Source organism: Nicotiana tabacum, chromosome 12 (genome assembly GCF_000715075.1).
Source record: "Nicotiana tabacum cultivar K326 chromosome 12, ASM71507v2, whole genome shotgun sequence".
In the NCBI taxonomy this organism is placed as follows: domain Eukaryota; kingdom Viridiplantae; phylum Streptophyta; class Magnoliopsida; order Solanales; family Solanaceae; genus Nicotiana; species Nicotiana tabacum.
In genome coordinates this window covers 83897052-83969140 of record NC_134091.1, presented here as the reverse complement: position 1 = coordinate 83969140, position 72089 = coordinate 83897052, and the positions used below count along the sequence as shown (strand labels likewise).

At 40.6% G+C, this 72089-nt stretch overlaps 1 long non-coding RNA gene across 2 annotated transcripts; it reads left to right on the top strand.

The window, feature by feature from the left end:
• Positions 1 to 26394: 26394 nt before the first annotated feature.
• LOC107819201 (uncharacterized) lies at positions 26395 to 41753 on the top strand. 2 transcript variants are annotated; one of them, XR_001655653.2, is made up of 3 exons: positions 26395 to 26569; positions 28304 to 28476; positions 41510 to 41753. It is a non-coding gene; the product is annotated as an uncharacterized LOC107819201 (long non-coding RNA). The 2 variants fall into 2 exon arrangements; XR_001655652.2 differs by having other exon boundaries at positions 26396 to 26569; positions 41514 to 41753.
• The last annotated feature ends 30336 nt before the right edge of the window (positions 41754 to 72089 follow it).

Genomic DNA, 72089 nt, shown 5'->3' with positions numbered 1-72089 from the left:
GGAAAATATTTTGGCAGAAAAAGACATTTATGCGGCCCACTACGCGGTCGCAGAATCACTCTGTAGGCCGTAGAATGGCCGCGTAGTGAATCAGTAATTAGGCAAGTTTAGAGGAAAGTCTGCGGTGCATTATGTGACTGCAGACTAGGTCTGTGGTGCATAATGTGAGCAGTGCATATTGCGACCACATACCAGGTCTACGGTGCATTATGCGACCGTAGAACATGTCTGCGGGCCACAAAACTGCCACAGACCTAACCCATATATTCCAGATCAGGGGCACCAATTGTGCGGCCGATTTGCGGACCGCATATCCATTCTGCGGTCACTATGCGACCGCAGATTTGTGTTTCAGAGCTTTATTTTTCTGATTTTTATACCCGACCCCATTTTGATAAATAACCTTCGGTGCTTATTTTGGGGCATCCATCTGGTAATTTTAAAGGGAGGTAAGAGCATTTTAGAGAGAGAAGATGAAACCTAATATTCTAATCATCCATTCTTGTCACAATCTTCAAGAATCAAGGAAGCTAATAGCAAGAATCAAGGCCAGGAGTTTGCCTACAATAACAGCTATCAATCGAGCATTCAGATGGCTTCGTATGAGGCTTTGTATAGGAGATGATATCGGTCTCCGGTGGGTTAGTTTGAGCCGGGTGAGGCTAGGCTATTGGGTACTGACTTAGTTCATGATGCTTTGGACAAGGTTAAATTGATTCAGGATCGGCTTCGCCGGGCGCAATCAAGATAGAAGAGTTTTACCCATGAAGTGTGTTATGAGGTTAGGGAAGAAGGGAAAGCTGAGCCCTCGGTACATTGGACCATTTGAGGTGCTTGGGAGGATTGGAGAGGTGGCTTACAAGCTTGCATTGCCACATAGTCGATCGAGTGTTCACCTAGTGTTTCATGTTTCTATGCTCCGGAAGTATGTCGATGATCCGTATCATGTTTTGGACTTCAGCACAGTTCAGTTGGATAGTGATTTGACTTATGATGTGGAGCCGGTGGTCATTTTGGATCGGCAGGTTCGGAAGTTGAGGTCAAATGATGTAGCTTCAGTGAAGGTGCAGTGGAGAGGATAGCCACCTGAGGAGGCTTCTTGGGAGACCGAGCGGGTGATGTAGAGCAGATATCCACGCCTATTTGAGACTCTAGATATACGTTGTGTAATTTATGACTTGTGTGGAAAATTTGAGGTTAATCGGAGTTGATTTGATAGGTTTCGAGATCGATTGTAGAAGTTGGAATTTCTTAGTTTTCGTAAGGCTTGAATGGAGGTGCGATTCGTGCTTTTGATATTGTTTGAGGTGATTTGAGGCCTCGACTAAATTTGTATCTTATTGTAAGACTTGTTGGTATATTTGGTTGAGGTCCTGGGGCTCTCGGGTGGACTTCGGATGGTTAACAGATCGAATTTGGAACTTAAGGCATGGTTGTGCAGACCTGGACTGGTTAACGGATCGAATTTTGAACCATGACCTTAGCATGTGAGAGGCTGCAGGTGCTGGGATGGCATCGCAGAAGCGGCCTGAAAGGAAGTGGGCAGTGATCACAGGTACGATGGTTTTGTCCGCACCTACGTGGTTGCATTTACAGGGAAAGGGTCAAGGTGCAAGGTCTGGGAGGGAGCCTGGGGAGCGCAGGTGCGGAGCATGTTCCGTAGATGCGGACTCGCATCTGTGCAAGTTTGATCGCCCCGTAAAATTTCGTAAGGGAATTTAAGGTTTCAAGGTGCTGAGGTGGGTTTACATGTTTGAGGATTGTATAAATTCTTCGCGGCTCGGATATTTTGGGTTGAATAATCGCTGGGAGTAAAGGAAAATGTTTTGGCAGAAAAAGATATTTTTGCGGCCCACTACGCGGTCGTAGAATCACTGTGTGGGCTGTAGAATGGCCGCGGAGTGAAGCAGTAATTGAGCAAGTTTGGAGGAAAGTATGCGGTGCATTATGCGACCGCAGACCAGGTCTGTGGTGCATTATGCGAACGGTGCATATTGCGACCACATACCAAGTCTGCGGTGCATTATGCTACCATCTCCTTGGCACACGTGACGGTTATCACCTCTACCACGTCCTCCTTAACGTCCCTTGTTATCTCGTGCGGAATTCTCTCTTCCTTCGGTTTGCCTCCACGAACGCGCCACTTAGGAGCCCTACTCATATTCCAAAGGCGCTACTTCAATTCAAGCGCAAGCCCCCCCTTCTATTGCATAACTTAAAAAAGCTATAAACAAAGTACCAAAGTGGTTGCGGGAACGATACGCTTTGGTTACCGGCGAAGGCTTCCAAAGCATCATGCTCAAACATGAGCCGATCGCTCGTTAGGGAAGGTTTATAGATCATCAAATTCCCACAAATGGAATGAAAAGTGGGTCCATGTAAATGATCAAGACCTCGCAAACAACAACGCTCCTTCCCCATATGGAGTTCGGAACCCAAAGGCAATCGTTGAGTGAACTGTATCTTTTTGTGTTAGTTGACCTAAGTCGCACCCTTACTGCTGGGGTGGGGCTCGGCCTCCGAACCGTAAGTGGGACGAGTTTTTGCCTCATACAGCTCGGGCCGAAGACCGGGGGAAGTTTAGAAGAGATGGGGAAACCTAGCAGCTGCCGGTCGGGGCGGGGATAAGCTTGCTTCTTCACAAGCCTATCCCCCCAAAAAAACCGACCCTAGGGAAGAAGTCCGTGGGACCCCTCCTTCGAGGGCGCCTAGATAGTGAAAGGCCATAGAACAGGTCTGCGGGCCGCAAAACTACCACAGACCTAACCCGTATGTTCAAGTTCAGGGGCACCAATTGTGCGGCCCATTTGCGGACCGTATATCCATTATGCGGTCACAATGCGACTGCAGATTTATGTTTCGGAGCTTTATTTTTCTAATTTTTATACCTGACCCCATTTTGATAAATAGCCTTTGGGGCTTATTTTGGGGCATCCATCTGGTGATTTATAGAGAGGAAAGAGCATTTTAGAGAGAGAAAGATGAAACCTAATATTCTAATCATCCATTATTGTCGCAATCTTCAAGAATCAAGGAAGCCAACAGCAAGATCTTCATCTAAGAGGTAAGATTCAAACCCTAGTCTTCAATTTCGAGTTTGGGTATGAGATGGGTAATTTGGGAGTATGATTTTTGGGTATGGGAATTGTTATTTATCACAGGCATGATCTAGTAGGGATTACAGGGAAGTTGTTGAACAAACTTGGGTGGTTTTGGTGTTGAATTAGTTGTGGTGTGAAGGAAATCTTGTAGATGAACCTTGTAGTGTAATTTGCACACCTAGTGTTTGATAAAATGCTCAAGTGAGCTGGAACTATGAACTCCTTCCTAATTTGTGTTCAATTCTGCTATATCTCTAAATAGATCAAAGTGGCTAAGATTTCCGGAACGTTGTAGTAAATTAAAAGGCTCGAAGCAAGGTTTGTTGGCTAAAATCCTTATGTAGAATCGAATCCATGATGTCCTCGTAAGTTGTAATTATTATTGGCTGAAGCTCTTATATCTCATGTTTCGAGTTGTTCTTTATAAGCTTGACTATTCCGAACAAACTCTGTGTCGAAAGATATATGTTCAAAATGTGTTCCAAATGCTCTTATCCTATTGTCTTATCCTTCGAGATTGTATTTGAATTTCACCATGTGTCGAAATATTATGAATTCAATTATGTCTCAATTGCTAGCTATCATGCCAAATTGTTGAAGAAAGCTCAATGTGCCTAAGATTTCTTATTTGCTCATATATGAACTAAAAGTCATGATTTAGAGATGCTTTGTTATTGATAATCCATGATGAAGTGTGAAAGTGAAAGGGGTGAACATGAAATATGAAATACAGCCGACGTGCCAAGAATGATATTATATTTGTGGCCACTAGTGCCAATGAAATGAAAAGGTGCGTAAAAAACTATGAAATGAGCTGAAAGTCCTTTATATAATAATGTCATTAGTGTCATGTGATCAACTGTGATAGTACAAGTAAGAGGTAGTATGAACGTGAACTGTGGCCGTTGCCAAAACGAGAATCATGAACTTAGCTAGTGACCCAAGATGACAAAGAGGTATATAATGAGGTGTAAAAGAGAATCTGATGCTTAATGATGATGAACCATAAGAAAAGAAATTGGGTCCATGTACCATTGAAATCTACTTAGTGATTTGCCATGCATGTGTTAATGTAAAGAATTATGTTTCTCCATGATGAGCATGAACATGAAGTGTTCCAATGATCCGGGACTTACGACCTTAAAAGTAGCGTTAGTCATGTCCCTTGAGTTTATATATGATTATGTGCATAGTGATGTGTTATGGAAACCCTATGGACGGTCTATGAAATGCATAGGTATATTGTGTTATGAATCCTATGAACGGTCTATGAAACGCATAGGTATATTGTGATATGAAATCATATGGACGGCCTATGAAATGCATAGGTGCATTGTATATGCAACCCTATAGACGGTCTATGAAACACATAGGTATATTGTGTTATGAACCCTATGGACGGTCTATGAAACGCATAGGTATATTGTGTTATGAATCTTATGTACGGTCTATGAAACACATAGGTATATTGTGATATGAAATCCTGTGGACGGTCTATGAAACGCATAGGTGCATTGTATATGGAATCCTATGGACGGTCTATGAATGCATAGGTGTATTGTGTATGAAATGTATAGGTGTACGGTATGAATAAACACCATGGACGATCTATGAAATGCATAGGTGTATAAATTGATATGTGAACACTAAGGACGGTCTATGAAATGTATGGGCGTAAAATAAGAGAGGGATATGGACGGTCTAGTGAGACGCATTATTAATACAGACAATAGGTGCCACTTTCGTTGGCCGTGTTTGTACATGTTGTTTCAATTACATTATACTATGTATTCCACGTATGGTTCATATGGCTCAGTTGATCCTAAAAGAAGTTTAGAATTCTGCAAGTATAATAAGGCTTGATATTTGATTTTATGGGACGTTTCGTAGTCTATTGGTGCACTTTAAATGCCTCTTATTTTTGTTACCATATTTTCATATATTGTTCTGTCTGCCTTTCATACGATTACTATTCCACATGTACTCACGTCCCTTTTGCCGGGGGCGCTACATCTTTTAATGGATGCAGGTTATTCCATAGCAGGCGACATCGATCAGTGACAGCAGTATACCCTCCTCACAGCTTCTTGGTGAGCACCATTTCATACCGGGGTCATGTACCTTTTGTTTTTTCATGTATTGTGTTTGAGGTATAGCCGAGGCTTTATTGTCGGCATTATCCTTGTACTCTTTTAAACCCGTTAGAGGCTCCATAAACATGGCGTGGGTTGTACGTGGGTATTGGGAAGATCAAACTAATGATATTGTAAATGTATCACATATTCCACTTCTAAACTATGGATGTGCAATGTAATATTTTGAGAACTTTAAAATGAAGTAACTAATGGTTATGAATTGGTATTGTACACATGATCGCTTTATTGTCTAATTGACGAAAATATGTATTATCTTTATTCATAAGTGAGTTTGGGTAGAAAGTATCTAACAGGCTTGCTTGACTGGGTTCATTCGATTGAGCGTCGGTCGCGCTCCCCATTTTCGGGGCGTGACAGGGTGGATCGCAGAAGCGATGGAAATATCTGCAAAAATGGAACCGCAGGTATGGTTAAATGATCCACAGAAGCAAGAACCTTTGGGCAGTGTATATAAACATATGGTTCCGAGGTTTTATCATTTTTGGACTTTGCAAATTCGGATTAAGGCGATTTTCTAGAGGGATTTCGAGGGATTTCGAGGGGTTTCTTAAGGTAAGCCATCTTGATCATTTTTATGTGATAATGTTGTTTACCCATTGAATTTCCCCCCTAGTTTGTGTGTTTTTTAGGTGGAATTTTGGGAGTTTTGTGCTAGGGATTGGAAAGTGAAATTTGGGGATTTGAGTGATGATTTGGTTTCAGAATTTGGTAAATTTGGTATGGTTAGACTCATGGTTGAATGAGTATTCCGATTTTGTAACTTTTATTGGATTCCAAGACGTGGGCCTTGGGGTAGACTTTTGAGTTGAATTTTTGACTTTTGCCTACGAACATAGCATTTTCATATGGAATTGATTCCTATAGCTCGTGTTGATTGTATTGAATTGTTTGTGGCTAGATTCAAGGCGTTCAGAGGCCGATTCGCGAGGCAAGGGCTTATTGGAGTAGAGATTTTCACGGTTTGAAGTTAGTAACACTTCTAAAATTGGTTCTGAAAGTATGAATCCCTGAACATCATGTTATGTGATCAGTGTTGAGGTGACGCACATGCTGGGTGACAGGCGTTCGGGCATGCACCGTAATAATTATGACTTAGTCAATTTTGTGGGACAGTGTAGTCACCTTATCTGAATATTATTATTGTACTCTATGTGTTAAAGAACATGAGCTGTGAATTATGTTAGAAATCATGTTTAGGCTATGAGATGGTACTATTGGGACTCAAAGTGGCCGTTATTTTGCTATTGAGATTATTTGCTTAATTTGCAATTACGTTCGCATTCACAGTTGCATATCATATCTCAGTCTCTATATCATTTATTGTCATATCATGTATCATTGATTTGGGCTGCTTAGCATGAGTGTGGTGAGCCCGAGAGACTGGAGAGGTTGATGACTGAGTTGGGGCCAGAGAGCTGTGCTGTGAGTGATATACATGTGGATCGGGTTGCACGCCGCAACAAGCCTTATGGCTATATATATGGATCGGGTTCCATGTCGCAACAAGCCTTATGGCCATATATGTGGATCGGGTTGCACGCCGCAACAAGCCTTATGGCTATACATGTGGATCAGTTTGCATGCCACAACAAGCCATAGCCATATATGGATGGGGTTACATGCCATAACATGCCTTATGCATATATGTGGAATGGTCTACATGCTGCAGCAGGTAATCACGCTACACCCTGTACTTCGTGTGCAGATCCAGGTATTTCCGGGCACGGTAGTTGTTGATCTTGGAGTTTCAGCCGTTCGGAGATTTTTGAGGTAGCTGCCTTGGCGTCCGCAGACCTTGACTCTCCTCCCCTATCTCTCAGTTTTACTTATTCTGTTCTACTTTCTTAGACAGTGTAGAAGACTATGTTTTTGTATAGATGCGCATGTACTTAGTGACACACGAGTTTTAGGAAATTCTATATTGAGTTGTGGCGTTTTAATCCAGTTTTATGAGATTTTTTACTTACTTAAACCTATTTCAGTATATTTTGAATTTAAAAATGTTGGTATGTGTGAGTTATCGGCTTGCCTAGTATCATGATAGGCTCAATCACGACGTGTTGAGTTTTGGGTCGTGATAATATTTTTATGTGTGGTTGTATGCATAGAATATTATATCTAATAGTCTTCTCTCTCTTTTTGAAAGTGCACAACTATAGGGCATGTTGAGTTGTCAAAAGAACTCAGGCCCAAATCTCGTACCAGTGCATCTGGAAGTTTGAAGTTCACTGTTGTCCGTTCTTGCTGATTGTTGGGCCTATCTCTTTTAGGCCCAAACCAGAGTCACTCCTTACCCCTTTACTCTTTATTACATCGTGTTATTTGTATTATCTCACATGTATATGACATTGCACTCATCATATTCAATTTAACGTTTTACTTTATCCTTTGAATCACATAAACAACTTAAGCAAGCCTTGAAGGAAATAAGATTAATAGAAACATTAGGCTTAATAGTAAATAGTTCTCATTCGCTAATCTTATGCTACGCACTCTATTAATATCTTGTGTTTTACTAACTTTCATGAAGATTTTGAAGCCAAAATAGCTTAGGAAAGGACTACAGTTCCTCTTTCAAAAAACAAACAGAAATGAATTTCAAGACTGGCCTTCTAAAATAAAATCGAACCTTTCAAAATAAAGTCTTGCCGCTCATCGAAAGCCAAGGTACATCTTAGACTTACAACATCTTGATCTAATTAGAGTTACATGAATAGCCACATTCTTTAAATACAAAGTGTTTTCTAACTTAGCCCCTTTTACATGTTTCGTAAACATAAATTATCATGTACATATTTTAAAAAACTCTTTCAATTATACATACATATAAACATTATTTTCCAAGACTCCTTTACAAACTCGTACCCTTTTTAAACCGCACACCCTATTTATAAATATCATATTCTCATTTAGATATATATGGTAGGCCATACCCCCTTTATGCACTAATTAAGCGGAATGGAAATAACTAATCCTTTAAACCTAGTCTAAGTCCTATGGAGCTATCTCATGTAGATTTTAAGGGGTTCCTAACACCTTCCCCTTAGAAGAACAAGAACCCTTACCCAAAATCTCATCAGTTAGCATAGTAATAAAGAAAATGACCTTAGTAATTAAATAGGTACCCTAGTATACCTTTAAATATTAGATAGCTACTCTCTTTTATCAATAACAGAGAAACCACAAGTTGAATCTTATTTTGACTCGTGCAAAATAGGGTGCAACAAGCACATTAGTCCGTTGTACTCATACTACACTCTCCACTTTATTTGAAAATCTGGGTACTGCCAAGAGAGGTGATTCCTAAAGAGTGACACCAGTACCAGTCTTTTGAGATTTCGTAGTTGATTATTTCATTCGTAGGCCTTGATGTCCTTATTTCTCTTAGTTCATGTTGTTGCTATTCCATCATTCCTACAGTATTGTATTTTGAGATCGGACTCTATATTTGAATTTTGTAGCGCTCATGTACTCGTTGACACCAGATCATTGGATGGTTTTAGTTGTGTTGTTTCTTTTGACTTTGGCTATTTGTGATTATTCTGATTCTTTGATTATTTATTTCTGCTATTTAAGTTTGTTCCTGCTTATTAAATGTTGGCTTACCTAGCACATGGTGTTAGGCGTCGTCCCGGCTTTGGTGGAATTTGGGGTCATGACAAGTTGGTATCATAGCACAAGGTTTCTTAGACCCCACGAGTCATGAGGAAGTCTAGTAGAGTCTTGCAGATCAGTACAGAGACGTCTGTACTTATCTTCGAGAGGCTACAGGGCTATTAGAAAACTTTACTTTCTTTCATTCTCTGTCATGTAGATTTGTTTACCTCTAAGTTTGAATCCTTGATTTTCTATTCTCTCACGTATGATGAGGACTCAATCATCAAGTGTAGCAGAGCAGGCACCGGTACCCCAGGCTAGGGCCGTAAAAGATCGGGGTCGAGGTAGAGGGAGAGGTGGAGCACGGCCTGCAGCTAGAACCCCTTCTCATGAAGCTGATATAGAGGCACTAGTAGCTCATTTTAAGGAGTAGGTGCATGATTATGTGCAGTAGGAGGCGCCATCTTAGGTTCCCCACGGCATATTTGTTTCGCCAGCTGTTTAGGATGATTTTATCCGCATGGTGGGTTTGTTCGAGAGTTTTGCTCATGCCGGGGCATTTCCTACTTTACCTGCTACTTCCTAGGTATGGGCGGAGTGCATACTCCATCTACCTATACCATATAGCAGGTGGCACATGGTTATCAAACTCCTACAATATTACTAGTTGGGGGAGTTCAGCCTACTATTGCCACACAGGCTGAGGATAGGCTAGCGATGTCAGCTGATGAGCTGAAGAAGTTAGATAAGTTCAGCAAGTTGCATCCTCCTCACTTCAGTGGTACACCTTCAGAGGATGCTCAAGGATTCATGAGTAGTTGTCATGAGATTCTATACTATTTGGGACTAATTGAGTCCAATGGAGTTGACTTCATTGACTTCTGGATACAGGGTCCGGCCAAGAGGTGGTGGCACGTTTATGAGATAGTTCGGCTACCTGGATCACCTCCTCATACATGGGCTCAGTTCTCCAGAGTCTTAGTAGAGCAGTTTATACCACGCACCATGAGGGAGGAGCTGAGGAAGCAGTTTGAGTACCTACAGCGGGGTCAGATGTTAGTTACTAACTACTAGATGAGGTTAACAGAGCTATCTCGTCATGCTACTGCTTGGATTCCCACTGAGTAGGAGAGAGTAAGAAGATTTGTTGAGGGACTTCACTACAATATTCGCCTTGCTATGGCTAGAGAGATCGAGACCGAGACTGAATTTCACTAGGTGGTAGAGATAACGCATCGTGTTGAGTGCATCCATAGTGACGGTAGGAAGATTACGTCGGTGTCACACCTCTTTTTCCCATACAAACATATTACAAGGTTATGTTAGAAGAGTTTTTCCAATTAAAGTAACGTTTTGAAAGGGATTATTTATTATTTGGAGTAGCCACTTGGAATTAAGTTTTGGTGTTCCAAGGCACCTTTTATTTGAATCCCCCATCAAACGGAATATTTGACTCGTTATTTATAGTCTACAAAAATAGAAGATCGAGTAAGGAGTTCTGTTGACCTAGGGGAAGGTGTGAGGCACCCATCGAGTCTCGTGGCTCTAGTAGAATTGCTTTAATTGACTTATGTCCGGCTGATAAAAATTCTTATATATTATTTTAGTTTATTGGTTATGGTATGCCTATTACCACTTAATTTATTATTGTGTTTTATTAATTGTTTTGACATAGATGGGCTACACAGATAAGGTACTTCTTTGAAATTGGATGTTAAACCAAGGTACGGAATGTACACATATTAAAACATAAAACAAATAGCAGCCTAGTGCACTAAGATCCCGCTATGCGCGGGGTCCGGGGAAGGGCTGGACCATAAAGGTCTATCGTACGCAGCCTTACCCTGTATTTCTGTAAGAGGATGTTTTCACGGCTTGAACGCGTGACCTCCTGGTCACATGGAAATAACTTTACCAGCTATGCCAAGGCTCCCTTTCATGGTTAAAACATAATTATTTTAAATTTATAGGTATTAAGATGCGGGAATACGTACATGATCCTTTTATTATTTAAGCATATAATTTTTAAAGTTCATATAAAACTTTTCCAGCATTTTTAGAGTATTCCATTTATTTGTCTATTTCATATCCTGTCGTGACCCAAAATCCCAAGTGTCGTGATGGCGCCTATCATGATACAAGGTAAGCCGACAACTCACAAATACTAACATCTTAAAATTTAAAATATACAAAAATAAGCATAAGTAAGTAAAATTCTCGTAAAACTGAATGAAAATGTCACATCTCAATACGGAAGTTTCCAAAACCCCGGTATCACTGAGTACATGAACATCTATACAATAACATAGTCTGATACACTGTCTAAGAAAGTAGAACAGAATAAGTAAAATTGAGAGGTAGGGGAGGAGAGTCAAGGTCTACGGACGCCAAAGCAGCTACCTCGATAATCTCTTAACGGCTAAAACTCCAAGATCAGCAACCACCGTGTCCGCAAACAGTTGGATCTTCATGCGAAGTGCAGGGTGTAGCTTGAGTACAACCAACTCAATAAGTAAAAAGTCTAACCTTTGGATTGAATGTAGTGACGAGTCTGAAAAATACGGTCCAAATACAGATTTTAACAGTACGGAAATTTACAGAACATACGACAATAATCTCAGAGAGACTCATAATCTACAGGTACCAATACAGGAATGTAGACATACTTCTAGGTTTAATAGTTAAACTAAGAACAGATAAAATATGTCAAGTCTGAAAGATATGATGAATATGACATCTCTATATCTACATGACTATATGCATATCGTGTGTGATGCAACACAATGTAAGCCTCGCGTACTCACACTCTCGGAGTACTCAACCTGACAGCCTCAATTCTCACTCATCACACTCAATCACTCAGCACCGTACAGAGCAGATCCAGCCCAAACACTAATAAATCCTGCTATGCGTGTAGCCCGATCCCATAGTGAATCAATAGCAACTGCGCTCACTGTGGGTGTGCAGATTTTGAAGGGGCAGATCCAGCCCAAACGCAATAATATTCCAATCATGCCATGAATCAATAAAGCTTGTTGCGACGTACAGCTCGATCCAATAAATATCACTCACAAACAGGCCCTCGGCCTCACTCGGTCATCACTCTCTCCAGTCTCTCGGGCTCACAAAACTCATTCTAAATAGCTGAAATCAATGATACATGATGTGTCAATATATGATAATAGAGACTGAGATATGATATGCAGTGATGAATGCAACTGTGTACATAACTGCAATTAAGCTAATAACTCAACAGCAAAGAACGACCATTGTGGCTCCCAAAAGCACCAACACATAGCCTAAACATAATTTCTAACACAAATCACAACTCAAGTGCTCCAACACATAGGGTACAATAATAATATTTAGATAAGATAGCTACATAGTTCCACGGAATTGACTGAATCACAATTACTACAGTGCACGCACACACGCTCATTACCTAGCATGCGCGTCACCTTAACCCCAATCACATAGCACATAATTTCAGGGATTCATACCCTCATAACCAAGTTTAGAAGTGTTACTTACCTAATACCGGTCAAATCTCCACTCCAACAAGCCCTTGCCTCGCGAATCGGCCTCCATATGCCTCGAATCTAGCCACAAACAATTCGATACAATCAACGCACACTATAGGATTCAATTCCATATGAAAATGCTAAGTTCTAAATCAAAAGTCAAAAAAATCAACTCAAAAGTCAACCCCCGAGCCCACATCTCAGAATCTAACAAAGGTTACAAAATCCAAAAACCCATTCAACTATGAGTCCAACCATACCAAATTTACCAAATTCCGACACCAAATCGTCACTCAAATCCCCAAATTTAACTCTCAAACCCCTAGCCCAAAACTCCCAAAATTCCACCTTAAAAACACACAAACTAGGTGTGAAATTCAATGGGTAGACAATATTGTTGCATAGAAACAATCAAGAGTGAGTTACCTCAAGAAACCCCTCGAACTCCCTCTCAAATATCGCCTTAGTCCGAGTTTGCAAAGTCCAAAATCATAAAAATCATGAAACCATCAAATTTTAAACACTGCCCAGGCATTTCCGCACCTGCGAAGCCAGGGCTCATACTTGCACTCTCGCTTTTGCGGAGAAAACTTTGCATCTACGAAACCCACTTAAAAGCCGACCATGCGCACATGCAGCCCTAGCTTTGCACCTGCGGGACTCGACTCCCATGCTGCCTGCCCAAATCCGCTTCTGCGGTCAACCTCGCGCAGATGCGCATCCGCATCTGCGGAAACTTTTCCGCACCTGCGACCCCTAGTGGCCTTCCTCCTTTTCGCAGCTGCACAAGCTTAGCCGCTTCTATAGCTTTGCACTTGTGGCCAATCCCACCACAGGTACGATGACACCAGATCTGTAGCACCTCAGCATAACACTTAAGCCAAATTCTATCCGTTAACCATCTGAAACCAACCCAAGCCCCTCGAGACCTCAACCAAATATACCAATAAGTCAAAACACATGATAAGAACTTAGTCGAAGCCTCAAATCACATCAAACAACATCAAAAACACGAATCGCACCCCAATTCAAGCCTAATGAACTAATGAACTTCTAACTTTTAAATTCGGTGCAGAAACCTATCAAATCAAGTTTGATTGATCTCAAATTTTGCACACAAGTCGTAAATGACACAACGGACCTATTCCAACTTCCCGAACCAAAATCTGAGCCCAGTAACCACAAATTCAACTCTCGGTCAAACTTCTCAATTTTCAAAACTTCTAATTTTCCATCTTTCGCCATTTCAAGCTAAAATCAAGTGCGGACCTCTAAATCACTATCAGGACACACTCCAAAGTCCAAAATAACCAACGGAGCTCTCAAAACCATCAAAACTCTATTCCGGAGCCATTTACTCATAACTCAATATTCGGTCAACCTTTTCGACTTAAGCTTCCCACCTTGAGACTAATTGTCTCAACTCATCCCCGGAAACAAACCCACTACCCCGGCAAGTCACATAACAACAATTGAGCATAAAATAAGCAGTAAATGGGGGAACGGGGCTACAACACTCAAAACGACCAGCCGGGTCATTACATCATCCCACTCTGAAATAAATGTTTGTCCTCGAACGGATCTAGAATCATACCTGGAGTCTCAAATAGGTGTGAATATCTGCTCCGCATCTCCCGCTTGGTCTCCCGAGTAGCTTCCTCGACTGGCTGACCTCTCCACTGCACCTTCACTGAAGCTATATTCTTTGACCTCAACTTTCAAACCTGCCGATCCAAAATGGTCACCGGCTCCACATCATAAGTCAAATCACTATCCAACTGGACCATGGTGGAATCCAAAACATGAGACTGATAGCCGACATACTTCCGGAGCATACAAACATGAAACATTGGATGAACACTCAACAGATTAGGCGGCAAGGCAAGCTTGTAAGCCACTTCTCCAATCCTCTGAAGCACCTCAAACGGACCAATGTACCGAGGGCTCAACTTTCCCTTCTTCCCGAACCTCATAGCACCCTTCACGGGTGAAACTCTGAGTAGTACCCTCTCCTCAACCATGTAAGCAACATCACGAACCATCTTATTGGCGTAGCTCTTCTGTATAGACTGCGTCGTGCGAAGCCGATCCTGAATCACCTTAACCTTATCCAAAGCATCCTGAACCAGGTCAGTACCCAATAGCCTAAACTCACCTACCTCAAACTATCCCACCGGAGACCGACACCGTATCCCATATAAAGCCTCATACATAGCCATCTGAATGCTCGATTGGTAGCTATTATTGTAGGCAAACTCTGCGAGCGGCAGAAACTGATCCCAAGAACCCCCAAAATCTATGACACAAGCGCGTAGCATATTCTCTAATATTTGAATAGTGCACTCAAACTGTCCGTCCGTCTGAAGGTGGAATGTTGTACTCATGTCAACATGTGTGCTTAACTCTCGTTGCACTGCTCTCCAAAACTGCGATGTAAACTACGTGACCCGATCTGAAATGATGGACACCGGCACCCCGTAAAGACGAACAATCTCGCGGATGTAGATCTCAGCCAACCTCTCCAAAGAATAAATAGTCCCAACTGGAATGAAATGCGCGGACTTGGTCAACCGATCCACAATCACCCAAATAGCATCAAATTTCCTCGAAGTCCATGGGAGCCCAACTATAAAATAAATGGTGACGCTCCCATTTCCACTCTGGAATCTCAAGCCTCTGAAGCAATCCGCCCAATATCTGATGCTCGTACTTCACATGCTAACAGTTTAGGCACCGAGCTACAAACCCCATAATATCCTTCTTCATCCTCCTCCACCAATAGTGCTGCCTCAAGTCCTGATACATCTTTGCGACATCCAGATGAATGAAAAACTGTGAACTGTGGGCATCCTCAAGAATCAACTAACGTAGCCCATCCACATTGGGCACATAAATCCGACCATGTATCCTTAACACCCCATCATACCCAATAGTAACCTCCTTAACATCACCGTGGTGAACCGTGTCCTTAAGGACAACCAAATGGGGATCATCATATTGGCTCTCTCTAATGCGATCATATAAGGAAGACCAAGAAATCACACAAGCTAGAACCCGACTAGGATCCGAAACATATAATCTCATAAATTGATTGGCCAAGGCTTGAACATCTAATGCAAGCGGTCTCTCACCGACAGGAATAAAAGCAAGGCTACCCATACTCACCGCCTTTCTACACATGGCATCGGCCACCACATTGGCCTTCTCGGGATGATACAGAATGGTGATATCATAGTCCTTTAGCAGCTCCAACCATATCTGGTGCCTCAAATTTAAATCCTTCTATTTAAACAAGTGCTGGAGACTCCGATGATCTATAGATACCTCGCAAGATACACAATAGAGATAATGCCTCCAAATCTTCAATGCATGAATGATGGCTGCCAATGCCAAATCATGAACAGGGTAGTTCTTCTCATAGGGCTTTAACTGGCGTGAAGCATAAGCCATCACTCTACCCTCGTGCATCAAGACACACCCAATACCAATCCGAGAAGCATCACAATACATTGTATAAGAGCCTGATGCTGAAGGCAAAACTAGAACTGGAGTTGTGGTCAAAGCATTCTTGAGCTTCTGAAAGCTTTCCTCACACTCATCCGACCACCTGAATGGAGCTCCCTTCCGGGTCAATTTGGACAAAAGCGCTGCAATGGATGAGAAACTCTCCACAAAGTGACGATAATATCCGGCCAAGCCAAGAAAACTCTAAAACTTAGTAGCTGAAGACGGTTTGGGCCATCTTTGAACCGCCTATATATTCTTTGGATCCACCTTTATCCCCTCATTAGACACCACGTGCCCCAAGAACGCCACCGAACTAAGACAAAACTCACACTTGGAAAACATCGCATAAATATTCTCCTCCCTAAGCCAATATAGTACAATCCTCAAATGTTGGGCATGCTCCTCCTGGATATGTGAATACACCGGGATATCATCAATGAATACTATAACAAATGAATAAAGATATGGTTGAAATACACTGTTCATCGGATGCATGAATGCTGCTGGGGCGTTGGTCAGCCCGAAAGACATCACAAGGAACTTATAGTGACCAAAGCGGGTCCTGAATGTCGCCTTCAGAATATTCGAGTCCCGAATCTTCAACTGGTGATACCTAGACCTCAAACCAATCTTAGAGAATACCCTCGCTCCCTGAAGCTGGTCAAATAAATTATCAATGCATGGCAATGGATACTTGTTTTTGATTGTAACTTTGTTCAACTACTTATAGTCAATGCACATCCGCATAGTACCATCCTTCTTCTTATCAAATAGAACCGGTGCAACCCAAGGTGACACAATGGGCCTAATAAACCCCTTATCAGGGATTCCTGAAGATGTTCTTTCAATACCTTCAACTCAGCTGATGCCATACGATACAGAGGAATACAAATAGGGTGAGTACCCGAAACCACGTTAATACCAAAATCAATATCCCTGTCGAGTGGCATGCCCGACAGATCTGCAGGAAACACATCTGGAAAGTCTCGCACCACCGAAACAGAATCAATAGTAGGGTATCAGACCAACATCCCTCACGAATGCAAAATATGACAGACACCCCTTCCCAACCATCCGTTGGACCTTCAAATATGAAATCACCCTGCTGGGAACATAATCTAGATAACCTCTCCACTCGATCCTTGGAAAACCCGACATCGCCAACGTCACCGTCTTAGCGTGGCAATCCAAAATAGCATGACATGGAGATAACTAATCCATACCCAAAATCACGTTAAATTCAACCATACTAAGCAATAAGAGATCAATTGTAGTCTCAAATCCCCTAATAGTCACTACACGCGGCCGGTATACACGATCCACAATAATAGTATCGCCCAACGACGTAGATACATAAACAGATGAAACTAAGGACTCGCGGAGCATATCCAGATAACGAGCAAAATATGATGATACACACGAATAAGTTGAACCAGGGTCAAATAATATAGAAGCATCCCTATGGCATACTGAGACAATACCCATGACCACTGTGTCTGAAGCAAAAGCCTCTTGCCTCGCAGGAGTAGCATAGAATCGAGCTTGACCACCACCTGATCGGCCTCCCCTCTAGGGCGACCTCTATCTACCTGAGCCCCACCCCGATCTGACCGAATGGTGAAGTAACTAGTGCGAAAGTCGTAGCCTGACTCCTCTGCTGAACTAGACCTCTCGAAAGGTGGGGACAATGCCTCTTCATATGACCTAACTCTCCACATTCAAAACAACCCCTCTCGAAAAATGGTGGCAAGTATTGAAGTGGACCTCGAGAACCAGAATAACTATTTGTGGAACTTGGTGCAGATGAACCCTGAACTAAAGATGCACGAGATAAACTCTGAGCTGGGAGTGCACCGATAAATGACTGACCCGGTCGAGCACTGTATGAACCGTGGCTAGCTGGTGCGCCACGATGAACTGGACGAGTCATCTGAGTGGGCCTATAAGGACGACCCCTACTATGGTGGAACTGAACCCCAGAGGGAACACCGCTGAGCCACCCGAACCACGAGGCCTCTTGGCCTCCCTCTCCTCATGCACCTGGCTACGGACCAACTCTAGCCGCCGAGCAATATCAACAACCTTGTCGAACCTAGCACCTGATACACTCTCCCAAGTCATAACAAAACATAACTGATAGTTGAGGCCATCAATGAGCCTTATAATCCTCTCCCTCTCAGTGGAAACCAACCAAACTGCGTCATGAGCCAACTCTGATAACTTCATCTCATACTAGGTCACAAACATGCACTCCTGGCATAGCTACTCGAGCTACTTATGCAACTCCTCCCTACGGGTCTGTGGCACAAACTTCTCAAAGAATACAACGGCGAACTCATGCCATTAAAGTGGTACAACACCGACTGGCCTGCTCCTCTCATAGGCCTCCCACCATCTGAAGGCAGCCCCTGATAGCTGAAAAGTAGTAAAGGAGACTCCACTAGTCTCCAGAATACCCGCTGTGCGAAGAGTCCGCTGACACCTATCCAAGAAGTCTTGAGCATCCTCTTAATCAACCCCACCGAATGATAGAGGTTGGAGCCTCCCAAATCTCTCTAGTCTCTTCTGCTCCTCATCACTCATAACGGGACCCACTGGGGCCTGAGAAACTGCAACATGCTGGACTGGTAGTACCCCCAGTGTCTAAAGTCCCTACACTACCTGCTCTGGAGTACGGGCGGCGGGAGTGTGAGTACCTCCCCCAGCTTGAGAGGTGGCTAGCGCGGCTTGAACAGAAACCAACTGAGCAAGGCTAGTGCAAACAATCAATATCTGGGCCAGAGCCTCTAGAAGGCCTGGAATCACAATAGGCACAGTTGGTGCCTGAACTGGTCCCACTGGCTCAACCACATCTAGAACCTACTCTGGAACTGGAGCAACTAGTGGGTCTATAGGTGCTGCTCTAGCTGTTGTACGAGATGCACCTCGGCCACTACCGCGACTCCGGCCTCTTGTGGCCCTAGCCAGGGGGATTGGTGGACGTCTACCTGATCTGGTAGCACGTGTCCTCACCATCTATGAGAGAATTAGAATAACAAAAGTTTAGTTCTCGGAATCAACAAATTCGCACGACAAGAATACAAGAATTTTGGAGTTTTTTCTAAGGGTTCGGCAACCTCTCGAAGATAAGTACAGACGTCTCCGTACCGATCCGCAAGACTCTACTAAATCTGCTCATCACTCGTGAGACCTATGTAATCTAGGCTCTAATACAAACTTGTCACGATCCAAAATCTCAAGTACCATTATGGCGCTTATCATGATACTAGGCAAGACGACAACTCGCACATACCAATATCTTGAAATTTAAAATATACGGAAATAAGCTTAAATAAGTAAAAGTCTCATAAAACCGAATGAAGACATCACGGCTCATTATAGAATTTCCCAAAACCCTGGTGTCACTAAGTACATGAGTATCTACACAATAACATAGTTTGATACACTGTCTAAGAAAGTAGAACAGAATAAGTAAAACTGAGAGATAGGGGAGGAAAGTCAAGGTCCGCGGGCGCCAAGGCATCTACCTCGATAATCTCCGAACAACTGAAACTTCGAGATCAGCAACCACTGTGTCCGAAAACACCTGGATCTGCACACGAAGTGCAGGGTGTAGCGTGATAACAACCAACTCAATAAGTAACAAGTCTAACCTTTGGACTGAAAGCAGTGACGAGTCCGAACAATATGGTCCAAATACAAAATTTAATAGTACAGAAATTTATAGAACATATGACAATAATACTCAAAGAGACGAATAATCTGCAGGTACCGGTATAGGAATGTAGACATGCTTCCAGGTTTAACAATTAAAATCAGAACAAATAAAATATGGCATGTCTGAATGATATAAGGAATATGACATCTCTATATCTACATGCCATATGAAAGCCTCGCGTACTTACACTCTCAGAGTACTCAACCTGACTGCCTCTATTCTCATTCAACACACTCAATCACTCATCACTATACAGGGCAGATCCAACCCAAACACTAATAAATCTAGCCCGAATCAAATATTGTGAATCAATAGCAACTGCGCTCACTGTTGGTGTGCAGACTCCTAAGGGACAGATCCAGCCCAAGCGCTATAATAAGCCAATCATGGCATGAATCAATAAAGCCTGTTGCGGCGTGCAGCCCGACCCCATAAATATCACTCACAAACAGGCCCTCGAACTCACTCAGCTCATCAATCTCTCTAGTCTCTCGGGCTCACAACACTCATGCTAAGTAGACCAAATCAATGATACATGATGTGATAATATATGAAAATAGAGACTGAGATATGATATGTAATGATGAATGCGACTGAGTACATAACTGCAATTAAGCGAATAACTCAATAGCGAAGAACGAGCACTGTGGGTCCCAATAGCACCATCACATAGCCTAAACATGATTGCTAACATAAATCATAGCTCGAGTGCTCTAACACATAGGGTACAATAATAAAATTCAGATAAGATAGCTACACATTTCCACAGAATTGACTGAATCACAATTACTATGGTGCATGCCCACATGCCCGTCACCTAGCATGCGCGTCACCTCAACACCAATCACATAGCACGTAATTTCAAGGATTCATACCCTCAAAACCAAGTTTAGAAGTGTTAATTACCACAAATCGGGCAAATCTCAACTCCAACAAGCCCTTGCTTCGCGAATCGGCCTCCAAATACCTCGAATCTAGCCACAAACAATTCGATACAATCAACCCAAGATATAGGAATCACTTCCATATGAAAATGCTAAGTTCTAAATCAAAAGTCAAAAAAGTCAACTCAAAAGTCAAACCCCGAGACCATTTCTCGGATTCCAATAAAAGTTACAAAATCCAAAAGCCTATTCAACCACAAGTCCAACCATACCAAATTTATCAAATTCTGACACCAAATAGTCACTGAAATCCCCAAATTTAACTTTCAAATCCCTAGCCCAAATTTCCAAAAATTCCACCTCAAAAACATACAAACTAGGTAAGAAATTCAATGGATAAACAATATTATTGTATAGAAACGATCAGGAGTGACTTACCTCAAGAAACCCCACGAAACCCCTCTCAAAAATCGCCTAAGTTCGAGTTTGCAAAGTCCAAAATGATAAAAATCACGCAATTCTCAAATTTTAAACACTGCCCAGCCATTTCCGCACCTGCGGAGCCTGGGCTTGCACCTGCACTCCCGCTTTTGCGGAGAAAACTTTGCACCAGCGAAACCCACTTAACAGCCGACCATGAGCACCAGCGGTCCCAACTTCACACCTGCGGGACCGCATCTGCGAACCATTCCTCGCCTCTGCGACTCCCATGCTGCCTGCGCAAATCCGCTTCTGCGGTCGACCTCGTGCAGATGTGCATCCGCATCTGCGAAAACTTTTCCATGCCTGCGACCCCCAGTGACCTTCCTCCTTTTTGCAGCTGCGCAAGCTTAGCCGCTTCTGCGGCTCCGCACCCGTGGCCAATCCTACCGCAGGTGCGATGACATCAGATATGTAGCACCTCAGCAGAACACTTAAGTCAAATTTGATCCGTTAACCATCCGAAACCAACCCGAGGCCCCCAAATCTCAACCAAATATACCAACAAGTCCTAAAATATGATACGAACTTAGTCGAGGTCTCAAATGACATAAAATAACATCAAAAATACGAATTGCACCCCAATTCAAGCCTAATGAACTCATGAACTTCTTGCTTCTACATTCGATGCTGAAACCTATCAAATCAAGTCCGATTGACCTCAAATTTTGCACAGAATTCATAAATGACACAACGGACCTATTTCAACTTCCGAAACCAAATTCCGAGCCTGGTAACCACAAAGTAAACTCTCAATCAAACTTCTAATTTTCCAGCTTTCGCCATTTCAATCCAGAATCAACAACGGACCTCCAAATCACTATCCGGACACTCTCCTAAGTCCAAAATCACCCAACGGAGCTATCAGAACCATCAAAACTATATTCTGTTTCCATTTACATATAAACCAACATCCAGTCAACTTTTTTAACTTAATCTTCCAATCTTGAGACTAAGTGTCTCAACTCATTTCGAAATATCCCCGAAACCAAACCAACTACCCCGATAAGTCACATAATGACAATTGAGCATTAAATAAGCAGTAAATGGGAAAACGGGGCTACAACACTCAAAACGACCGGCCGGATCGTTACATATCTGTGATATAGTAGCTTCATGGAATCGAGAGTGACATAGAATGGAAAGCATAATGTGTACTTGTCATAGATTAATTAAATAATTTTTTATATCATGACCATTAATTAATACTAATTCTTTATTTATTACATTCTAAATGCTACTATTCAGAAATGTTTTTAAACCATAGCTACTGAATACTTGAAACGGATATTAAATATGCTCTAGATAATATAAGAAGATATATATTGTGACTACGAAATCTCTATTTTTTAATAATTAATTTTAATTAAAGACATGCATCCCAACGAACGTATTCATAATAGAACTAAACTTCTCCACAAATTATTTAACACCAGAAGTAACTAAAACAAGAGACGAATAAGAACCTTTGCCGTGAAGATTTTTATATATAATGAGAAAACTTCAAAAGATAGATATCCAATGTCGAACTTGAAACAGCAACAAGCAACAGTGAACCATAAACCAAAACTCGACGAGAACTTTAAAACTCGGATCGTCAATGGAAAATCTTCATCTTTGTGTGCTTTTTGAGAACAAAATTGAACTTGAGATTGGGTTCGTACTCCACTTTGATTCTAATTAAATTTATGCGATATGTTCTGTGGGAATGCGTATTCTTCTATATAAAGTACTAATGTGTTTGGTGCCCTCTTTTCTCCTCCTTGTTGATTTATTTATTAGATTCTCTCATTGCTGATTTATTTATCAGATTCTTTCTCCTTTTTTTTTCAAGTATGTGCATCTTAGTATTCAAATCCTATATGCCTAACTGTGTGTATGTGTTGATGGAGAAGAAGAGTGGGAATGTGGAGAGGATCATGAGTGTGTGATGTGAAATGAGATGCGAGGGATAGGGGATGTGGGAGAGTTGGCCATAAAATGGGGATTATGGGTGTTCTTATTTTTTAAGGTAAAGATCAGATTTTTGGTTAAAGTTCGATAATAAACTTTACCAATTTAATGTTGTTGACGGCCATATTTGACCATCCCTTTTAAAATTAATTTATTTATAATTAATAATTTATAATGAATATTTTGAATATATTTTTAATCAATAACACCTATTTTTTACAAAATTAATTTGGTATTAATAATTTTCAAATTGATAATTAAATTTGATAATTGTAATTATAAATATATAATACTTACTATTTTACGGTTATTAAAATAACCCTTTATATATATTACATAGACCTTACAATTAGTGTAATTAGTCATTCGTTGATTTTTAGTTAATTGATATATCATTTCTATAATTCAAAACTAATATCACAATTTGGAAAATAGAGTATTCTATAATTAATTATTTTACAATAATTAGTAGCATATATGATAATTATAATTTTACTATATTTTATTGAAAATAATTAAGTTTATTTAATATAATTTCAAAAGGGATTAAAAAGGGCTAAAGGATATAATTGCAATTTTTTTATTAAACACAAAAGGCTACATTTTAAATTAAAACTAGACCAATACATAGGCCCAATCCAGAATTGACCCGGTCCATACAACCCCTCCAATCCACCTTGGCAATCCCCGTCACCTCATATGAACCAATAGAAATTTGCCATGTCGCCTATCTCCACTACTCACATAAGAAACACACACAAATCTGAGCCGTTGATTCATACGATCAACGATCCATATTTTATCTTGATTTCCCTTATAATTTTAACACCTCCCAGATCTAATCTCAGCTATTGAAACACATGGATCCAACGAGTCATATATTTCTCCATTAAAATCCTTTAATACCTGAATTATCAGAGCAATTGATCAAATGATCCAACGGCCCAAATCGATTCCTTCCACTTTAACCTAGAGACTGGATGGTTTCACCCCAAAACCCTAAAATAATTTCACTCTCGTCCTAGCCACCCACTTTCCCTTTCCTCTCTCATTTCTCTCAAACCCCAGACCCATCAATCCCAGAAAACTTGCACTAATTCGTGCAAGGTTGTGAATCGTGACCCTAAATCATCCCTTATGCCTTTTGACTCTGTGAATCTCGTTGATATCTCCCCATTTCATCCTAAGAATTTGAAATGTCGAGTTCTTTGACCAAGACACAAACAGGAAACTTCAGTCTTCAAATCTTCTGATGTTGTGACGAAATTAGAGCATACATGTGTCACGACCCAAAATCAAACTAATTATAATGACACCTTACCCAACCCGCTAGGTAAGGCAATTAACAACAATCCAATTCAATTGAGATTTACTGAGAAAAATAAATGATGAAATAACTAAACTTTTATATAACTTCCCATGGACTAGTAGTACAAATCATGAGCTTATAAGATTTAGAGTTTACAAAGATGGTATGAAATAAATACATCATATGTTCGAAATATACATAAACAAATTTATAATTCTAAAGCTACCAAGAACAAGAGGCAGCTATAGCAGGAACGCAGGTACATCTCCAATGTCAGCTCCCGCCATATGCAGCAATATTAGCTCCAAATCTGTACGCAAGGTGCAAAAGTCTAGTATGAGTACAACCGACCCCATGTACTCAATAAGTAACAAACCTAACATTAGGTTGAAAGTAGTGATGAGCTTAGACATCGGTTAGAGTCCAACAACAATAGCCAAGAACAACTCGTAAAAATATAATAAAAGAAGTACAAGTAATAACTCAGATATAGGATGCTCAACTCGTTCACAGATACGGAAAAATAGGCATGCTTTTTAGGTATATCAGTAAAACCCAAATCTTTCACCGAAATTACCCAAATTTTAGGTAGATCCCAAGGACTGGTAGTACAAATCATGAGCTTCTAAGATTTAGAGTTTACAAAGCTGGTATGAAATAAATACATCATCTATTTGAAATATACATAAACAGATTTATAATCCTAAAGCTACCAAGAACAAGAGGCAGCTATAACCGGAACGCATGTATATCACCAATACCAGCTCCCGCCATACGCAACAAGATCAGCTTCAAAATACGCACGCAAGGTGCAGAAGTGTAGTATGAGTACAACTGACCCCATGTACTCAATAACTAATAAACCTAACCTTAGGTTGAAAGTAATGACGAGCTTGGACAACGGTCATAGTCCAACACCAATAGCCAAGAAAAACTCTTAACAATATAATAAAAGCAGCACAAGTAATAACTCAAAGATATGATGCTCAACTCGTTCACAGTTACGAAAAAATAGGCATACTTTTCAGGTATAACAGTAAAGCCCAAATCTTTCACTGAAATTACCAAAATATGAGTATGTTAGAAAACTATGATTTTTCCCATAAACTTTTAATAATAGATATGATGTTTCATTATCAGATAGCATGAGGAAAGTAGACCTTTATTCCTACAAGTCAATGTGCATGTGAAGCCATGAATGTCACAATACTGTTTAGCATGAGGAAAAATATCTCTATGCCTACATGCCAAGTATGTATGTCAAATGTAATGCATCACTGTGATGAACTCATGTACTCACACTCTTAGAGTACTCAATCTCACTGTCTCACACTCAATCACTCGGTACACTAAATCTATCGGCACTCGGTACCTGCTCTCACTGCTGGTATGTCAGACATCGAAGGGGCGGTTCCTACCCAAGCGCTAATATAAGCCAACATGGCCTGCTGCGGCGTGCATCCCGATCCCATCATGAATCAATAAAATCGGTTGCGGCGTGCAGCCTGATCCCATAAATATCACTCACAATCCGGCCCTCAGACCCTAACTCAGTCATCAATCTCTCAAGTCTCTCGGGCAGACAAATCTCATGCCATTCAACCCAAATAATAATAATATGATGTGACAACGAATTATAACAGAGACTGAGATATGATATGCAAATTAATGATTATGACTGATTATGTAATTACAATTTAAGCAAATAACTAAATGATAGAAATGACCTCATGGGGTCCCAATAGAATAAGTATATGGCCTAAATATGATTTCTAACATGGATCACAACTCAATTACTCAGTATTGAAAAATAGGCCTATGACAACACTTATTTTTGTAACGGTTCAGAAACTGTTGCCCTAGACCACATGTCGTAATGGATGCAACCGTTACAATGGAGTTTAGGGAATATCATCACGCTACAGCTATAAAATCATTGCAATTGTAATATAACTGTTGCCATAGATATTTTTTTCGCAACGGTACTATGAACCGTCCCAATAGATCTATTTATGGCAATGATTTTATAGAATAAAATTTTATTAGAACGGTTATTTACAGCCTCCTTATTCCCCCCCCCCCCAAATTTCGATAAACCCGCCCAAAAACCCCTCTTCCTTTTATTTTTAACTAATTTTAATAATATAAATATTAGGTTAAAACATTTTGTTGCCCTTTCCCCCACTAACGTCAATACATCCAAAGCGAAGCCACAAAATAAGGCTCAATCAGATACCCCAAATAAGGCTCCTATTCTCTTTCATTTTGAACACAGAGGATAAAACTCCCCAACCCAGATGCTCTCCCCAAATCCCTAAATCCAACGTCAGTGATTTTTGCTATGTAAGTTTTTTTGACGCCTTTTTTTTAATCTTTTTCTACTATCCTTGATTGTGTTAATATCTGTTCTTCAATTAGAAGATCGTCTTGGTTTTTGTCGATCATTTTGGTATTATTATTACCCTTTCTCTCTATTTCTTTCTTGGTATTTGATAATGGATGCTTAGATATTATTTTTACCGTTGCTTTTATTTTGTTAAACATCTTGTCTTATTGTTTAGTTCCTTTACTTTGTTCATCTGTTTGGTGCTTGTTATTGATATTGCTGGAATGGTTAAAGTTTGGATCTTTTTTACATTATCTTTGTGGAATTTATTCTGATATGATAATAGATGCTTAGATATTTTTATCGTAGCTTTTATTTTGTTGAACTACATATCCTAGTGTCTAGTCCCATTACTCTGTTCCATATGTTTGGTGCTTGTTTTTGTTGTTGTTGATGCTGGTATGATTAAAGGTTGAATCCTTTTTTACATTTTTGTGGAATTTTGTGTTATATGATCTATATGTACCATGAAAACAACTTCTTATAGAAATGCAGCGTGCAATAGGCCCTTGTGGTCCAGCCTTTCCTCGGACCCCGCACATAGCGGGAGCTTAGTGCACCGGGCTGCCCCTTTTTATTTTTTATGATCTATATGTAAGAGTTATACTCGAATTGCTTGAAAAGCTGCATGCTTTTGACGGCTTTTTCAACAACAATTTTTGGGCTTGTTCTGCTTTGTCTTTAAAGTTTCTACCATGTTGGTTTGAAGAAATATATTGGTTTGAAGAATTATCTCTGTGCCATCTGCTTGGTGCTTGTTATTGTTATGGTTAAAGTTTGGATATTTTTACATGTCTTTTTGGAAATTGTTGTTGTATGATCTTATGTGTAAAAGTTCCACATGAATGTGCTTGCAAAGCTGCCTGCCTGCTCTCACCAAATAATTTTTGAGCTTATTCTGATTTACTACTAAAGATATTGTGTTGTTGGTTTGAAGATCTATCTATGCTTATTGGTGATGAGTATATTTACTTAAGTTGGGAAAACCATTATTGCTTCATATGCTTTCTCAAAGAAAACCTTCAGTCTTGAAACTCTTGATCTTTCTACTATTGTTTGACCTTTAAGTACTGCTTTTCTAAATGCATATCAGTTTTCTTTGAAAATGCAAACTTTGATTGACTATAGTGCATTACTGGTCCCCTACCATCTATTGATATGTTGTTTAACATAATTATCAATTATCTGTCTCTATGGATTTACTTTTCTTGCTTTTCTCAACTTTCTTCATTGTTTGCAAGTGAAATTGGAAAAAGATAATTGAGCCAATTCTTAGCATATATACTAATTTTGCCTTTTTCATAGAAATGCTACTTCAACTGGGTCCTTTCACAATTTTGCTTTCATCTGTTGGGAACTAAGACAGTTGGCTACTTATGTTATGCTGATGCTGAATAGTACTCATTTTGTTTGATTTTACCTATTATATTTAGCCCACTTTCTTTTTGCATCTCCACACCATTTAAGAAAGATTGACAATGCTACACTGAAGGGTTTAAGTTATGTAATTTACCTCTGAATATTTTTATTCAAATTATTAAAAAATCAATTACACGTGATTGTCCAATTATTTTAATCATAAGAGTTATATCCGGGGTGTGAAAATTTCAGTGAACTAAGTTTTACTATTCAATTGTACTTGCTTAAATCCTTGCATGGGTTCAGTAATGTGGCTTTCTCGGATTTGTTAGAGTTTATAAAATTACCAAGAACGTCGTTACACGAATTCAACGTCTCAACCCCGATTTGAGACTTGATCCTCACATACTAATCTTCTGTGCTCGTGCACCTGGAGAAGCTTCCTCTCCACACCAAGCTGATATTCAACCAATCAATTTTCCATCTGATGGTAGTAACAATCAAGGTCAGTCCATACCATATGTTACACGTCTTCTCTTTCCTCTTCTTCTCCTTTTTTTTTGTTGCTTATTCTACCACTGCGCTCTCTCTCTCTCTCTCTCTCTCTCTCTCTCTGGCAATGTTTGTTTTACTAGTTTTAAAGGAGATTTATAGTGGAGAAAGAGGGGTTGTTTGTGGAGTCATTTTATGGGAGTGTAGTTGAGGCATTGGTTTACTTGACATTATTTGACTGTAGTTGAGGCGTTGTAGCATATATGAATCTGATATGTCTTCTCCGACAATTTGGAAATAGAGGAATTGAAGAATCTTCAGGGAGGGAAAAGGAACCTAGGGAGCATAAACTATAAAAAGTTAGTTTCTGTTTCTTTTAAGGTGTAAAGTAAACTAGTATTATCTTTCATAGATAATTGGGTTAACTTGGTGAAAGATCATGGTTAATTCGTGTAGGGTTTGGAAAATTCTTTTGGCATTGTGTCAGTGCATTATTAATGAAATTATCCTGATCTAAAGAAGAAACTTAAAGCCCAAAATGAAGTAAAGATGTTTGCAGATGGGCTGACTTTCTTGTGAAAAATGGAAATTCTATCAAAATTATGTGGTTTTACTTTGATTAATAAAGTATTTCTGAAATAAAATTGAGGTATTAGTGGACTACATATTGGTTCTATTTTTCCATGTTCTTTTTTGGGAACTTAGAGTTACACACCAATAAGATGGAAGGATTTGATATTGCACCCATAAACTCAGTAGAATTTGAAAAAAAAAAACTTTATGTAAGTAGGATGTCATTTTGTATTTTTGGTTGTGCTTTGTGATGCCTTTTGGTCATCCTCAGGCACATGTCATCTTCATCATGTTACTTACATGCTTATGTAGATCAAAATCTATGCTTGTTGAAAATACATTTGGCAAAATGTGGAACAGAGTTATACTAGAGAGGACTAAGCCTTAGCGGAACTGTCTTTTTTTTTTTTTTTTTACACTTTTGGAGGACCTACAGTATTTCAATTAGTATTAGTGACTAATGCTTTTTGTTGAGAATCATATTTTTGTCTAAAGCTCTCTATTTTCTGTATACAATCCTATAAGCATGTTTTGCCTATCACATTAATAAAAGAATTAACTTCATTTTAAAGAAAAGCATTTTGGCAAAAGAACTTTCAGAACACACTTTAGACATATACTATCCAAATAAAAATACTAGGTTCAGTCATTTGGAAGTAAAAGAAGAAAAAATGATTGTGATTGCGTGAAGTTCGAAGGCTTAGGAGTCGGCTATTTTGCTGCATTTTTGGGTGATTTTTACAGCTGTTTTGCTGCGTTTTTTTGTTGTTACTACACTTGCATTAGGTCCGGCATTTAGAAGTTTAATCCTTTATGATAAACATTTATGCAAGAGAGTAGTTCATCGGCAAATTCAAATTGAATTGTATGATGATTACAGTCTGAGATTCGTATTAACGAAATATGTCGTTTAGTGTACTCAGTTACCTCTCCTACTTGTCATGTGTTTTGTCTTTTTGTTGAGATTTGTCAAGACCCAAAACAACCGTCGTGATGACGCATATCGTGGAACTAGGCAAGCCAATTACTCAACTATTCCAACATAACCAAAAGCTTTGAAACAAAATACGGAAGCAGTTAATATTTAAGGAAAATCTTTAAAACATAAATAAATACGCAACCCAATACAATCTCTCCCTAAACCGGGATGTTACCGAGTACATGAGCTTCTACAATGGAAGATAGTCAAATACAGTGTCTAAAGAGTAAAAAAAACTGAAATACAAGTAAAGATAATGAAGGAGGGTCAAGGTCTGCGAAAGTCATGCAGCTACCTCGATAGTCTCTCGAGATCATGACTCCACAATGAGCAACCGCCGTGACTGGAAGCACCTGGATATCCACACGAGGTGCAGGGTGTAGCGTGAGTACAACCATTGTCACGATAGAAAATGCTGAAGCTGCAATGGTCCTACCTTAAAGGACTCCGAAGATCACAGTACAATTGAAACCTACGGTGATAGTTCAGACTTACCAGTAACAGCCTACTGCTGCTACCATGGATGAAAAGGATCGGGAATACAAAGCAGTCCCGTGGACATATCAACAAAAAGGGAAAGCCAATATGACGGATTCCGCAGCGGCTCACGGCATGACTAGGCCAGGGAGGTGTTACGCTCTTGAGGATATAAACCGAGGGAATCTAGGAAGGGTACGGATTCAGAGAAGAAATATAACAGATCTGAAGGCCGTAGAATTTTGGAAGAAGATGTCAACCAAAGAATACTCCGTTAGGAGCAACTGAAGAAAACCCCGCACAAATATCAATCATGGATTTACTGATGAGTTCTGACAGTCATAAAGATGCCCTGATGAAAGTGTGAAGTGGGGTGAGCGTACTGAGCAATAACATAAGTGAGGCACTGGTAACAACAATTGGGAAAATGGTCGAAGCAAATATGATCACTTTCCGAAGAGATGAGCTTCCTATCTAAGGCGTGGGTCAGAACAAAACTCTACACATCACTGTCAAATGTGGAGATAAGGTGGTGTCCCCAGTACTGATTGATGGAGGATCAGGATTCAATATCTGCCCGCTCTCTACTCTGTGAGAGTTGCATATCCATCTAAGAGAAGTCAAGGAATGTCATGCGAGGTTAAGGGCTTTTGACGGGTCGCAAAAGGATGTCATTGGAGAAATTTATTTGGCACTGCAGAGTGGACCAATTGAGTTTCCCATACTATTCCAAGTGATGTATATTTCATCTTCATATAACTTATTACTAGGAAGACCTTGGATACACATGGAGGGGGCAGTACTATCTACCCTACACCAATGTATGAAGTTCGAATGGGGGTGTCAACAGATCGTAGTCCACGACGAATGGAGCCAATCAGCTTATCTGGAACACACAGTCCCGTTCATAGAAGGATTAGACGGGGTCGCTTTCCATGCAGTAGAGTTCATGCAGACCACCGAAATAGAAGAGACTAAGCAAAACCTAAGAATGCAGTCATCATATAGATCAAAGATGGCCATGAGGAAAATGATGAAATACAGATACAGTCCAAGAACCGAGCTGGGAGCCCAATCAGACAGGATAATAGAGCTGATTGAGCCATATGGGCAGAAAGGAAGAGTCGGCCTACGGTATCAGCCATCGACTGAGAAGGCGTGTATCGGTAGCTTCGGGAAAAAGGAGATTTTATGCCAGAGCGTTTATCGGGTACGTGTTAGAGCTCAGTGCCAGATGACGACATCGTCGATGGAATGGAAAGGCTGTTCGTGACCATACTTGAGGAATGTTGTGAAGGAATTTATATTATGTCACCGACCATTCGGGAATCTGAACTAGGAGAGGACTTGCAGAATTCGACTGTTAGCCCGTCATTGGTTCGCCAAGAGTCTTGGTAGTGTGGAATTATAAATGTTTTGAAAAGAGCGCACGGTCAATTGAGGCTCGGACCGTGTCTGTAGTTTTTTGTTATTTGCCTCTTTGAACGCTCAGACGTTGCTCTTTTGATGAAAGAAAAGAATTGCTTTCTTAAAATTATTGCAAATTTATTTATTGCTTCATTTATACTTTGTTTTTCTTTTCAGTAATCAAAACGATAAAAACCTGCATTCGCGATTATGACATATAACGAAACCCTCGAGCAAAGCGATCCAACTTACGAGGAGTACGATGAGAGTATGATGCCAGATAATCTCCCAAGAGAGATCGAACAACTGGAAAGCCAGAGAAAGCCTAAGCTTGAAGAGACAGAAGTGGTCAACCTCGGAAGCGAAGAAGATATAAAAGAAACCCGAAACAACATCCATCTAGAAGTAGAGCAGAATGAAGAATTGGTTAAGCTCCTCCGAAGTACATTGATATATTCACATGGTCGTATGATGACATACCTGGGTTAAGTACTGATATTGTTCGCACCGATTGCCTATCGATCATGCTAGACCACCAGTCAAACAAAAACCCATAAAATTCAAACTAGACTTGAGTTTAAGGATAAAGGAAGAAGTAACCAAGCAAATAGAGGTGAATGTAGTGAGGGCAATAAATTATCCCACATGGTTGGCGAATATCGTCCCAGTGCCCAAGAAGGATGGAATGATCAAGATATGTGTAGATTATCGAGATTTCAACAAAGCCAGCCTAAAAGACAATTTCTTTTTACCTAATATACATATCCTCATCGACAAATACGTGAAGCATGAACTGCATTCGCTCGTGGATTGTTTCTCTGGGTACCACCAGATCCGGATGCACGAAAAAGATGCAGAAAAGACAGATTTTACTACACCTAGGGGAGTCTACTGCTATAGATTCATGCCCTTCGGTCTCAAAAATACTGGCGCTACTTACATGAAGGCCATGACAACCCTCTTTCACGACATGATTCACAAAGAGATCGAGGAATATGTGGATGACATCATCATCAAGTCTCGGAAGAGTTCAAAACATTTTGATGATATTAGGAAGTTTTTCGAACGTTTGTGGAGGTATAGTTTGAAGTTGAATCCTGCAAAATGCGCATTCGGAGTCCCTGTTGGAAAATTGCTAGGTTTCATCATTAGCAAAAAAGGGATAGAGTTAGATCCCTCAAAGATCAAAGCTATTCAAGAGTTGCCACCGCCCAAAAGTAAGAAGGATGTGATGAGTTTCATGGGTAGATTGAATTACATCAGCCGTTTCATAGCCGAGTCTACAGTAATTTGTGAACCTATCATTAAGCTGTTGAAGAAACATGCTGCCACAAAATAGACAGAAGAGTGTCAGAAAGCCATCAACGGAATTAAGGAGTATTTGTCAAATCCGCTAGTGTTGGTTCCTCCCGGGCCTAGGAAGCCACTGTTGCTGTGCCTGCCGGTCTTGGACAATATTTTGGATGTGTTGGGACAACATGACGAAAGCGGAAGACAGAGTAGGCCATCTACAACTTAAGCAAGAAATTCACACCGTGTAAGGCCAAATACACTTTGATTGAGCGCACTTACTGTGCTTTGACTTGGATCGCCCAGAAACTGAGGCATTACATGTTAGCATACACCACGCATTTGATATCCTGACTCGACCCGCTCAAGTATATCTTTCAGAAGCCAATGCCTATAGGAAAACTAGCTAAATGGAAAATTCTTCTCAGCGAATTTGACATTGTGCACATAACACAGAAGGCCATCAAAGGAAAAGCTTTAGCCAACCACCTTGTAGAGAATCCAGTGGACAAGGATTATGAGTTGCGCACTGTGTACTTTCTCGACGAGGAAGTATTGTTTGCCGGAGAAGATATTGCAGAGTCATACCTTGGATGGAGAATGTTCTTCGACGGAGCGGCAAACTTCAAAGGAGTGGGAATTAGGGATGTCCTAATTTCGGAATCAGGACAAAACTATCCAGCATCAGCAAAGATAAGGTTCCCTTGCACCAATAATATGGTCGAATACGAAGAGTGCATCATTGGGATCAAGATGGCAGTTGACATGAACATCAAAGAGCTCTTGGTCATAGGGGATTATGATCTATTAATACATCAAGTCCAAGGGGAGTGTTCTACCAAGAAAGTTAAGATCCTTCCATACCTGCACTGTGTAAAAGAGTTATGCATGAAGTTCACAAAGCTCGAGTTTAAGCACGTTCCCAAGATCCATAAAGAGTTTGTCGATACTCTTGCAACCCTATCATCCATGATTTAGCATCTAGATAAGAATTACATCGACCCTATTGAGGTAAAAACCAGAGATCAACATGCATACTACTTTCATATAGACGAAGAGCCAGAATGTTGACCGTGGTACCACGAAATGAAAAGGTTCCTCGAAACATGAGAGTACCCAGAGAGTGCTACAGATAGTCAAAAGTGAGCGCTCAGAAGGCTGGCAAATCACTTTTTCCTCGACGAGGAAGCCCTGCATAAAATGACCCCAAACTTTGGTCTGTTGAGATGTGTAGATGCCGCTGAAGCAACCAAATTGTTAGAAGAAATACATATGGGAACATGCAGACCCCACATGAACGGCTTCACCTTAGCCAAGGGGATTTCACGGGGATTTCATCTGGGTTCCGCCTAATGAGTTCAATGTAATGGGTTCGCGTTGGCCGCTCGCCGCTGTGATTGGACCTATAGAGCCCGCCACATAAAATGGGCACCGTTTCATCTTAGTAGTCATTGACTGCTTCACCAAATGAGTCGAAGCATCTACCTACAACACAGTCATAAAGAAAGTGCTGGCAGATGTTGTTCGTAACAACATCGTCTGCCGATTTGGGATACCTGAGTCAATCATCACTGACAATGCAGATAATGTCAACAGTGATCTCATGAGAGAAATTTGTGAGAAGTTCAGAATTGTCCAGCGCAACTCTACAGCCTACAGCTACAAATGAATGGAGCAGTTGAACCAGCCAACAAAAACATCAAAAGGAGTCTGCGGAAGATAGTGGACAATAATAGGCAATGGCACGAGAAGTTATCCTTCTCCTTACTAGGTTATCGAACCACCACGAGGATATCCACTGGGGAAATGCCATACCTATTGGTATATAGAACCGAAGTAGAGCGTTCTCAAGGCTGTTAGAAAAGTATGGAGTTCGCCATAAGGTTGCCACACCTTACCACCCGCAAATGAACGGGCAAGTGGAAGTGTCCAATAGGGAAATCAAAAGTGTCCTGACCAAGACAGTGAATGCGACTCGGACTAATTGGGCAAGGAAGTTGGATGATGCGTTATGGGCTTACCGCACAACATTTAAAACTCTAATTGGTATGTCTCTGTATAAGTTGGTGTTTGGAAAAGCATGCCATCTTTCGGTGGAGCTTGAGCATAAAGCCTTATGGGCACTGCGGCAGTTGAATTTGGATATGGAAACCGCGGGCACAAGTAGACCTACAGAATTACATGAACTCGAGGAGTTCCCATTCCAGGCATTTTAGTGTCACGCCCCGACCTCGGTCGAGCAAGACTGTACAATACCTTCTACCCAAACTTACTCATAAATAAAGAGAAGATCTATTTCATTAATTAGACAGTGAGGAGACTCATGTGAACAACAACACCAATTCATTATCAGCAGTTTCATCAGCTATAAGTTATAAAATACATACACTTTCATAGTTTTGTGCGGAACGTGTGATGCAGTTACCAAAATTACTAGTTTATCTTTCTCAACACCGACATACCACCCACACAATATCTACGGAGCCTCTAATAGATACAAAAGAGTATGATGATAGTGCCGACAATAAGGCCCCGGATATACCTCAAAACATAATACATAAGGACAAAATTTATACGATCCCGAATGAGGTGGGGCTCACCAAGTCAGCTGGGGAGAGGGTGTACCGCTATCAACGATCAAAGCCGCCTGCTGTGGAACCACCTGCATCCGTTTAAGACGCAGCGCCCCCGGCAAAAGGGACGTTAGTACATGTGGAATAGTACTAGTATGAATGAGTAAGCACCCTCTCAATAGAACGAATGATGAAACAAGAATGAACAATCATAAAATCAATGGGAAGTCTCAAACAATACCCAAAACATCAAGTTAGGAATAAGACAAGGTTTCAAGTGATTTCCATATTTTAAGTTGGGAGACCTTTAGTATCGATATTCCATCGTTTACAATTTCCAACATAGTCACCACCATGTCTGCGGCATGGCGTCTGATCACAACCCGATTGGCTAGGCCGTCTCATACGAGACATCAACCACAATCACAATTTCAATTTCAATTTCCAACACAATCACCACCATGTGTGCGGCATGGCGTCCGATCACGACCCGATCGGCTAGGCCGCTGCATCCGAGACATTGTCCTCTTCTATCAATCATCCCATTTCATACCTCTTTCACATCTTTTTATTTCATTGGCACTAGTGGTCACAATTGTAATATCCCCCTTTTGTGTGGCGTGTTGGCCATATTTCATATTTTATATTTTGTGCTTACCTTTTCACTTTCAACCATCATCATTGATTTTCAACAAGGCGTTTACGTTCAAGTCACTAAGCATACAAGTTAGCAAACAAGAGTCTTAAGTGCATTGAGATTTCTTACACAATTGGCATTCGCTATAATTTGAAACGCAACATGAGGCCATAACATTTAGCTAAGCAACCAATATTTTGAACACATTACCAAATAGTAGTACAACTTAACAAGAGCATTGGGAATACATATTGAACACAAAAGTCTTTTGACACAAAGTTTATTCGGAAAAATCGATTCATAATGAGTAACTTGGGAATTACAATGACATTGTGCGGTTCAATTCTATGGGAAGAGTTTAGCCAACATACCTCACTTGATCTTCCTTAAATACTAAAATGTTCCGAAAATTATAGCAACTTCGATCTATTTCAGAATTATAACAAATTGAACCAAAAATTAGGAAGATGATCATGGTTCCAGCTCATTTGAGCGTTTTATCAAACACTAGGTGTGCATTAAGATTTCAAGGCCCTACAATGGTGGATTCCATCATCCACCCGTTATCTACCATTTTTAGCCCAATAATCGTCCTACACCCTTAGATAACACATGCATGCAAGAGGGACAACTACCATACCCAAGAATTTCCTTACTAATTACCTATTTTTAGTTAAATTTCGAAATTGAGGGTTAGGGTATAGAATCTTACCTCTAGGATGAAGACCTAGTATTTTTTCCTTGTTAATCTTCCAAGATTTGAGTAAGAATTGAAGAACAATTAGTTGAGGAACTCTCTCCCTCTCTAGAGCACTTTCTCACTCTCAAAATGTCAGGTTCTTATTTAAGAAACGGTCCATGGAGTCTATATAACGAAATGGGGTCGGGTTATAAAAACCAAAAAAATGAAGCTCTGAAACACAATCTGCGGTCGCATAATAATTTTGCGGTCCGCGAAATGGACCGCGAAATGGCCCTCTGGAACTGGGCATCGCTGCCTGGGTATGCGGCTGTTCTGCGGTCCGCATATCGATTATGCGGTGCAAAGCGGACCGCAGAATCTCCTCCCAGAATTCCTCATGTCGATCCTGCGATGCAATCTGTGGACCGCATAATGGCCCACAAATTTTGCTTCAGTTTCAACTTCACTCTGTGGCCATTCTGCGACCGCATAGTGGGCCGCAGAAATGTTTTTTTCTGCCAACATTTTCCTTTAACTCCCTAGCGCACTGTTCAACCCAAAAAGTCCGTACCGCGGCGAGCAAGCTCGTTGCGAAGAACTTCTACCATCACCAAACATATTAGCCTACCTCGTTACCACGGAACCTCGGGTTTTAGGTGAAATTTTATAGGGACTTATATCCTCCCCCACTTAAGATCATTCATCCTCGAATGAGGGTCTAAATCCGTCATTAGTACTCAACATGACCCAGCTGTTACTTCACACACACTAGTAGTCCCAATTTTTGACTAACTCCCCAAATTCCCAAAATGTTCGGCAGAGTTTCCCTTGTAACTGGCCTATCCACCTGTCAGAGAATCCCAGAAACCAATCCTAACAACATGTACATAATCCAACGATGCAACATATTATGAAACAACACCAACCGTGGCCTCATAAGCAATATATTCCCAGAAAGGAAATATCCTGCCTGTACAAGTGATACCTAGTTCATAGGAATTAATTTCATGGAAACTATTACATAGCTATTCAAATAAATGAGGGTACTTCTTTTTCATTTCTTCCTCGGCCTCCCAGGTGGCCTCTTTAACCTGTTGGTTTCGCCATAACACTTTCACGGAGGCAATTTCTTTATTTCTTAGATTTCGGACTTGCCTATCAAGAATGGCAACTGAAATTTCTTCATAGGTCAGTTCTTCATATACCTCAATAGTCTCTACTAGCACAATAACCGACGGATCTCCAACCACCTTCTTTAACATAAACACATTGAATACCGGGTGCACTAATGACATCTCAGGTGGTAGCTCAAGCTTGTACGCCACCTGACCAATCCTTTGAATGTTTATGTACGGTCCGACATACCCCGGACTCAATTTCCCTTTCTTACCAAACCGCATTATACCCTTCATGGGGGAAACCTTCAAGAATACCCAATCATCTTCTTTGAACTCCAAATATCTGCGACGAACGTCCTTATAGGACTTTTGACGACTCTGAGCTTTTTTCAACCGATCCTTAATGACCTTAACCTTCTCCATAGCCTGGTGCATGAGGTCTGGTCCTATCGATTCTGCTTCCCCAATATCGAACCACCCAATAGGAGATCTACATCTCCTACCATATAAAGCCTCGAATGGTGCCATCTGAATACTAGCATGGTAACTGTTGTTGTAGGCAAATTCTATGAGTGGCAAATGATCGTCCCCGCTGCCCTTGAAGTCAAGAACACAAGCGCGCAACATATCCTCAAGCGTCTGAATAGTCCGCTCTGCCTGCCCGTCAGTCTACGGGTGAAAGGTTGTACTAAGATTCACCTGAGTACCCAAACCTTGCTGAAATTTCTTTCAAAAATTAGCCGTGAACTGTGCCCCTCGATCCGAAATGATAGAAACTAGAGTGCCATGCAACCTGACTATTTCCTTGATATACAACTGAGCATATTGTTCCGCTGTGTCGGTAGATTTAACTGGCAAGAAGTGTGTTGACTTCATGAGTCGATCCACAATCACCCAAATCGAGTCGAATTTGCGAGGAGTGCGAGGTAGTCCTACCACAAAGTCCATGTTAATCATTTTCCACTTCCACATTGGAATTTCAATGCTCTACGCCAACCCACCGGGCCTTTGGTGTTCGGCCTTCACTTGCTTACAATTGGGACATCTTTCCACAAAGTCCGCTATGTTCATCTTCATATCGTTCCACAAATAGACTTCTCTAAGATCATGATACATCTTTGTAGAGCCAGGTGCACGGAATACCTAGAAGTTTGAGCCTCAGTCATGATTCTTTAACGGAGATCATCAACATTTGGAACACATAGTCGCCTTTGGAACCTTAGTGTACCATCATCCATGCCAAGAGAAAAGGCCATGGTCTTATGTTTTTGAACCCCCGCCTTCAATTGTACCAACAATAGATCGTTGAATTGCTTCTCTTTGACTTCCACCACAAGCGACGATTCAGCCCTATTTTGCACACTCACCCCTCCTTCACTAGAGTCCGCAAGGCGAACTTCTAAACTAGCCAACCGATGAACCTCCTTAGCCAACGGCCTTTGATATGCCTCCAAGTAAGCAAAACTGCCCATAGATTTTCGGCTAAGAGTATCCGCCACAACATTGACCATCCCCGGGTGATACAGGATGTCGATGTCATAATCCTTGAGTAACTCAAGCCATCTTCTTGTTACACCCCATATTTTCGTATGTGGAAGTTCGCCATAAATAAATTGATGAAAGCTCGAAAATGAGATGTTACATCCCGCATTTTTTTTGTACATTAAAGTTTTGTCGTAAGTTAATCGATGTAAGCTCGAGAATGAGATTATTTTGAGATTATAAGTATTATGTTATTTCAAACAAGGGATAAGTAAATTCATGAAGGCGAGAGGGTAAGCGAATCGAAGAAAATAAATTTCGTCGAAGTTTGACATTTTGGGATATAATACGGCCCGAGCTAAAATACCCGATATTTATGGACTAGTGCCATACAAGGTACCACATGACCATGATAGTAAGATGTATAAAGTATGACAAAAGTGAGTAGTATTTTAAGTAATTTGAGATAATTCTTAATTATGTGGATTTTTGGTTAATTGCGGATTTTTGATGGAAGATTAACCATGTAATTAAGGAAATGGGTGGATAAACTTTGGATAAGCTTAAATCCACCCCAACGTGGCAGCAACCCATGTCTAAAGTAATGACTATTGAATTACAAAACAAGGTGTCATATTTAGAGGAAATTGTTGGCCAAGTAAGCCTTATAAAGTGGGTCCTACATCCATTATAATAAAAGACATCTCTAACAAAGAGAGATACATCTCTAACAAAGAGAGATGATATGAAATGTGAGATTTCCATAAGAAATTTTCAGCAAGGTTCATTCCCCATTTCAAAAATGAAAGTATACTATGCACTTAGCCCTAAAAAACATGGAAAGAATGACTATGTTAGTCATCTTTACAATTGTATTCAATTGATATCAAAAATCCATTTTTGGAGGAGATTTTGGAGTTCATATGGTACTTTATGTTAAAATAGCAACGACAGTTCTTAAAATTGTGAAGAAATTCATACGAAATTATACTGCGTAATAGTGACGGGATTTTGCGATTCTAAAGGAGTACGGTGCAACCTTTTCCAAGAATATCATATGAATTTTTTCCTACTCCATGTATGTTAAGGCTATCCCTTATTTCTTTTGGCATGATCCATATGACACAAACGAAACGAGAAAATGCACAATTTTCATATACGACTCTATTCATAGAAATATTAGAGATGCTTATGTTCTTGATTCCCCACGTGTCATATTATTTTATCATCTGTTCATGGGTCTCAAAAATACGTAAGTTGGTAAAGTTTATTTCATGATATTAATCAGAGATATAATGGTCTTATGATGTACTGAGAGATCTTATTAACATATTTCTTATGCATTTCATGCATTTATACATGTACATTGACCCATGACCAGATGGCGTTATATACGCATATATATATATGTATATATATATATATATATATATATATATATGTATGTATATGGGATATGGGAAAGGTTATGGCGTTATATACGCACCACCACCTGATCAGTTGGTATACGTTGATGATTTTGCCCATAGTGGTCGAGATGATATGATGGGATGCCCTCAGAGGCCTGATGATGTTATGAAACATGTACCTATGCACGACATGACATTCATACGCATATGCATGACGCTATAACTATTTTATGATTTACAGTGTTATCCAGACTTACAGGTTGAGTCATTTACTCTATATTTCTTCCATGTCTATTTTGTACTTATTTATGTGCCTTACATACTCGGTACATCATTTGTGCTGACGTCCCTTTTGTCTGGGGACACAACGTTTTATTTGCTATCAAATACACCACCACTTGACACATTTCATTTCATAGACAGGTCGAGAGTCCTCCAAATAGGCTATCAGCTCAGCGGAAGGTTTTGCTGCGCTCCATTTGCTCCGGAGTTGCTTATGTGGTCAATATGATTAGGACATGTACTGATTAGTATGTCGGGGCCGTGTCCCGACCTTTATGACATTTATGTACTCTTAGAGGTTTGTAGACATATGTCGAATACGTGAAAGATTGTACGGCCTTGTCGGCCTATGTTTTGAGTTTATAAATGATCATGTTGGCCTATTAGGCCCGTATGTCACATGTATATGATGATGTAATAAGAAAGATACGTTACGTTGGTACTCGGTTGAGTAAGGTACCGGGTGCCCGTCGTGGCCCATCGGTTTGAGTCGTGACACTTCTCTGCCTCAAATTCAATTCCTTCTGTTTGAAAATATATTGAAGGCTCTTATGGTCCGTGAATACATCCACATGGACCCCATACAAATAATGACGCCAAATCTTCAATGCAAAGACCACCGCTGCAAGCTCTAAGTCTATGTGTTGGATAGTTCTTTTCATGATTTTTGAGTTGCCTAGAAGCATACGCTATCACCTTTCCATGTTGCATTAATACACACCCAAGTCCGATCCTTGAAGCATCGCACTATACCAAAAACCCATCCGTACCATGTAGTTAATCTTGATTTCAACTCTTGGAATCTCCTTTCACAAGCAACTGACCATTGGAATTTAACCGCCTTCTACGTCAATTTAGTCAACGGAGAGGCAAGAGTGGAGAACCCCTCCACAAATTTCATGTAATATCCAGCTAAGCCCAAGAAACTGCGAATCTTTGTTGGAGTAGTAGGTCTAGGCCAATTCTTCACGACTGAATTTTCTGGGGGTCAACCTCAATTCCTTATCTAGAGACAACATGACTCAAGAATGTAACAGATTCGAGCCAAAATTCACATTTCGAAAACTTAGCATATAATTGGTATTGATACAGAGACTACAAAACTGCCCTGAGATGATCGGCATGATCCTCCCGACTCCGCGAATAAACAAGAATATCGTCAATAAACATAATCACAAAGGAGTCGAGGAAAGGTTTGAAGACCCGATTCATAATATCCATGAAAGCTGCGGGGGCATTTGTTAGCCCGAAAGACATTACAAGAAATTCAAAGTGCCCATACCGTGTCCTAAAAGCTATTTTCGGAATATCATGCTCCTTGATCTTCAACTGGTGATACCCGGATCTTAAATCGATCTTGTAGAAGTACTTAGCACCCTGCAATGTGTCAAACAAGTCATCTATCATTGGTGTGGGTACTTATTTTATATTGTAACCTTATTGAGCGGCCGATAGTCAATACAGATTCTTAGCGACCCATCCTTCTTTCTTACAAATAGAACTGGTGCGCCCCAAGGCGACACACTCGGCCGGATGAAACCCTTCTCTGACAAATCTTTCAATTGTTCTATTAGGTCTTTCAATTCTGCCGGTGCCATTCTGTAGGGTGGAATAGATATAGGCTGCGTGCCTGGCATCACATCAATACCAAAATCAATCTCCCTATTTGCCGGGATCCCAGGGAGCTCAAGTGTAGGTGCCTCAGCATCGGTGTCCGTAACCCCGACCAAATGGTAGATACACCCCTTGTAAATCATCTTTGTGGCCTTAAGGTAAGAAATAAACCTACCCTTTGGAACCACATTATCCCCCTTCCATTCAATTACTGACTCGGTTGGAAATTCACACCTAACGGTTCTGGTGCGACAGTCAAGCTTAGCGAAACATGAATAAAGCTAATCCATCCCCATTATTACATCAAAATTGACCATCCCCAATTCAATGAGATCGGCCATGGTTTCTCGACCACGCACCGTGATAACACAACCCCTATACACCCGCGCGACCACAATAGACTCACCAACCAGAGTAGATACAGAGAACGACTCATGGAGCAGTTCCGGTTCTATCCCAAATTCCATAGCAACATAGGGAGTAACATAGGACAAAGTGAAACCGGGATCAATAAGAGCATACACATCATGAGATTGGACAGTCAATATACCTGTGACAACATCTGGAGAAGCCTCTGCACTCTGGCGACCGCTCATAGCATAGAAACAGTTGGGTCCTCTCGAACTCTGCGTACCACCCCTAGCTGCACCAGACCTTGCGGGTGCTGGAGTGCCTGGGGCTGGAGGAGGTGCTGAGGACGTAGTAGCTACAGAACTAGCTGGCTGTGCTGTACCCCTTCCCACACCCTGGCGGGGCGAACGACAATCCCTTTGAATGTGACCCCTCAATCAACACCCGTAGCATATGTGTAGGTCAATGTAATAGATTTCCAAGTGCATCTTCCCACACCTAGGGCATGGGGGCCTCCGCTGCTGCTGGAAACTCCCACCAGACTGACCCTGTTGGTAGGATCCCCTGTTGCCCTGACCGGGCCTAAAACGACTCCACTGCTGCTGACTAGGCCCCGATGGCGGTGCACTGACTGAAGAATAAGAAAAAGACTGGGATGGCACTGATGACCCTCCCCTGAATGTTTACCTGCCACCACCACCAAAAGAACCATCTAAGTTTCCCGCAGACCGGGCCTTACTGCTACCCTCACGCTCCATTATGTTCTTCAACTTACGATTCTCTGTAGCTTCAGAAAATGCCACCATCTTCCCATAGTTCATATCAGAATTCAAGGCAGCTGTGGCGGCCTCATTGATAACCAATGGGCTAAGGCCCTGCACAAACCGGTGCACTCTAGCCTCCATAGTGGGCATCATGTGAATAGCATACTTGGGCAGGTGCACGAACTCCATATGGTACTCCCACACATTCATGCTACCCTGTTTTAGGCTCTCAAACTCAGCGGCATGGGCCGCCTTAGTCTCGGCAGGCAAGAAATGATCCATAAAGGCATCAGTGAACTCACTCTACCTCGCCGGAGGGCTCCCCTCCTCACGGGACTCCTCCCATATCTCAAACCAAGAATAGGACACCCCTTACAGGCAGTAAGAGGCCAAATCCACTCCCTCTGTCTCAGTAGCATACATATCTCTGTGGGTCTTATGCATCTCATCGATGAAATCCTGGGGGTCCTCCTCGGGATCAGTACCAGTGAACACTGGATGATCTAACTGAAGAAACCTATTCACCGTAGAACAAGTAGAGTCCCCTTGCTGACTAGAAGAAGTGGGTGCGACATTCGACCTCTAGGCCTAGGAAGTCACTATTTGAGCCATCATCTGTATGGCACCCATAAGATCCCCATCAGAAACATCGAGACCGGAAGCTGGGGCTGGAGGTGGAACCGGAATATTAGTTGGAGGATTCATTGAACCCTCATCAGGTGTAGGAACTAGTGCAGCCTGAGCAGGAATAGTAGAACCCTTATCAGGTGTAGGAACTAGTGCAGTGGTGTAGTAAGTCGGGTGAATGTTCTCACCTCTCAAGTGCTCACCCGCATCATCAAGTATCAAATTAATTGCCACTCCTGGGGTAACATTGGCTTCTTGGCCAGTTCTTGCCTTCTTCCTAGGCGACATATCATATACTGAAAATTAGAGCAATGCACGAGTTAAAGGAGGAACAATCTTGCAATCAGCTTTATCGCACGATCTAAAACATCAAAGAAGGGTATTATTCCTAAATGTCCAAGTAGCCTCCTAATTATAGATGTGGTCGACAATACACCGATAAGAAGGACTCTACTAGACACGGCTCTGAGACATTCTAGGACACTTTAAAACCTTAGGCTCTGATACCAAGTTTGTCACGCCCCAAAACCGAAGAGCACGACTGGCGCTCAACCGAGTGAACCCGGCTGAGCAAGCCTATTAGATTTCCTTCTACCCAAACTCACTCATGAATAAAGAGAATATATATGTTTTTGTTAATCAACCAATAAAGTGATCATGTTGCTACCACCAATCCATTATCAGCAGTTTCATCATCTACAAGTTTCAGAATACATACACTTTCATAGTTTGATGTGGAACGTGTGATGCAGTTACCAAAATTACTAGTTTGACTTTCCCAACACTGACATACCACCCACACAATGTCTACGAAGCCTCTAAAAGATACAAAAGAGTACGATGATAGTGCCGGCAATAAGGCCCCGGCTATACCTCAAAACATAATACATAAGGACAAAAGATATACGACCTCGAATGAGGTGGGGCTGACCAAGTCATCTGGGGAGAAGTTGTACCGCCTGCTGTGAAACCACCTGCTGTGGAACCACCTGCATCCATTTAAGATGCAGCGCCCCCGGCAAAAGGGACGTTAGTACCTGTGGAATAGTACTAGTATGAATGACTAAGCACTCTCTCAATAGAACGAATGATGAAACAAGAATGAACAATCATAAAATCAATAGGATACTCAAACAATACCCAAAACATCAAGTTAGGAATAAGACAAGGTTTCAAGTGATTTCCATATTTTAAGTTGGGAGACCTTTAGTATCGATATTCCATCGTTTACAATTTCCAACACAGTCACCACTATGTCTGCGGCATGGCGTCCGATCACAACCCGATTGGCTAGGCCGTCTCATATGAGACATCAACCACAATCACAATTTCAATTTCAATTTCCAACACAATCACCACCATGTGTGCGGTATGACGTCTGATCACGACCCGATCGGCTAGGCCGCTGCATCCGAGACATTGTCCTCTTCTATCAATCATCCCATTTCATACCTCTTTCACATCTTTTTATTTCATTGGCACTAGTGGTCACAATTGTAATATCCCCTTTTTGTGTGGCGTGTTGGCCATATTTCATATTTTATATTTCGTGCTCACCTTTTCACTTTCAACCATCATCATTGATTTTCAACAACAAGGCATTTACGTTCAAGACACTAAGCATACATGTGAGCAAAAAAGAGTCTTAAGTACATTGAGATTTCTTACACAATTGGCATTAGCTATCATTTGAAACGCAACTTGAGGCCATAGCATTTAACTAAGCAACCAATACTTTGAACACATTAACAAATAGTAGTACAACTTAACAAGAGCATTGGGAATACATATTGAACACAAAAGTCTTTTGATACAAAGTTTATTCGGATTAATCGATTCATAATGCGTAACTTGGGACTTACAATGACATTGTGGGGGTTAAATTCTAAGGGAAGGTTATAACCAACATACCTCACTTGAGCTTCCTTAAACTCTAAAATGTTTCGGAAATTTTAGCAACTTCGATCTATTTCAGAAATATAACAAATTGAACTAAAAATTAGGAAAATGATCATGTTTTCAACTCATTTGTGCGTTTTATCAAACACTAGGTGTGTATTAAGGTTTCAAGGCCCTACTATGGTGGATTCCATCATCCACCGGTTATCTACCATTTTTATCCCAATAATCTTCCTACACCCATAGATAACACATGCATGAAAGAGGGACAACTCCTATACCCAATAATTGCCTTACTAATTACCTATTTTTTGTTAATTTTCGAAATTGAGCGTTAGGGTGTAGAAACTTACCTCTAGGATGAAGACCAAGTGTGTTTTCCTTGTTAATCTTCCATGATTTGAGTAAGAATTGAAGAATAATTGGTTGAGAAACTTTCTCCCTCTCTAGAGCACTTTTTCACTCTCAAAATGTCAGGTTCTTACTTAAGAAACGGTCCATAGAGTCTATATAACGAAATGAGGTCGGGTTATAAAAATCAAAAAAATAAAGCACCGAAACACAATCTGTGGTCGCATATCGGGTTATAAAAACCAAAAAAATGAAGCTCTCAAACACAATATGCGGTCGTATATGAGACCGCATAATGCTTCTGCGGTACGCAAAATGGCCCTCCGGAACTGGGCACCGCTGCCTAGGTATGCGGCCGTTCTGCGATCCGCATATCGATTCTGCGGTCACAAAGTGGACCGGAGAATCTCCTCCGGGAATTCGTCATGTCAATCTTGCGATGCAATCTGCGGCCCCCCAAAGTAATTTTGTGGCAGCATAATGGCCCACAAATTTTACTCAAGTTTCTTCTTCACTCTGCGACCATTCTGCGGCCGCATGTCTCTTTCTGCCAACATTTTCCTTTAAGTCCCTATCGCACTGTTCGACCCTAAAAGTCCGTACCGCGACGAGCAAGCATGCTGAGAAGAATTTCTACCATCACCAAAAATATTAGCTTACCTCACCACCATGGAACCTTGGGTTTTACGTGAAATTTTACGGGGCCTTACACCCAGAGTACAAGATTGTATAAGGAAAGGATGAAGATAATGCATGATAAGCACATGCTAGATAGGAACTTCAAAACCGGAGATCTAGTGTTATTATACAACTCGAGATTGAGATTATTTACGAGCAAGCTGAAATCTAGATGGTCGGGACTATTTAGAGTTGTGCAAGTGTTCCCAAGTGGAGCGGTAGAAAATTGAGTCCGAAGATGGAACAAACAAGTTTAAAATGAATGGGCAAAAGTTGAAACACTACCTTGGAATGATTGAAGGAAGAGGGGAGAAAGATGTGACTTACTTGGAAGAGACTAATATGTGAGTGAAGTGTAATCCTAAAAGGCTGCGTCGTGCTGCGACGTTAAATCAGACGCTTTTTGGGAGGCAACCCATGGTCGTGTTGTATTCGTCATGCCATGACGTTAACTAAGGTGATTATTGGCAGGCAACCCAATTCGTAGCATAGATTTAGTTTAGTTTTTGTTTTTGTTTGATATTGAGGCAGATTAACAAGTGAATTTTGTGTGTAACTATCGTGTTTTTCTAGGTAGTGGAGCTACTTGGAAGAACGTTGCCCTCGGGAGTCCAAAATAAGCTAAAAGATTGAAAAATCAGACCTGGAAACATCGAGCCATCGCGTGATAAAGTTAAAGGCTTTACCATAGAGCACCTCAAACAACTTAGCATCGAAATATTATTGCCCCTCACGCTGCCTCGCCGTGTCTAGCACGTGACTGTTAGCGCCCCTCACACTGCCTTGCAGCCTTCAAACGCTGCCTCTCATGCAGCCTTGCGCAGTCCAGAGTGCTAAGGCTGGCGCACCTCACACTGCCTCGCGACTTCCATATCGCACGCCTCACGTTGCCTTGCACTGCCCCGAGCATCGAGGGCCAGGTAAGTATAATTGTAGTTTGCTAATTTGTGATCTTGTTAATATTCCTAGAAGTTTTGTTCTATAATGAAAATCTGTAACCCTGCTAATGCCTCAGAAATCCTGATTGTAGTTTAGTATTTATGATAGTACCAGTGGAAGTTCTAATTATGGTTACTTCTTTGAACCTCTGTCAATACTATTAGAAGGGTCTAATTGAAATCATCAACCTATGTCTCTTAATTGAAGTTACTGATCTGTATTTCCAATTGAAGTTGTTGACCTATCTCTGCATTAGCACTCCTTAGAGAGCATCAATTGTAGTGATAAACCTGTAATGTTGTTAACAGTCTTCACGAGTCTTTATTATGATTATTAACCTTGCCCTCTCTTAATCCCCTTTAGAAGTTAATTCAAGCTGTTAGCCATATCTTTGTTAATACTTTTAGAAGTCCCAATTAGGACTGTTAACCTATGTGTGCATTAGAAAACAAGACCCAAGTTAAAACTAATATGTGATTAGTCTAATTAAAGGTTGTTAAGGCAGATGCACCTGTTCATAAACTATTGCAGACTTGAACTATGTGCTCTCTCTATCCTTAATATATATGACCTCAGGTGTTTGGTTCTTTAACAGTAGTGTGATAATGTCTCCGCCTCTATCTATGTTTGAAGCTTATTTGTTTTGAACTTGCTTAACATGTTAACCATCTATTTAGTTTTGGAGATATGATTATGATAATGTAGATAAATTGTCTTGTAGTCTTATAATTTTCTCTTTGGCCCTCATGGGAAAGGAATATACTTTTGTGATATGGTATTACTGTGGTGATTGGATTAACATTGAAAGTGCCTCGTTGGCACTTAAACTTGTGGGGAAGAGCGAGTGTGAGTGGTTAGGGGTATTTGGGAGTACATATTCACTTTTGGTTGGGCTACTCTCCCTGACACAAGCATTGCCCTGGGCCTTGAGACCCTTGGGAACTTTGAAGTGTCAGGGATCCAAAGGGACTTTGACCTTGAGTGGAACTCTACCCTAAGCCTCTAATCTATTGACATTCATTACTCTTTTTAGGTTTAGTGTTTAATGAAAACGAAAGATTTTCAATGTGAATCACTTCACCATATGTGACCCCACATTAGTATAAGCTTTAATAATTTCCAATTATTATTAGTTGTTATTTATTCAATTCATTTACTTATATATTTTTATGTGCATAGAATATTATATCTAATAACGTTCTCTCTCTTTTGAATATGTGCAACAATTGGGCCTGCTGAGTTCTCAAAAGAACTCGTGCCCAAATCTCGTACCAGTGCATCTGAAAATCCGAAGTTCACTACTGTCCGTTCCTGCTGATTGCTGGGCCTATCTCTTTCACGCCCGAGCCAGAGTCACTCGTTACCCCTTTACTGCTTTATTACATCCTGTTATTTATAATCTCTCACGTGTATATGGCATTACAGTCATCATGTTTGATTTAATGTTTTTCTTTATCCTTTGAATCACATAAACAACTTAGGCAAGCCTTCAAGGACATAGGATTAAAAGGAACATTAGGCTTAATAGCAACTAGTTCTCATTCGTTAATCTTATTCTACTGACGCCATTAATCTCTTATGTTTTACTAACATTTCATGATGATTTTAAAGCCAAAATAGCTTAGTAAAGGACGGCAGTCCCTCTTTCAAAAAGAAAAACTAAAAATGAATTTCAAGACTGGCCTTCTAAAAGAAATCGAACCTTTCAGAACAAAGTGTTGTCGCCCAGCGAAAGATTTTCAAATGATTTCCTCAAGTCTAAGTATTAAGGTTTTGAAAGCCAAGGTACATCTTAGGCTTACAACATCTTTATCTAATTAGAGTTACATGAATAGTCACATTCTTTGAATACAAAGTGTTTTCTAACTTAGCCCCTTTTACATATTTCATAAATATAAATTATCATGTACATATTATAAAAACTCTTTCAATTATATATAGATATAAACATTATTTTCCAACACTCCTTTACAAACTCATATCCTTTTTAAACCGCACACTCCTTTTATAAATATCATATTCTCATTTAGATGTATATGGTAGGCCATACCCCCTTAATCACTAATTAAGCAGAATGCAAAAAACTAATCCTTTAAACCTAGTATAAGTCCTATGGAGCTACCTCAGATAGATTTTAAGGGGTGACTAACACCTTTCGTTTAGAAGAAAAAGAACCCTTACCCACAATCTCACCGATTAGCAAACTAATAAAGAAAATGACCTTAGTTGTAACGATTCGACCGGTCGTTTTGAGCTCTAGCGCGTCGTTCAGTGGTTTGAGGCCCTAAGCAGCTTCACTTCAGGTATTATGACTTGTACGCGTGGTCGGAATTTAATTTCGGGAAGTTCGGAGTTGATTTGAAAAGAAAATTCTAATTTCTGAAGCCTTAAGTTGGAGGATTTGACTAAAGTGTGATTTTTGAGTAAACGTCCCCGGAATCAGGATTTGAAGGTTCCAACAGGTTCGTATGATGATTTTGGACTTGGGCATATATGTTCGGATAGGGTTTTGGATGACCCAAGAGCGTTTCAGCGCCTATTGTGGAAGTTGGCATTTTGGAAGAATTTCATAAAAATTAGGTTGAGGTGTATTTCAATGTTATCGATGTCCGTTTGGGATTCCGAATCTGGGAATAGCTCAGTATCGTGATTCTGGTATTGGGAGCGCATCCGGAAGTGAATTTGGAGGTCCGTAGGTCATTTTGTTGTCATTTGGCGAAAATTTGAAATTTGAAGGTTTTTGAGATGTTTGACCGGAACTGGACTTTTTGATATCGGGGTCGAATTTCGATTTCAGATGTTGGAATAGGTCTGTAATGTCGAATGTGACTTGTGTGCAAAAATTGAGGTCAGTCGGACGTGATTTGATAGGTTTTGGCATCGAATATAGAAGTTTGATGTTCTAAAGTTCATTAAGCTTGAAATGGGGTGCGATTCATGAATTCGACATTGTTTGATGTGATTTGAGGTCTCAAACAAGTTCGTGTTATGCTTTTAGACTTGTGTGGGTATTTGATTTGGATCTCCGGGGGCTCGGGTGAGTTACGGAGTGGCTTCAGAGTGTTTTGTTAAGAAGTTGGATTGCTTGTTCTGGTATGATCGCAATTGCGATGTTTTGGTCGCAAATGCGATGGTCGCATTTGCGAGGCAAGGTTCGCGTTTGCGAACCTGGACTGCTGAGGGAATGGATCACATTTGCGACAATATAGTCGCTTTTGCGAAGCCTGAAGAGTTCGCATTTGCGAACTCTGTATCGCATTTGCGATGAAGGCCAGCTCTGTCAGGGGGCGCATTTGCGATGCTTTCTTCGCATTTGCGAAGGTCGCATTTGCTCACCCACTATCGCAAATGCGACATTTGCGACTGGAACCAAGGGCTTTTTATTCCGAGAATTAGCTCATTTCCCTCATTTCTCACTTGGACTTAGGCGATGTTTTAGAGCATTTTGAGAGGGGGTTCCATCATCATGAAGAGGTAAGTGATTTCTTCTAGTTGTGAGTTAAATACAAGGTTTATATATGGATTTAGACACGAAAATTTGTAGAAATTTGGGATTTGGAAGAAAAACCTAGAAATTGGTATTTTTGGATTTTGACCACGAGATTGGGCATGGAATTAGAAATAAATTATATATTTGAGTTCGTAGTGCTACGGGTAGTGTTTGTCTTCGAATTGTTTTGAAATCCGGGCACGTGGGCTCGAGGGTTGCTTTTTCGATTTTCGAGCAGAGTTGGAAATTGTTATAAATTGATTAATTATGAGTATTAGAGTCAATTTTGATTCGGTTGCATCACAGGTGACTAGTTTTGGAGCAACGGGCATCGGTTTGAGGTGTTAGAGAGGCTTTGGAGTCGGTTATGGAATTTTGGAGCGAGATAAGTCTCCTATCTAACTCTATGAGGGGGAATTTACCCCTAAGTGATATATTGATGTGTACAACTTGTTGCGGGGGCTACGTACGCACGAGGTGACGAGAGTCCGTACGTAGTTAGATTGCGGGGGCTACGTACGCACGAGGTGACGAGAGTCCGTACGTAGTTAGATTCTTGTTATTGTCCGGGTAGACTTAGGTTCACACCATGATGTACTTGTACGATAGGGATTATCCTTACTCGTTTAATTCTTTATTTTACCTTTCTACTTGAGACTAGACTTGCTATTATAGAGACTTCACGAGTTCACGATTAGTCACTGAATAACTTTACTCCTCTTACGACATGTTTTCGTGATGTCGGGCCGCTCGCCTCTGTAGGATTTATATACCACACTCTCATGGGAGCAGGCCGTTCGCCTCGGCAGTTTAATAAATATATCTATGGTTTATGCCGTTCGACCCTCGGCATTGCACAATTTAAATATTTATGTTAGATCAGGCCGTACGCCTCGGCATTTCCTATATCATATCCTCATGAAATCGTGCGTAATATTTGACAAGAAGCCAGGGTATCTGTAAATTTTTTCCTGATTCGAATTATAACAACCCTTTTGGTGAGGTCCATTATACACATATATATGCTCCGGTTGAGGAGCAATTTGCTAATTAAAAGCTTTAGTTTATTGTAAGGAGGATTATTGTACAACATATTTACACTTGTTTATTTTATTTATTTGCTTTGCCTCATATTTGTTCACCTCCTTATTGTACTTGATATTATTGGACCACTAGTGAGTGTCGATGTCGACCCCTTGTCACTACTTCTCCGGGGTTAGGCTAGATACTTACTGGATACATGTTGATTACGTACTCATACTACACTTGCTGCACATTTTTGTGCAGGTACATATGTGACTAGTGGCTTTGTGAGAGCAGAGGCGTGTATGCATGCGGGGACTTGCGTGAGCTGCATTCCATATTACGACCCGCAGCCGAAGCAGAGTCTCCTTCAGAGTATTTATATTTCTCCTGTCCAAATTTGTATTTCAGACAGATGATGTATTTTATTTTACATTCCTAGTTGATGCTCATGTACTTGTGACACCGAGTTTTGGGGTACTTATGGGTTGTTCTGTATTGAAATTGTTGAGAATATTATTTACACTGTGAATTTCTTCTTTTACTATTTAATAAAAGAAAAATATGATTTCAAACTATTAAAACGAGAACCAAATTAAGTATTTATTTTTGGCTTGCCTGACAGCGGTGTCCGGCGCCATCATGACTTTTAATGAATTTTGGGTCGTGACGTTAGTAATTAAATAGGTACCCTAGTATATCTTTAAGTATTAGGTTGCGACTCTCTTTTATCAACAACGAAGAAACCACAAGTTGAATCTGATTTTGACTCGTGCAAAATAGGGTGTACCAAACGTAACTTTACTTCATTTTGTTTCTTCTCCTTTTTTGTCATTTATTTTAAAAAATAAATTAAATTATGAAGATAAGAAAATTGACCAACATTCATTACACCAAGAAAATATAACCAACTAAATATTTACATGTACTTTAAATGATATTAAGAAAGATTCGTTAGCTTACGTATTAAATCTTTTAATTATATATATATATATATATATATATATATATATATATATATATTTGTTAATTTTATATACTTTACAAATAGAGATAAAATATGTTCTATAAGTATGTGAATATTTTTTGTAATTTTTAATTTTTCTCAAATAAAACCTATTAAAAGTAAGATAAATGTTTTAAATGTAAATATTATACCGAAAAGAAATATTTACACTAAAATAGTATAAAATTCAGGTGTGGTAAAAAATTAGTTGTTCACAGTCGGGTAGGGACAAGTAAGTCCCAACATTCTGGTAGCTTTGGTGGCGACTCGTCTGGAGGCCGAGATCGATCTGGAGAGCCATCCTAGCAGGCCGACTTATCATTCACCATGTCACAGCCCCAGTTGCCCACCTTAAGATGTTGTGATGACACTTAGTCTCTAAGAATAGATATGCCTAACATGTAATAATAACATAACAAAAATAATTAACAGAAATAATAAAGCAAGACTAATAAACCCATATAAACTTCCAAAATAAGATCTCAACCACAACTCTCCCAAAACCGATGGAACTGACTCATAGACTCTATAGAATAATCTAGAATGTCTTCTACAACACCGTCTGAATGAGAAATACAACAAAATGAAAAAATAAGGGAAAGTGACTGCGAGGCCTGCGGACGTCGAGTAGGTATACCTTCAAGTCTCCGGATTACAACTACAATCAAACACTAACGTTTAGCACGGGCAGACATACATGGATCTGTACAAAAAGATGTGCAGAAGCGTAGTATGAGTACACAACAATGGTACCCATTAGGTATTAATCCTAACCTCAGTAGAGTAGTGACGAGGGCATGTGAAGACACCTACTAGGACATAATAAATATAATGAAAATATAATAATGAGAAATAATGGAACGCGGAGAATAAATGATACGAAACAAGTTAATAACAAAGAATAATGACAGAATTATAAGCATAGAAATAACATAAAGGAAGCAAATAAAGACAACCACAAATAAATCTTTTCAACATGAGATGCACAAAAAGAATCATAAGGCATTGCCTAGTATACAACAAGAATCACAACCGAGGTACCGCCTCGTATACAACAAGAATCACAACCGAGGTACCGCCTCGTATATAACAAGAATCACAACCGAGGTGCCGCCTGGTATACTACGAGAATCACAACCGAGGTACCGTCTCGTACATAACAAGAATCACAACCGAGGTACCGCCTCGTATTCACATTTCTCAATTTCAATCACAATCTTTCCTTATACCGCCACGTGAGCCTTACATTTAAATAATTATGAAAATATTTTTCCCGAAATAGCTACACGCACTTTAGCCCACCTTATTACACCGTGTGGCTTCATGTAATTCCCTTACTAGCAACACGCATATAAATCCCACCTTATGCTTTATACCACCGCATGCACATCGATATCACAACATAATAACAACTCGCATCATAAGTGCCCATATGCCACAACATGCCAATAATAAACATTATCAATGTTTCCACAACAATAGCTCATGGCTGAACCACAATGTGAACAAGAATATCAACAATAACAATGAATATAAATTTCTCAACAAGGAAGACATCTAACCAAAATCGACTTAATATCATCAAACAATGCAAGGGAAAACGATTACAATAGATGAAACTATGTTCTTCATACTTTCCCCAAAAAGTCATCAGCAGTCAACTCGGGGCTCTCCCGGTCAAAACCCGGGTTCAGGATAGATTCCGACTACCCATAACTGTCACGCCCTGACAATGGGGAGCGCGACCAGCGCTCAACCGAGATATCCCAGTCGAGCAAGCCTACTTGATGCCTTCTACCCGACCTTACCCATGTATAAAGTGAAGATGTATACCATTCGTTAGACAATGAGAGGATTTCATAAACAACACCAATTTCATTAACATTAGTTACTTCACTTACAATTCCAAAAATACAATACACATGCATAGTTTTAGAAGTGGAAACATGTGTTACAAGTAAAACATTTCAAGTTTGACTTACCCAAATCAAAATACAATCTACGCTATGTCTATGGAGCCTCTAATGGATACAAAAGAGTAATATGATGGTGCCAGAAATAGGGCCCCGGCTATACCTCAAAACAATATACATAAGAAACAAATGATACAAGACCCCGATATGAAGTTGGGCCCACCAAGTCAGCTGAAAGTCATTATCACGTTGAGGCAGAATTGTTATTGTTGAGCATTTTACCTTTATTGTTGTTGTTGATATTCTTGTACACGTTGTGGTGGAGCCATGATCTATTGTTGTCGAAATATTGATATTATTGATTGTTGACAAGTCGTGACATATGAGCACTTGTGGTGCAAGTTGTTATTGTGATGTGATACTGCAGCGCATGTGGCGGTATAAGGCTTGGGGTGAATGTGCATGTAGTGGTATAAGGTGGGACTTATGTACGCGTCTCTTATAGGGGAACTACGTGAAGCCACGCGGTGTCATAAGGTGGGCTAAAATGCATGTAGCTATTTCGGAAAAACTGTATTCAAAACCTACGTAAATGTAAGGCTCACGTAGCGATATAAGGAAAGATTGTGATTGAGATTGTGAATTGTGAATACGAGGTAATACCTCGGTTATGATTCTTGATATATATACACGAGGCGGAACCTCGGTGGTGATTCATACTATACACAAGGCGGTACCTCGTTGTGATTCTTGTTGTTTTGTTCTTCCTTGTTTTTGTCTGTTATTGTCCGTCTATGATCATTATGGTTCTCTTTAACTTATATCTTTATGTTATTTCCGTGCTTAAAGTTCCGATATTGGTTCATGCTGTTAACTATTTCGCATCAGTTATTTCTCCGCTTTCCATTATTTATCCTTATTACATTTTCATACTATTTATTTATATCCTAGTAGGTCTCTTTACGTGGCCTCATCACTACTCTACTGAGGTAAGGCTTGATACCTATTGGGTACCATTGTGGTGTACTCCTAATACGCTTCTGCACATCTTTTTGTGCAGATTCGGGTACGTCAGCTCCTGCCGGTTGTTAGTAATCATCTGTTAGCTACTTTACGGAGACTTCAAGGTATGTATTCTCGGCGTCCGCAGGCCTCAGAGTCACCTTCCTTTACTTTTAATACTGTTGTATTTATCATTTAGACACTGATGTAGTAGGCACCCTAGTATGATTCTGTAGAGCTTATGACTCAGTTCCACCGGTCTTGGGGAGTGTAGTGTTGTCGATACTATTTTCGAAAGTTACTCAGCCTGGTTTTAGTATTTTGGTAATTATTTCTGTCAAGTTATTATTAACTATTAGGCTTACCTCGTCGTAGAGACTAGGTGCCATCACGATATCCTACAGAGGTAAATTGGGGTCTTGACAAGTTAGTATCAGAGGTCTAGTTACATAGGTGTTACAAATCATCAGCAAGTTTAGTAGTCTTGCGGATTTGTATGGATACGTCCGTACTTATCTTCGAGAGGCTACGGAACTGTTAGGAAAACTTCACTTCTTTGATTCCTTATCATGCAAATTGGTTGACTTCGAAAACTGAATCTTTGACTTTCTATTCTCTCACAGATGGTGAGGAAATGCACTGCTAGACCCGATGATCAGACACCCGCACCCCCTACTAGAGCTACGAGATGCCGGGGCCGGGACAGAGGCCGTGGAAGGGCATGTGGTGTAGCCAAAGAACCTGCCCGAGTTGTGACAGAGGAGCCACCAGTAGCTCCAATTGGGGGACAAGCAGTCGAGGCGCATGTTGCCACCCAGCACTTCAGGAGATCCTCGCACAGTTCTTGAGCATGTTCGGCACCTTAGCTCAGGCGGGGTTGATTCCACTTGCACCAGCCACATCTCAGGCTGGGGGAGGAGCTCAGACTCACGCAACCCATACTCCAGAGTAGCGGGTCCATGTTAATTAGGTCCTAGAGGTTATACCAGTATAGCCTGTTATTCCGGTTCAGCTCACGAGGTTAGGGCAGTGGCATCTGAGGAGTAGCAACTTAGACTTGAGAGGTTCAAGAAGTATCACCCTCCTACTTTTAATGGTTTAGCTTCAGAGGATGCACGTGGTTTTCTTTAGGCGTTCCACCGTATTCTCAGCACCATGGGTATTGTGGAGATGAACGGGGTTGCTTTCACTACTTTCCAGTTGTTCGGAGCGGCATATTAGTGGTGGTGGGTGTATGAGGAAGGTAGCCCAGCCGATGCAGCTTCACTTACATGGACTTAGTTTTGAGAGTTGTTCTTGAGAGAGTTTGTTCCCCAGACCCTTAGAGATGCATGGCACGCAGAGTTTGCGCAGCTGCGCCAGGGTACTATGGCAGTGTTGGAGTTTGATCTCCGATTTAGTGACTTGTCCATACATGCACCTGCCTTGGTTTCTACTATCAGAGAACAAGTCCGTCAAGTCATCGAGAGGCTCAACAATGGTATTAGATTCAGCATGGCTCGAGAGTTAGATACATATACCCCATATAAGCAGGTGGTAGAGATTGCACGAAGGTTGGAGGGTATGCGGGGCCGTGAGAGAGAGGATAGGGAGGCCAAGAGTCCTCGATGTATTAGAGTATTTAGTGGTGGCCACGCTGCAGCTATAGCCCATCATGGCAGAGGCTATGTGAGCCATCCAGTTCACTCAGCACTTCCAGCTTCTAGTGGAGCTCTGCTTACTCCAAGACCTCAGGTTGCCCACTTTGCTCAGCCACTTTCTAGTTCATCTCCTGCACGGGGTGCCTTCAGCGGTCAATCCAGCTGACCAGGCCCGTGCCAGTCCCAGCAACCATGCCTGCCGAGAGCCTGCTTAGAGTGTTGTAATACCGGTCATATGGTTAGAGACTGCCCCAGACTTAGGAGGGGTGCACCTCCCCAGACAACTCAGGCTCCACAGATTCAGTTAGGTCCACAAACTTCACAAGTCATGATTTCTACCTAAGTTGCCTCTCCATCCACACATCTAGCGAGGGGTAGGGGACGGGCGGGTGGAGGGTGCCGTAGAGGTGGAGGCCGGGCCAGATTCTATGATTTTTCGTGTAGGATGGAGGCACTAGATTCAGACTCAGTTATTACAGGTATGGTTCCGATTTTCCATAGAGATGCATCGGTATTATTTGATATGTGATCTACCTATTCATATGTGTCATCTTACTTTGCTCCGTATTTGGATATATCTCGTGATTCTTTGAGTTCTCTTGTTTATATGTCCATGCCTATAGGAGACTCTATTATTGTGAAGCATGTGTATCGGTCGTGTTAAGTTGTTATAGGTGGTTTTGAGACCAGAGTTGACCTATTGTTATTTAGTATGGTAGACTTTGATGTTATTTTGGGCATGTGCTGGTTGTCGCCCTATCATGTTATTCTGGATTGTAACGCCAAGACTTTGACATTGGCTATGCCAGGTCTGCCACGGTTAGAGTGGAGGAGTGCATTAAATAATGTTGCTAGTAGGGTTGTGTCATTTCTAAAGGCTCATCGGATGGTTGAGAAGAGGTATGATGCTTATCTAGACTTTGTGAGGGATGTCAATGCTGATACTCCTACCGTTGAGTCAGTTCTGGTAGTGAGTGACTTCCCATATGTGTTTCCAGCTGATCTTCCGGGCATTCCGCCCGATAAGAATATTGATTTTGGTATTGACTTGTTGCCGGGCACTCAGCCCATTTCTATTCTACCATATCGTATGGCCCTATTAGATTTGAAGGAGTTAAAGGAGTAATTGCAATTATTGCTTGATAAGGATTTCATTCGGCCTAGTATGTCGCCATGGAGTGCTCCGAACTTGTTTGTGAAGAAGAAGGATGGTTCTATGCGTATGTGTATTGATTATCGGTAGTTGAACAAGGTTATAGTGAAGAACATGTATCCATTGCCGCACATTGATGACTTATTTGATCATCTACAAGGTGCCTGAGTGTTCTCAAATGTTGATTTGTAGTCAGGTTATCATCAGCTGAAGATTCGGGATCCAGAGATTCTAAAGACTGCCTTTAGGACTCAGTATGGTCACTACGAGTTACTTGTGATGTCATTTGGACTGACCAATTTTCCAATAACATTTATGTACCTAATGAATAATGTATTCAAGTCATATCTTGATTCATTCATCATTGTATTTATTGACAACATCTTGGTGTACTCCCGCAGTCGGGAAGATCATGAGAAACACATGAGGATTGTGCTCCTGACCTTGAAAGAGAAGAAGTCGTATGCAAAATTCTCAAAGTGTGAATTATGGCTTGATTCGCTGGCATTATTGGGTCAGGTGGTGTCGAGTGCGGGTGATCAAGTTAGATCCGAAGAAGATTGAGGCAGTGCAGAATTGGCCCAGACCGTCTTCAGCTACAAAGATCCGGAGTTTCCTTGGTTTGGTCGGGTATTTGTGAGGCCCCTCAAAAATTTCCTATTAGTTTGAGGCCACAAGCACACTCACAAGTCGCTTAAGTATTTTCTTGCCTTACACAAGGGGTTAAAGACTGTAACAACTTAGATAATCATGATAATACGTGTAGGAGTTGTATTGGATATTGTTGAGGGCCTAAGGAGACCCTAGGACTAAGCCATGTTGGAAATTATGGAATGGGCTAAAGTTTCAGAACAATTCGCACACGATCCAACTTTAAATGCATACTGCTACCAAACTATAAAGACATAGGAGGTGATCTACCTATCAAACTAAATCCCTTTGAGTCTAGTGTCCAACGCATCAAACCGTTCGTCATTTGGATATGTATACAGAGAGTTATGGTCATCTTACCGGACCTATGTCATATGCGTGCCCAGATGCGCGGCCGCGCATATTTGGGAGTTACTGCCTTGTTTGCACGGCCAGATGCGCGGCCACTTGCCCAGGTGCGCGGTCGCACACGTAGGAGCCACAAAATACCCCCAAGACCGGGTAGGGAGAGTGGCTAAGTCATTTCTTTGAGCTAGGGCTTGCTCTATCAAGGGGAATCCGTCCTATACTTCCCTTCCATGAACCAAGGTAATGTTTTTGGAGTATTTTGAGTTGATTACTACTCCTAAACACTTATATTAACAAGGATTAATCTTGAAGATCCATAGATTTCCATTTAAATCCCAAGATTGGTCAAGAACAATACAAGTGGGATTCTCAAGAGTTTCACTATAAGAGGTATGTCTATCATCTCTAACTAATCTATGGTGATTAATTATGTATGAAATATGTGTTATGAGTTATGGGATGGTGATTAGAAGCCATAAGTTCCTAACCTAGGTTGTGTTGGCATTGTAGAGGTTGTAAAATGAATTAATTGATAACATTTATGGGTTGGAAGTGAAGTTTCGGGCATGCATGCGCTAACGGAAGTTGTGAGTTGAATCATTAATGTGGAAGGAAGTTGTTAGGTGAAGAAATTCCATTGAAGAAGGTTGTAAGAAGATATGCACACTAGATGATTGTTAAAAAGTCTAAATGACATAAAGTATAGAAATCTTACTAATATTGGCGCAAATGTGTTGCATTGTTGTAGATTGAAGTTGTTTAGTGCGGTGGACCATCGTAGTATTGTTAAGGGTCGAGTTTCAAGTATGTTGGCTAAACTCTTCTTTAAGAATTGAATCCCCCGCGACCCTTGTAAGTTCCAAGATGCTTATTATAAATCGAGTATTCCGAATAAGTTTTGTGACAACGATATATGTTCAATTCATGTTTCAAATGCTCTTATCATGTTGTACTATTAATTGAGGATGTGTTCCAAACTATGGGTTGGGTATCTATATGTTATAACTCCAAGTCGTGATTCATATGAAAGTTATTATGCCAAATTGTGTAGAGATTGTGATTGGGATTACACGTCCACCCGCACGTATTGAGGTGAGGCGGCTGGGCCGCTTCGTGTAGGATTTTGGTATTCTTGGTGCACCACCACCAGCATACATACTGGGGTGAGGCGGTATGGCCTCTTTGTGCATGTATTGGTATCGTTGTTACACCCCCACCCACACATAATGGGGTGAGGCGGCAGGGCCGTTTTGTGTAGGTTTTTATTTTTGGTTTTGTGGTTACACCTCCACCCACATACACTGGGGTGAGGTGGCAGGGCCGTTTGAGTAGAGTTGTGTTATTGTACTTGCACCTCCACCTGCATACACTGGGGTGAGGCGGCGAGGCCGTTTTGTGTAAAAATGGTTTTAGAGGATCTTGTCTTAAAATTTATAAATGTTATTGACAGCTCTTGATAAATTTTCTTTGGCTCAAATGGCTATCTATGCTATTCTATTGTCACCCCGATTCATCATATAGATGTTGTATTTTCATGTTCTTAATTAGGTGTTTGGTTTTCATACTAGTACTATTCGACATGTACTAACACCCCTTTTGCTGGGGGCACTGCATTTTTAATGGACGCAGGTGGTTCCATAGCGGAGGATACTGACCGGTAATAGCGGTGCTCATTTTTCCCAGCTGACTTGGTGAGCCCCATCTAATTCTGGGGTTGTGCATCTTTTTTTTCGTATGTATTATCATGTTTTGAGGTATAGCCGGTGCCTTTTTGTCGGCACTATCATTGTACTCTTTGGTATCTTTAGAGGCTCCGTAGACATAGTGTAAGTTGTATATGTGTTACACCCCATGTTTTCGTAGGTGAAAGTACGCCATAAGTAAATTAATGGAAGCTCGGAAATGAGATGTTATATCCCGCATTTTCGTATGTTAAAGTTTCGTCTTAAATCAACGTAAGTTCGGGAATGGGCTTATTGTGAGATTATAAGCATTATGCTATTTCAAACAAGTGATGAGTAAATTCGTGAAGGTGAGAGGGTAAGAGGATCGAAGAAAATGAGTTTCGTCGAAGATTGTCATTTTGAGATAAAATACGGTCCAAGCTATAATACGCGGTATTTATGGACTAGTGCGATACAAGGTACCACATGACCATAATAGTAAGGTGTACAAAGTGTATTAAAAGTGAGTAGTATTTTAAGTAATTTGAGATAATTCTTAATTATTTAAATTATTGGTTAATGGGGGAACTAACAAGTTAATTAAAATTTGTAGGTAATTAATTCATAACCTTGGGATAATACCTAACCCCTCCCCAACGTGGAAGCACCCCCCCTTTCCCATGTTATGAATCTTGAAAGAGAATTAAAGGTGTCACACTTGAAAAGGGTAGGTGACACGAAGCTTGAAAAGTGGCGCCCACTCTCTTTAATAAAAGAAAACACCTCCCCTAATTCATTAAGAGCAAAATACATAGCTAACAGATGGAATCCTCTTTCTCAAGATTACATAACGTAACAGCAAGATTACATAACAGATGGAATTCTCTTTCTCAAGATTACATAACGTAATAGCAACGGGATTTGCAATTCTAAGGATGCCCGGTATAATCTTTCTCAAGAATATCATACGGATTTTTTTCCTATTTCGATCCGTCGTTACGTGTTGTCGCAATCAACGTGTGTTAGAGGGATTATTAAGAGAATCGACTCAGGTATGTTAAGGCTAAACTTTCCTTCATTTTGGCATGATCTCGTAATTACATGTGTTTGATAACGAGGCATAAAGAGAAGTTCATACTCCTGAATTTATATACATTATCATAGTCTCATGAATTACAGTATTCTCCTTATCGGGACTTCATATTTAATTGAGTATTGTCTTCTTCCAGCCAAGAGAGAAGAGAGCCTATATTTATAGTATTACAATATTTTTATTACCATCGAGCTATAATCGATGGGCAAGCCCCTATTGGGCAACCCCTGATCAGATGGTAAGTTATATACCGAGCCTAATGTGGCCGAGCGCCTATGAGCAAGCCCAGTTGGCCAAGATACAGAGCCTAGTATGGCCGAGCGCCTATGAGCGAGCCTACTACGGCAGAGCAGTTGTCTATATACCGAGCCTTATAGGGCCGGACAACTATTTTACTTACTATATTGAGAGAGTTGAGTCAGTATCAGCAGATAAGCATATCTTCAGATTGTCTTTGACTCCCGGTTATCTTTAGTTATTATATTATCAGTTCAGTTTCAACTTTCAGTATATTGCCTTACATACTCGGTACATTATTTCGTACTGACATCCTTTTTGCCTGGGGACGCTGCGTTTCATGCCCGCGGGTCCTGATAGATAGATTGAGAGTCCTCCAAGTCAGGCTATCAGCTCAGCAGAAGATGTTGGTGCGCTCCATTTGCTCCGGAGTTGCTTATTTGGTCAGTATGACTAGGACGTATGTTGATTAGTATGGCGGGGACCTGTCCCGACCTTTATGATACTTATGTACTCTTAGAGGCTTGTAGACATATTTCATGTACGTAAAAGATTGTATGGCCTTGTCGGCCTATATTCAGTGTACGAGTGATCATTTTGGTCTTATAGGCCCGTAAGTCTTATGTATAAGTTGGTACTATATGTTTTATTCTAGTTATCCTACGGTAGCCTTTCTGTCTCATTTACCTATGTTAGCATGATACAAGAAGATACGATATGTTGGTACTCGGTTGAGTAAGGTACCGGGTGCCCGTCGCGTCCCGTCGGTTTGGGTCGTTACAAAATTGGTATCAGAGCAGTTCTATCCTAGGGAGTCTACAAGCCGTGTCTAGTAGAGTCTTGTTTATGGGTGTGTCGTGCACCACACTTATAAGTAGGAGGTTACAGGGCATTTAGGACTGTCACTATTTCTTCTTACTCTAGATCGTGTGGTAGAGCTCAGTTCTAAGAACTCAATTTCCTAAACTCTATATTTTTCATAATACGACGATGCCGACATCCAGAAAGACAGTTGGTAAGAGATATAATTGTGGAAGAGTTGAGTCAGAGGAACTCAATTTTTCATGATGCTTATGATAAGTAAATGTAAGGTCTTCAGTAGATCATGTGTGTACTAAGACGTGTAAACCTCTTGATAAGAAGCCTTAAGGCAAGAATATCTATCCACCTTTATGGTGAAAGACAATGAGAGATTCAGAAGATAAATTAAAGTTTCAACAAGCAAAAGAAGCAAGATGAAGAAGGTACGAGACGCCCAGTTAATGAAGGTTAATAGTATTTACAATTTAGGCAGAGGAATATAAGCCTTTTGAGTTACCTTCAACAGTAACAGAGGTATATACAATTGGCCACACCGATCTCAAGTTATGCCCTATGGGAGCTAATATATATTGTTTAAGAGAAGGACGGGATATTAGGATCTGGCTAGGGTTAGAGTGACCCAAAATGATGGGTGGATTGTTTGCGTTAGTTGACATTTCCGAAGGATATTGCAAATGTGCTAATAAATCTCCTTGTGAGACACCCAGATGGTGCACTCTAAAATAGTACAGCTAGATATGAGTGCTACAGAGATAGGCACTGGAAGCCTTGAAGGGATAAATATTACCTTAGTGTGGCTCCCATCCCTAGTAGAACGTGAATGTTAGGCAACCCAAGAGCCAGGGGATGGAGCAAGGGGAGATAAAAGCAAAAGAATGTCTTGTTGGAATTTTGAGAATAAAGTGATAGACATAGATGTTAGCGGGAAATAAGAAGAGAGTTAATGAAGCATTATGAGTAAGATATGACAGTATTACAGAGTCTATAGTTAAGTGAAGGAAAAGAAGAGAGGTGACAGGCGTTGAGACAACAAAAGAATATAGGCAATCAAGTCATATCCTCATTTCGAGAAATAAGCTCGTGACTCCAACGTGACTACCAGACGGAAAAGTTAGACCCTAGAGTAATAGAAATCAGTATGGACTGGTGAACAAGATAAACTAAACATGAATTAAGGACTGAGTGATTTAATAATGGTCGGCATCATGAGAATTTCAGATTGCGTTCCGACGATAATAGAATGGACAACAGAAGAAGATTCATAAGAAACTCAGAGAAAGGTAATTCAAGAAGACGCTTCCCTAAAACAAGCAATGTGAGCAAAGTTAAGCTTAAGGGACTGGATGTGCCAGTTACACTAAGTGTCACCATCACGAGTAAGTAATTTTGTTATCCTTAGTACATAAGGATTACCGCAAGGAGGCCAAAGATGAAGAGTTAAAACATCTATAGGTAGGTCGTCGTAGCTCCAACTCTTAATACTCCCCAAAAGGGGGGAATATGGAGTGATGTGGCATTAAGTCAGAATTAAGTGATTATGGAAGGAAGAATGCGATAAAAAATGAAAAAGGGATGAGTTTTGACTTATTCAAAGCCTACAGAGATGCTACGATTCCAGAACATTATGCAAACACGACGTCAAGGAAAGGAAGTAAGGGTCCCTGCCGGAGAAGTTATTGATAGATAAGGAGCCAGTGCGAGACGTAAGTTAAGACAAAGGAAATAACCCAAGAAAGATTACGTGAAATATTGATATGAGAATGGGCCAACGAGTAGTTAGCAGTTGATTCAGGAAGAGCCTACTTATGGCTAAACAGGAGGTTACAGATAAGTCAGCAAATCGTGCAAGATAAACATAGTAAAACCCAATATAGTGAATTCAGCCCCGCAGTTATGACATTGTAATATTTGAGAGATATTCAAATAGGAGTTGGGGTAGTTAAATGTACCATATGAGTGTTACGGAGATAAAAGAGAGTGCCACTGGAAAGACAACAAGTACAAGGGCATAGAGGTAAGTAACTATGGATAATTATAGGCGAGTAAGGACATCAAAAATTCTGTCGAATATACGATGTAATAAGCTCGCAGCTTTACAAGATTCAGAGGGTCCTCCCTAAGTACTGCAGTCAAAGACTAGTTGAGGAAATAAGGAAGAAGGCTTCAACCTAAATATAGTAACTTGAAAAATAAATGGTCTTGTAATAGCAGTCTCACTACAACATTGTATGCACTCCATAAGAAAGTGGCACCTACCGTGGTTAATGAACGGGGAGTAAAAAAACAAATTGAAAGTAATATTCAAGATCATATGAGTTGCACAGAAATTTCGGCATGCGTCGGGACTAAGACAAGCTAAGTATGCACGCAACAAGGGGGCAGAAAGACCCCGAAAAGTAATTGCTTACGTTTGAAGAAAGCTGAAAAGTAACGAAAGGAATTATTCGACTAATGAACCAGAGTTAGTTACATTATGAACGCACTTAAGATTTCAAAGCATTATCCATGCAGTATATATGTTGACAGTCATACAACCGTAGAAGGCTCCAGTATAAGTTAAAAGAAAGAATTGAGCCCAGTCATAGACAAAAGATTAAATTGTTAGAAGATTGTATCATGGATATTCCATAGCGCCCATGAAAGGCTAAAGTAATAACTAATACCAGGAGCCACAGATCGGAAGAAAGCTTAAGCCTACATAATGGTTGATCAGAAGGAAGAGGAAACTAAAGAGTTACCTTAATGAAGTAAATCAGAAGTCTGATTATTGGACCCAGAAAATTATAGAAATCGTGATTGAGAACATTGCAGAATCACTTTTAATATCAAAGGTACAAGAGAGATAGTACAACAATAATATTATATAACGGCTCTACGAGAAAGCGAGTTAGAAGAGTACCATCCTCATAAGAAGTCAATATGAAGCTCCCATCAGATTGTGTATGCACCAGAGGTGCAAGTATTATAAGAGAGCTTCAAGTTGTGGATGTGAATTATACCTATGTGGAAGGGAGGTCATGAAAGAGATAGAAGATCTGATGCAAGATTTTAAGGTAAGTAAGATAAAGGTGAATAACGTACGAGATACTCAAAATGTAGAAGGTTGTGAATGGTCCATACTTCAGATAGGAGGCTAGAAGCGCTGGGATTCAGTATCCAGGAATGATAACGGCATCTTTAGTGGCATATCTTCTAGCCTATGGTTTCTAGGTATTGAGAGGTTTAGTTAAGAGAGAAAGAAGAGTTAGAGACAATATGATGTCTCGCTTGATGTTCCAGAATAATATAAGAAAATCTATGGTGCAAGCAAGCTGAAGGAAGGTTGCAAGTAGTATAAAAAGATATGCGTAGGTTGCAAGCTAAAGTGTGGTAGAGAGACAAGGTTTTAGGAAGACAGGAGTAAGGATAAGAAAAGGCAAGTGAGAAGGTGACGAAAGTGGATAAGTCCTCAAGATTAAGACCATGAAAACAAGAGAGCTAATGGTTTCTCTAAGTTATAGAAAGTTCAGTATAGCCTGAATGAACTCAAAGGAGTCTAAGACTAATAACATTTAGAAGAGATGGAATGCTGCCTTGGTAGTAGAATAAGGGTGTAATAGTGATAGATAAAGGATGACGTTTGGACCTTTAATTGAGTAATGATTTTAAGAAAAACAAAAGCGATTTCATGTACGGCAAGGGATTAGAATACCCTCACCCATAAGATGAATCACGTAAGGATGCCATGAAATACGGTTATTGAAGTATAGTATTGCCCCTAAGTAGATCAGGAAAATCACTTCAAATGTTCTACGATGCAACGTGAGCCCTAGCGGCAGTGTTACATAAGAGATCAAGTTAGCAATGGTATATGGTAGATCAACATTAAGGTGAATTAATAATTGATGGACAAAAGTCACAAAGTATGAGGTGAGATTAGGCCGTCATTCTTAAGATGAACAGGCATGAGGAAGCATTAAAGGACATAGATTTATACATATGGGATGAACAACGAACGTAAGCTGGAGTTTGGTAGTAGACCTCAGTAACGATAAATCGAGGTAAGAGTTATGGTATATTATGACCTAATTAGATGCAGTAAAGTCATGCAGATAGATAACCGGGCCTATGAAATAAGATATACCAATATTCGTAAGTTCGACAAAGTACCGAGCGAAGAACTTTAGTATACCTATAGATGCTTAGAGAGACATCTTGTCAAACTCTGTATATGTTTACAAGGTGAGGCCTAGAGATTGGCTAAAAGCTGGAGGGGAGAGTCACATAAGCACACATATAAGGAAAAAGTTGTACAGGCTGCATGACCGAAGTAGCAAGAGTTACGAAATTGGAAGAATTCCGACCACATGCCGTGGTGTGAAAAAGAGCCCTACAGGTGGGAATACCCTGGACTTTGGAATTATTCACAGAACAATTGCCTAGATGGAAAGGAGAGTATTAAAATATTCGCAAGAGATATAGGTTATGACAATGATAAGTGCATCAGTCAACATTCGAGGATGAATGTTCCAAAGAGGGGAATGATGTTATACCCCATGTTTTCGTACGTGAAAGTACGCCGTAAGTAAATTGATGGAAGCTCGGAAATGAGATGTTACATCCCGCATTTTTGTTTGTTAAAGTTTCGTCTTAAATCAACGTAAGTTTGGGAATGGGATTATTGTGAGATTATAAGCATTATGTTATTTCAAACAAGTGATGAGTAAATTCGTGAAGGTGAGATGGTAAGCGGATCGAAGAAAATGAGTTTCGTCAAAGTTTGTCATCTTGAGATAAAATACGGTCCAAGCTATAATACCCGGTATTTATGGACTAGTGCGATACAAGGTACCACATGACCATAATAGTAAGGTGTACAAAGTATATTAAAAGTAAGTAGTATTTTAAGTAATTTGAGATAATTCTAAATTATGTGGATTATTGATTAATGGGGGAATTAACAAGTTAATTAAAATTAGTGGGTAATTAATTAATAACCTTAGGATAAGACCTAACCCCTCCCCAACGTGGCAGCACCCCCCTTCCCATGTTATGACTCTTGAAAGAGAATTAAAGGTGGCACACTTGAAAAGGGTAGGTGACACGAAGCTTGAAAAGTGGGGCCCACTCTCTTTAATAAAAGAAAACACCTCCCCTAATTCATTAAGAGGAAATACATAGCTAACTGATGGAATTCTCTTTCTCAAGATTACATAACGTAACAACAAGATTACATAACGGATGGAATTCTCTTTCTCAAGATTACATAACGTAATAGCAACAGGATTTGCATATCTAAGGGAGCCCGGTATAATCTCTCTCAAGAATATCATACGAATTTTCTCCTACTTCAATCCGCCGTTACGTGTTGTCGCAATCAACGTGTGTTAGAGGGATTGTCAAGAGAATCGACTCAGGTATGTTAAGACTAAACTTTCCTTCATTTTGGCATGATTTCGTAATTACATGTGTTTGATAACGAGGCATAAAGAGAAGTTTAGTTGGCCAAGATACAGAGCCTAGTATGGCCGAGCGCCTATCAGCGAGCCTACTACGACAGAGCAGTTGTATATATATACAGATATTTATAGGGCCGGACAGCTATTTTACTTACTATATTGAGAGAGTTGAGTCAGTATCAGCAGATAAGTAGATCTTCAGATTATCTTTGACTCCCAGTTACTTTCAGTTATTATATTATCAGTTCAGTTTCAACTTTCAGTATATTGCCTTACATACTCGGTACATTATTTCGTACTGACGTCCCTTTTTCCTGGGGACACTGTGTTTCATGCCCGCAAGTCCCGATAGACAGGTTGAGAGTCCTCCAAGTAGGCTATCAGCTCAACGGAAGATGTTGGTGCGCTCCATTTGCTTCGGAGTTGTTTATTTGGTTAGTATGACTAGGACACATGTTGATTAATATGGCGGGGCCCTGTCCCGACCTTTATGACACATATGTACTCTTATAGTCTTGTAGACATAAGTCATGTACGTAAAAGATGGTATGGCCTTATAGGCCTATATTCAGTGTACGAGTGATCATTTTGGTCTTATAGGCCCGTATGTCTTATGTATAAGTTGGTACTACATATTTTATTCTAGTTATCCTATGGTAGCCTTTCCATTTCATTTACCTATGTTAGCATGATTCGAGAAGATACGATATGTTGGTACTCAGTTGAGTAAGGTAGCGGGTGCCCGTCGTGGCCCGTCGGTTTGGGTCGTCACAATATGGGTGCTGGGAATGTTGAACAAGTCGTGTTGTGATTGGATCACTTTTCCACTTTGAACCATGAAAGTATATATGTGTTTTGAGACTTATTAAATAACGTAACTAATGGCAATGAATTCGGTATTGTCTACATGATCTCCATATTGGTTAATTAACAAAGTGATGTATTCTCTTTAAATCATGGGTGAGTTTGGGTACAAAGTATTCAACAGGCTTGCTTGACCGGGTTCACTCGGTTGAGCGCCGGTCGCACTCCCCGAGTTTGGGACATGACAAACATAGTATCAGAGCCTAAGGTTTTAAAGTGTCCTAGGATGTCTCGGAGTCGGGTCTAGTAGAGTCCTTCTTATTGGTGTGTTGTCGACCACATCTATAAGTTGGAGGCTATTTGGATATTTAGGAATAATACCCTTCTTTGATGATCTTGATTGTGCGATAAAGCTAATTGTAAGATTGTTCCTCTTTTAATTCATGCATTGCTTTAATTTTCAGCACATGGCACCTAATAAGAAGGTAAGAATTGGCCAGAGAGCCAATGTTACTCCAGGAGTGGCGGTTTATTCTATAATTGATGATGTGGGTGAACACCCTAGGGGTGAGGATATTTCCCCAATTACTACACCGCCTGATTCTACTATTCTCGCTCGGGCTGCACCAGTTCCTACACCTGATGAGGGTGCAACAAATCCCCCAACTGATATTCCGGTTCCACCTCCAGCCCCAGTTTTCGATCCCGATTTTTTCGATGGGGATCTTAGGGGAGCCATATAGATGTTGTCATAGATAGTGGCTTCTCAGGCCCAGAGATCGAGTGTTGGGCCTACATCTTCTGGCCAGCCAGGGGAATCTGCTAGTTCCAGGGTGAATACGTTCCTTCAGTTAGATCCTCCAGTGTTCACAGGTACTAATCCCGAGGAGGACCCCCAGGACTTCATTGATGAGATGCACAAGACACTCTGGGTTATGCATGCTACTGAGACGGAGGGACTGGAGTTGGCCTCCTACCACCTGATAGGGGTGGCCTATTTGTGTTTTGAGTTGTAGGAGGAGTCCCGTGAGGAGGGGAGCCCTCCGGCGAGGTGGGGTAAGTTCACATATGCCTTTATGGATCACTTCTTGCCTGCCGAGACTAAGGCGGCCCGTGCCACCGAGTTTGAGAGTCTGGAGCAGGGTAGCGTGAGTGTGTGGGATTACCACATGGAGTTCACGTGCCTATCCAAGTATGCTATTCATATATT